Source organism: Ursus arctos, unplaced genomic scaffold (genome assembly GCF_023065955.2).
Source record: "Ursus arctos isolate Adak ecotype North America unplaced genomic scaffold, UrsArc2.0 scaffold_7, whole genome shotgun sequence".
NCBI lineage: Eukaryota > Metazoa > Chordata > Mammalia > Carnivora > Ursidae > Ursus > Ursus arctos.
This window is the reverse complement of record NW_026623089.1, coordinates 40,522,893-40,593,091: the sequence shown is the minus strand read 5'-3', so window position 1 is coordinate 40,593,091 and position 70,199 is coordinate 40,522,893. Positions and strand designations below refer to the sequence as shown.

The 70,199-nt window shown below is 51.2% G+C and overlaps 2 protein-coding genes across 2 annotated transcripts; both read right to left on the bottom strand.

The window, feature by feature from the left end:
* Positions 1-82: 82 nt before the first annotated feature.
* On the bottom strand, positions 83-17,872 carry LOC113259257 (annexin A8). The gene is made up of 12 exons (XM_026504639.4): positions 17,620-17,872; positions 12,071-12,161; positions 10,974-11,068; positions 9,553-9,666; positions 8,697-8,787; positions 7,907-7,986; positions 7,356-7,415; positions 6,730-6,823; positions 6,386-6,481; positions 4,668-4,726; positions 3,413-3,535; positions 83-877 (listed from the first exon to the last, which is right to left on the bottom strand). Exons 1-12 carry the CDS (start codon positions 17,638-17,640, stop codon positions 818-820), a joined length of 984 nt encoding a protein of 327 aa, XP_026360424.1. The 5' UTR covers positions 17,641-17,872; the 3' UTR covers positions 83-817.
* Positions 17,873-27,162: 9,290 nt separating this feature from the next.
* On the bottom strand, positions 27,163-65,257 carry ANTXRL (ANTXR like). The gene is made up of 16 exons (XM_048219022.1): positions 64,980-65,257; positions 54,053-54,124; positions 52,640-52,711; positions 48,797-48,878; positions 48,662-48,695; positions 47,547-47,626; positions 47,402-47,470; positions 46,995-47,075; positions 46,839-46,899; positions 40,416-40,514; positions 39,108-39,177; positions 38,449-38,539; positions 36,530-36,712; positions 35,198-35,236; positions 34,054-34,137; positions 27,163-27,390 (listed from the first exon to the last, which is right to left on the bottom strand). Exons 1-16 carry the CDS (start codon positions 65,255-65,257, stop codon positions 27,163-27,165), a joined length of 1,623 nt encoding a protein of 540 aa, XP_048074979.1.
* Positions 65,258-70,199: the final 4,942 nt, after the last annotated feature.

Genomic DNA, 70,199 nt, shown 5'->3' with positions numbered 1-70,199 from the left:
TTTATAATCACGTCTTTTATGAACACTGACAAATTAAATCAGTCCTACTCTGGTCACTGCTAAAAACCCAAAGGCACTTAGATTCGAATGTACCATCTTTATTATTCTGAAAAGCACAGCAGAGGCGTCTTCGCGTCTTGGCATGGGGTCGGGATAAGAGATTCCCCACTCTTGTGTCAGGGAAGGAAAGCGCAGCTCTTCTGAGCCAGGACTGGCTAAGCCTGGGCCACTTTGAGCACAGTGTCCTTGGGTCAGGACATTGATTTGCAGCTTTCTCTGTTAGACAGGGAGAGAATTTTCATTCTGCCTACAGCCTAATGGTTTTAGATGAACGGATGTTGTGGCATCCCGGTTGGCCTGAATGCATGTGCTTCTGTCTCAGCTGCTCACATGTGTGCGCTCTGAGACATACGGGCTCTCCCAGCCTCACTGGTGGCCTTTCAGGGAGGTTTATCAGCTGAGCTGCTTAATAAAATTCCTTATTCCCTGGTCTTTTCTCTGCAGATCCTGATTTAGTAGATAGGGTGGGGCTGGGTGTCTGTGTAAGCTGGGCCCAGGCGGCTCTGGGACCAGTTCAGCTTGGGAAGCTCCTGGGTGGGGAGGAAGAAACAGCCCCTTCGTGCGGAGGTGTTTGTCAGGCCAGATTATGCTAAGGTTGGCCCTGCGCTCACACCCGGAACTGACGTGAAAGTACCGGAAGCTGGGAGATAGAAGACTGAAAGGCAAGTTGGGCCCCCCACCCCCCAATCCATGGCCCAGGTTGAGCAGGCAGGGCGCGGTGGCTCTGGCTTCTTGGCCTTTGCTCTGTCCTGAGCCTTCAGGACTCGCTGCCCACCAGGTTCAGCAGGGCGTTCTTGTAGTCGCCACTGGTGTCTCCCTGAGGACAGGAGGGACAGGGGAGTCACAAGGGGTATTTGTCAGCTGCGGTTATTACTAGGAGTCGTGCTCCTTGGGGAGAGGTCTGGCACATCCTTGTGCGGGGTCCTATGACGCAGGCCCACACTAGGTCACCCGTCTTCTTGTTGCCATCTCAGGATACTTCTTTGTATCTCCTTTTGATTCCCTTACTAACTACCGGGGAGCTTAATGTAGGAAACGAATCGCAGACGCAGCCCTGCTCTGCAGCAGGGAAGGCATTTCGATGGCCTCCTAGCCGCATCGGCTGCCCCAGGGCCCTTCCCCACGTTCGGCTCAGGACACGAGCGTGCCCAACCATTCATTTATTCGACACCACCCATCATTTATTCAACGCCTGCAGCTGCGGATCAGGGAACCGAGGCAGCAAGCAGGCTGCCCAGTGCCACACCTGGAGGCAGGGGGTGCAGTGGGGAGAGCCTGGGCTTTGGGGCCACGCAGAACCTGGACCACAGCTCTGTCATGCACTGACCCTGTGGCTGGGACGAGTCCTGTCACTGCCCTGAGACCTCTTCTCGCCTATCAAAGGACGGTGATGCTGACATGAGCCTTGCTGAAATGTGGTGAGGCGTGCACAGCAGGAGAAGCGTGGGCTTGCCTGCACGGCAGCTGGCTCACGTAGGGGTCAAGTGGCGTCTGTCTCCCAACGGGATTGACCCCACACGGCCAATGCTGAACCCCATTTTTGTAGTCTACCAGGTCCCCCTTGCTATTAGGCAGGTCCTGATAGGTCCGGCTGGCCCGGGATCTGCACACAGAGCCAGGGGATGCCGAGGAGGGCCTATCACCCAACTCTTTTTTTATGTGCTTGAGGAAAATGGGAGCAAGAGGAAGGCCACTCGGTGAGTGATGGGGCTGGGCTAGTTCCATGGTCCTACGCGCTGTAGCAGTTTCTGCTGCATGGGAATCACCTAGTCCTTAACTTTTAGCCAAATTTGCTTGTACAATCATTTGGGCCTGAAATCTTCTGGTAGTTTTGAACTACATTTTAAATTTCTCCCTTCCTTCTTTCCTTTTCCTTCCTTCCTTCCTTCCTTCCTTCCTTCCTTCCTTCCTTCCTTCCCCCTCCCTCCCCCTTCCCTCTTTCTTTCTTTCTTTACACAATTTTTGTAATACAGTGTTTTTGTTTTTGTGTTGTTTTGTGCTTTTTAGAAAGTGATTCATTTTGTCTCTTTAACTGCGTGTGTCTAAAGTTATACATGCGGTTTTTATAAATTTTCCTGTTAATTTCTAGGCAGGGTTTTTAATGCTGGTATCACTGTTGGAAATCCTTTTTGCTTTGATGACATCTACAGAGAGTGGTCTATACTAAAAAGAAAATATTTGGCCACCTGAGTCACAATTTCAACTCACTTTTCTTAAGTGACAACTGTAGGCAAAACCTAAAGAGGGTGGGCCTCTGATATGTCTAGACAGGGGACGTTATTATCGATTATATTGATCGTGTGCGAATTAGCCTGCTAAGTCTTTCTCCATCACGAAGTCTACACCCTGGACGGGTCAAAGTGATCCCTTTCGCTCAGTGTGGCTGTGCCTCTGAAGTCTGACTGTGGCTCCGTCTAACTGTGGTGGTGAGAAGGTAGACGGCACAGAAGCTACGGAAGGTTGAAAAAATCCCTAACACCCCCTGGAACTGGATGTTGGCAAAGCCATCAGCAGCCCGGGCTGGTCTGCGGGTCGCCCTCTTGTCTTTTGACAAGACTGGCTGGAAAGCCAAACACCAGGCAAAGAATAATTCCGCCCCTCACCCCCACCTACCCACTGCCCCTTTCTGAAACATCTTAAAACAGAAATGTCTTTTTAACATGTTGTGAGCTATGTGTGTCTTGGAAAGTGTGGCTGACAGCGGACATTTGTAGAGTAACTAGAGACTTGACTTAAGAGCCAATGGAGACTTAGGGATATACTTCTCAAGGTTTGACTTCTCTTAATGAAATGATCAAGGCCTCGTTTGCATTAATTTCTAGAAGAGCTGTTTCTCTCAACGTTACGGCAGTGTGATGGTGTGGTGGTCACTGTGCGTTTTCTCAGCTCCAGAACGTTCACTGACTGGCATCTGGTTAGGTAAGCTGCGGGAGCCCATCTGATTTATCTCTGTAAAATTGTACTGCTAGGAGTACTTCAGTCTGGATTTTGAAAGCTGCTGCCCGATTCCTACTGAACAATTACTGTCATTGACATTCAGTTGTGGTCTCCTTAGCAAGTGCTCCTGGTGTCGTTTCCACCGGGGCAACCATAACTCAAGTGCAAAGCCCACTCTGGGCACCAAGCACAGGGGCCTCCATGGTCTGGTCTCTGTGCGTCCGCCCAAGCCCCCTCCAGGTCCTAGCCACAGTGACCCGCTTGCCGATCCCCATACACACCGTATGGCCATGAGTGCACGGGTATGACCCCCGCTGGGAGGGATGGACACATGTGACGTAGGACTCTGGTCCCAGCATCCGCATCTCCCAGGAGTGCCTCACACTTGGGGTAGAGTTGGGAACTCCCGACTTACTGCGATCATGCTGCCGAGGGTCTTGCCGTACACCTTCGAGAACTGACACTTGATAAGATTTAAGTCAATCTCGCTCCTCGAAACGATGTTTCTTATCAGGGTCCCATCGCGCGTCCCTGCTCCCTGGGCAAGACGAAGCAACCAACCATCACTGCCTGCCTTTCTGGTGTGTCTCTGTGTTGACGGACACATCTGTGCTCTGGGGCCGGGGGGCTTTCATAGGGGGCTGGAGACGCGGGAATGAGCCTCTGCTTCAAGAGGGAGAAGCACTGGGAGGGGTGCCTTAGTGATTCAGGGCTTCTGTTCCCTTCATCTCTTCTCCCTCACCCACGTTTCTGCCTCTATTGGGAGCCAAATGCCCCAAAGTGCTGTTTGTGTGTGGATTGCCACATCGGATTCTAGACTCGGAACACTCACTGCTCCAAGAATAAGACTGCTTCCTAGAGGGACAACGTCAGGAAATCCAGCCTACGTGGCCAATTCACAAGCAGGATCTTCCTGCCTACTTTCATCTTTAACTAGTCTCCTGTCAGATGGCGCCAATGGCCAAGGGAACCCCACGCCCTCTCTCACGTCCTGGCCAGAGAACTTGGGGCTCTAACTTCCGGTGGTGGCCGCGCACAGAAGGTGGGCACTGACTTCGGGCTCAGGGAATTCCTCTGACCATCTTCCAGTTTGGTTCTAGGTGCCAGAAACTCCACCTATACGAGTGGCTGGGATGTCTGTTTGAATGCCCTGTGCAGCCTCTTGGACGACAGACAAACCCAGCTCGGCCCCCCTGGCAGGCGCATGGAAGTTGAGTGCCGTGTGGGCCCATCTCCCTCTGACGCCCATTCAAAGGGCGCCTTCACTTCCTGGCAGTGTCGACCTGTGTGCTCTCCAGGAGGTCACGTGGTGGATGAACAGGACAGCTGGGCTGGCTTGGGTTCAAATGGAGGCTCTGCCAGTCACCCGCTGTGTGTGACCTTGACCACAAGCCTCAGTTCCACCATCTCTATGACACGGATTCACAGGATTGTGGTAAGAGGTCGGTGCAATGCACACCTGTGAAAACACCTGCTCCAATCCAGCCCTCAGGAGATGCGGCTTCCCTTCCCCGGACTCAGTTTACCCTTTGAGAACTACGCATTCTGATCACTAGAGGCTGGAATTAGAGCAGACCCAAGTGTGGAAGGGAGTGGTGGCTCTGAACTTGGCTTTGCAGTTGGTGCTGAGTAGGGCTGAGAACAGGGGGCACAGAAGGCAGAAGAGTTACCTTCAAGGCGTAGTACAGTCGCTCTGCGAAGTAGCTGTGCAGGTTCCGGGTGCATTTCACTGGCAGACAGGAGAGCTCTGTTAACACCACGGCCGTAGGGGGCATTGCGTACAAGTGTGTTTATTTACGTCTTGCCTCGGATCTTAAGTGCGAGCATTATGCAGCTCTTGGCCTATTTATTGACGTGTTGCCTAGTTCCCAAACGAGAGGCTTGGCATTGGGTGGGGTGGGGCAGGGAAGGAAGCCTGGGGCGCTGGGCGCAGGTCCAAAGGCACAGAGCGGGCAGGCGGAGGGTGAGGTGTAAATGCCCTGGGGTCTGCGGGGCTGGCCCATCTGCACATGGCTCCATCCAGGGCAGCCCCTGGGCTCTTACACCCCAGGGCCAGCTTTGCCAGGAATCCAGCCACTCAGCTCCATGGAGGAGCCGTAGTTATGGTGACCACTGGCCTCAGAGTGCCCATTCTACTCGTCACTTAATCTGGAAGGTCCCTGTGTTTGAATTTCCATGTAACAGTGGGGCCCAGCCCTGGAGCACTAGGGCACTCAGGGACATCTGGCCCAGAGAGCGGGCCCCTGTTTATTGAGACTAGGCATCTGGGTAGGGAGCTTGGCCCTTTGGCTCAGGGCAGCAGAAAGAGCGTGGGCTTTGCATGAAGGAGGCAGGTGTTCCAGCTGCCCTGATGGCATGGTGTGACTTCATTCTTTGACCTGCCTGCCTTGCACTGGCCTCGTCTGTGGAGTGAATGGTGGGAGTCTTCTAGGAGAAGGGAACAGGCAGTGCCTGGCCCCATAGGGCGCTGGACACCTTTGCTTTGCCCTGCCTGAAGATTTATTCAAGACGTTGTTCAAACTCAGTGCAGGGGCTGACTCGCCGAGATTAGAGCAGGGGGTGTGCTGAGCTGCTCAGCAGTCAGAGCCTGCGGGGGACGAGCAGATGTCCCAGTCCACCCTGAAAGGCCTGGACACTTTGTGGAGTTCCCCTGGCTGCCCGGCACAGAATGGGGACAGCCTGGGGTGGAGGGGAGTGCCCTAGGCCTGGGGCCCTGACCTTGGCTCCACCATGGGAGGGAGGACAGGTAAAGTCCCTCTGCCCCTGGGCCTCAGCTCCTCACTGTGCAATGACTCCTCTCACTGGGACCTCAGTGCTGCACCCCAAGATGTGGTCTGGAACAGGTCCTCCTAAGTAGACCTGACGTCATGCTTGAGGGAAGGCTGTCAGTGCTCCCCAGGGTCAGAACATCAGTCACTGAATTTGGACTCCTACTATACATCATTTCTTCAATGAGCCACTGAGACAGAGACCAGGCCCCTGGCTAAGGTCGACAAGCGACTTTCTTTAGGGCTTTATAATCAGAACCATTCGTTCCCTGTGTGGCTGCTGCGGGTGAGCACAGGCCCTGGGTCAGGCATAATTGTGCAAATGTGCACACGCATTCATATACTCACAGATTCTCACATGTGCCATGCTCACACTCATGCTCGCGCACTCACACAGCACAGGGATTATGGGGCAGGACACGGCATACTGAGGACACGAGGGTAGCAGAGTTCCAGTGTGCTGGGCTGAAGGGTACGTGTGTGTGGCCTGGAGGGGGACAGGTCCCTTGAGGCAGACATAGGGACCCAGTCGCTTGCTATTGCCACCCTGGGCACTGCCCCCCCGCTGGGCCCCTGGCCGCGGACACTTGCATGTCTGAGCACTGAGCCCTGTCTCTTACCCACTGTGAGCATCGCCTCCTCCAGGGAGCCGTGGGTCTCACTCTTGATGCTGTCCTCAATGCTCTTGCTGGCGATCTTCTCATATTCCTCAAACACTGTAGAGAGATGTCTTCTCTTAAGGGATGTGCAGATCTCAGTGTGACGCCCCCAGTGTCTCAGCTCTGAGACTGCACATCCATGTGTCACCCCTGACCCTTGGTTGCCAGGGAAAGGGTCCCAGTCTCCCTGGCTGTCTCCCCAGCATCATGAAAAGACAAGGATGCACACTGGATGGCCTGCGTGAAGGGACGGGCCCTGCAGCCAGGGCACCCTGCTGGAACCCTGCCCCCTCCCTCCCGGGTACCTCTCATCAGGTGTGTGGCACTGCGTGTGCACAGGATGGTGATGAATTTCATCTCGTCGGTCCCGTGAATCTTCTCGCCCGCTGCGTACAGATCCTAGCATTGCGGCAGCCACAAGAAGTCAGTGAAGGAAAGCAAGGAGGTGAGGGTCAGCCCCCATCCACCCACCAGGTCAGCATTCTCCTCTTGCTATCCCTGAGAGGTTAAAATCTCTTCTGGATACTGGGTCAGAAGCTCCTCTGGGAACTCCCCTGCCTCCCCCTGGAGCTTTGCTCTGCCTCTGGGCATCTCTAAGCACTCTGCCAGCAGACCGAACTAGAGCGATCTGAATAGTGCCATCTGGTCCCCAGGTTCATGCGCTGTTCCTGCTAGGACAGAGCTTCAGTGGACCCCTTCCACATCCCTCCCCTTCCTGTTCCTGAGTCTCCCCAACACCCTCACTTTCCTTCTGGAACACCAGAGGGTAAAGGTCTGCAGAGAGCTGAGCTGGGTCCCAGCCTAACCTAGTGTCAAAGAAGACCCGAATGGACAGAGGGGCTGGGTGAGGCTTCCAGACTTTTGCCCCCAGAGGATGGGGCAGGTGGCCCACAGGGCGGAAGCTGCTGAGGGTGTATGTACGTAGCCTCACCTGTGCATCTTGGACGGCCTGTCCTGGGTCCACAAAGCCACTCACATCATCCCTGCTGCCCTAGGAACAGAAGGGGTGGCTGTGTCAGCAGGCTAGCCCAGCAGAGCAGCTGGGGCCGCGGGGAGAGCCGGGCAGGAGGGCAGGGAAGTCTCTATTGCTTTTTGGCTGGGGGACTTTAGCAGGCTGGTTACCCTCTCCAGGGCCAGATTCTGTCATCTGTAAAATGAGAGTAGTAAGGGCTGCCTCATAAGGAGCTGGGGGATTTGGTGAGCTAAAGTAAGCGGAGTGCCAGGTGTGGGGTGTGGTGTGTAGGACCTGCCAGGTGACAGGGCACTCTCCTCCCAGTTCTGGGGAGCCCCCTTGTGGCTATGTCAGGGACATGCAGGTGTGAGGATCTTCCAACCACTCTGAGAGGTATCCAAGAAGCCCAGGCCACTGGGGCTGTACCGAGGCCCTGACTCCACCCCACTCCACCCCAAGAACCGCTCCCTGGAGCCCAGCTGTTGGGGTCCTTCAGTGCGAGGCACGCCCAGAAGCCTGGGCTCTGATACCTGTAAGAGGCACACCAGGATCCTCTCCAGGTAGCCGCTGGTGTCTGCTTGGATGTCTTCCTCCAGGCTGGACCCGTAGTCTGCAGGGGAGACAGGACCATGAGGCACAGACCCACTTTCCTCCTCCCAGCCCCATTTCCCACACTTATCCCAATCAAAGCCTTCTGGTAAGGACGTGTCAGTGGCGTGGACACACTGCCCAGGTGTCTGAACGGTAGCAGCTCCACCCCCAGGCGGTCATTCAGAATGAGAAGCAACCCGGCTCGAAGCGCAGTGACAGGCCAGGCCAGAGAGCCCGCCGGGGCTGCCGACCGAGCTCCACTTCATTTGAACCTTCAGGCACATTGTCTACCAGGCAGAGCACATGGAGGCCAGGCTGGCCTCTGCTTGCTTTGCATCCCGTAGGCTCCATGATAGTTGGCCTGCAGTCCACGGCCCCCATTGCAACAGGGCCCTGCACGGTCTCCAGGGTCAGCGTGTGCCTGGCCAGGAAGGAGCCAGGTGCTGACACAGCCCGGGACCCACAGCGCTGCCAAGCCCTCGAGGGGCAGAGAGTGTGGGGTACATGTCCCTCTCCCCAGCACCCCTTGGGCTTCAGGGGGCTTAGAGACCATCAGGCACAGGACTGGGCACACAGCAGGTGCTCAGCACCCAGGTGTAGAAAGGCCTGGAAAGGGTCTTTTGCAGCAAGGCCCAGTGCACTGCTTGTCCCTCATCCCCTACTAAGCTGCCAAAGCTCGTGGCCATTCCCACGTGAGCCTTTACGTCCAGGCCCTGCACCCTCCCTTACCCTCCTCGTAGGCCTTCATTATCTCCCGCAGCTGGTTCTTAGTCCGAGAAGCCAGGATTTCAATGATGACACCCTCTTTGGTCCCCAAGCCCTGTGGACAAAAATCTCTGTCTGCTGGAGAGCTCTGCCTGGGCTCGCCTGCTCTGTCCACACCCTCTTCTGTCAAGAGGCGAGAGGAAGAGCCCCAGAAGAACAGTCAGTATGCTGCCCCCTCCGATGGGGGCCTCTGCTGGAGGGCGTTACTGGGGGAAGGTGCCCGTGTTGGTCTCCAGGGGCGGCTCCTGTGGGCAGGTGAGGCGATGGGAGAGCTCTGTCTCGGCTCTGCCCTCCGTGCTGGGTGGTCTCCAGCATGCCACTCCACCTCGCTGAGCCTAGGGGTCCTCATCAGTCCTCAGGGATAAAGAGCCGGCCCACCCCGAAGGTGCATTAGCAAGAACAGATGGAAATGCAGGGCAGGCACAGCCCGTGAGTGTCCTTTCAATGGAGATGATTATACTCGCTGGACCCTGACTCCCTCCTCACTCTCTGCGAGTGCTAAAGGAGCAGTGGGAGTCATAGGAGATCCGAGGGACCGGGCAGAGACTGCAGATGTCATCCTGTCATCCTGCACACCTGGTCTGGCACTGTCCTGAGAAGCGCTGAGTCTGGCGCCCTCGTGGCCGCGTGACGGCAGACGCCAGCCCGTCTGGGCAGCAGGCTGCAGGCTCACCGGGCTGGGCCATTCCAAAGGGTGGCTGGACGGGAGCTCCGAGGTCCCAGTGCCAGGCTCTCTTGGGGAAGGCGTCCCCAGCAGCGACCCTGCCCCCCAGTCCTTGTAAGCATTTCTGCCCCTTCCCCACCCCACCTGCTTAGTTACCTGCATGGCATCGTGCAGCTCCTTGGCTTCGTATCTGTATGGTGGGTACATGAGGGCCACGATGAGCCTCTCGAACTTGCCACTCAGCTCTGACTGCAAGGTCTCGGTGAGATCCTAATGCAAGAAGGACAGGCAATGATCTGGACGTGGTGCCCCCCTGAGTACAGGGAGCTGGGTGGCAGCCAGTCCTGGAGGCGCGGGCGGGAGTCCTGTGGGCTCTACCATGAGCTGGTGCTGGGGTTTCTCGGGCCAGCAACGTAGCCTCTCTGAGCATTAACCTTACCTGTGAAAGGGAGACAGTGATTCTCCTGCGTTATACCATTGCTTAGAGGACTGGTGGAGAGATGTGTGTGGCTCGACCCAACTCTCAGTGTGGTGCTGGGCACAGTGGAAGCCCGACATACGTGTTTGCCGTTGCTCGCCATCAAATCCCGTCATAGCCCACGGGCACCCGTGAATGCAGGACTGAGTTAAGGAATCGATCTCAGGGCGCTGGTCTCCGCAAGAAGCCACAAGGCCACACCCTGCTGTTGTGCACAGCACAGTGAAGGACCAAGGGCCTTGTCAGACCTGGACTTAAATCCCAACCTTGTTGCTTACAGGCTGTGGGATCTTGAGCGCTTACTCCTGGAACCTCAGTTTCCCCTGATACCGAATGCAGAGAATGATGTGCAGTTGTGAAGATGAAGAGAAAGAAATTATTAAAAAAAAAAAAAAAAGCGCGCATTGGCGCCCCCCTGGAATGTTCAGGCTTCATCATTCACCTTCCTGCCTTAAATCTCCAAACTAAGGACCCGCAGCGACAGAGGCTCTGGCAGCCACGTGATGTGTGCCTTTGTTCCTGTGTTTAGTAGTAACCCCAATGCCTGGCTCTGTCCTGCGGTGGTGGAGGGAGGGAAGAGAGAAAAGCATCCAGCGCATGGGCTCCCTGCCCCTGGAGTTCCCTCGAGGCAGAGGGAGCCGGCACAGACACAGAAGCTCTGGCGTGAAGAGCGCGTCCCACACCGGCACCTCTGTGCGTGGGTGAGATGGGCATCCCAGGCTCTGGGACCAGGGTGAGCCAAGAGTAGAGGCAGGGCCACAGCTCAAGGATGGGGCCATGGAGCCAAAGTACAGGAGCTCGGTGAGAGAGACGGGGGTGGAGGGGTGGAGCGGCCCGCAGGCCTGCTGCCAAGCCAGGGGTGTGGGGAGCCGTAAGTAACGCAACCAGATAAAACAGAGGGTGGCTAGTGGAATTTCAACTTCAGATACACAATTAATAATATGTTTAGTATAAGTATGCCCTATATGCCCCTTGCTTTTAGAAGCTGGCCTCTAGACAAGGGTCTTGTCCAGAGCGAAGCTGCTTCCCAGGCTGTCTCCGGCCGCAGCAGTGCCCCTAGCGCCCCCTCCCCCATGGAAAGCCTCCTGTCCCGCTTTACCTTGCCAAACTGTGCCTTGAAGGACTTGGCGATTTGCTGCCGCTGGGCGTTGCTCCTCTTTGTGAGCACATCGATGATGGCCTGCTCGTTGGTCCCTGCAGGGGTGCACAGTGTGAGCACCCCCACTGCCCCTAAGGGGGCTGAGGAGGAGGGAGGGCAGCTGCTTGGGGGTCAAGCAGTGGGCACCCGCGGCCTGGAGAGCTCCCAAACCTGACGATTTTCATGGTGTAGAGAGGACCCCTAGGCAGTAAATCCTTCTGTCCTTCCCGCACCTCCCGCCCACACGGTGTTGGGGTGCTGCCCAGGGCCAGTCTCACAGTGGTAGAATCTGAGGACCCTCTGATCATCTGGTCTGCTCCGGACATCCCCGGGGCCTCTGGTGCTCAGACAGGAGGACCTTCTACTCTGTCCTCTCTCGTGCTGGTGGCAGTGGGGGCAGGTCAGGACCGAGGCCCCAGCAAACTAGATCTGAGTCCTGGCCCAGCAGCCTCGTTGCCAGGGCATCTGCTCTCTCCTTTGGGAAGTGGAGGGAACAGCAGAGATCTCACAGGAAGTAGAGGCCATGAACATGCCGCCAAGGTTCATCTAGAAAGCACGGCAAGCCCTGGCTGGCTTCAGGAATGCGCATCCCGGAGACCGCAAGGAGGCTGCCTGTGCCCGGCCCAAGCAGAGCGGGGAAGCTACGAAAACCGCGCGGCCCAGTTCAGCCCCGCAGAGCTCCCAATGTCATCCCATCCAGAGTTTCCAGGGACACACAGGTCCAGAGTGCCTGAGGCCATTCTGTGAGTGTGAAAGCTCGGACCGATTGGGGTGAAGTTGCCTACGCAAGGATGCCCAGGCACGCACAGCATGACATCCCCCTCCCACCCTCATGACTCAGCCTTTCTCTTCTCCAGCCATGTCATTGGGTGGGGTGTAGACTAGTGATGCTGGGGCGGGAGCGCCCGAGCGCTTCTCTGGGCCGGGAGTCCATCTCGCGAGCGTGGTGTCCCCTGGCCGCCCCCCTCCAGAGCCGCGAGGATCGTGGTCTGGAGCAGAGCGGACAGACCCCAGAGAGGCACAGCCCTCCGCGGGCAGGTCTGCGGACATCCACTCACCGATCCCCTTCATGGCTTTGTAGAGGGTCTCCGCGTCAGGGTCCGGGTTAAAGTGGGGGCTGCCCTTCACCGTAACGCCCTCCTGTTCCATCTGCAAAAGAATCCAGGCTTGTTCAAAGTGGGAAGGCCCGGGGGGGCGGAGCAGATCACCAGCCCACTGGGTGGCCTGCCCCTGCCCAGTGACCACCGGCTCAGCCCCCGCAGGCCGGCGGCTGAGGCTCCGGTCCCTCCTGCCCCTGCCTGGCTGGGCTCTCCCTGACTGTCCACCTTGGGTGAAGGGAGGCCTGAGGGGTCCTGCTGGCCCAGACCGCAGCGTCTGGATATGACAGTTACCAGCAGATACGTGTCGAGGAAGGGGCGCCTTGGTCCTCTTGCCACTAAGTTGCCATAAGGCTCTCTCACTTCGGGGCTGTGGAAGCCTGGGCGGTGGAAGCCTGGGCGGTGGGGGTGGAGGCCCCGTGCGCCTACGAGGTGCCTTGGCTAAGGGAGGCCTGTCCTGTCAGTTCGGCCGTCAAGGAGGACGGAGGGGCCTCTTGAGGAGGAGTGAGGCAGGGCCAAGCTGGTCAGCGCCGCGGGGCCATCCTGAGAGCGGAATCTCAGCCTTCAGCACCAGTGCCAGCCCTGCGGAGTCGGGGTACGTGGACTCTTGACGGTGGCACTGTGGCCACTTTCAGAGCTGCCACCTAGCCTTTGGTGTCAGGAGGAGGGAAGAACCGGGAAGAAGTCCTAAGAAGGGGGGCTGGCCTGAGAAAGGACCAGCAGTGGTTTTATTGGGGTGACAAGGCACGACAACGACCGTGGGTGTGCTCCTGGCCACCTGGCTGTCTTCAGAAGGGTCCTACATGTCTCCCTGCCTCAGCCTTCTTGCCTCAGACCTGCTCTTGGAACTTTTGTGATAAGATTCCCGAGGCTGGGGGAGGTTTACCTGGGGTAACGGGAGCTTGGGAGGAGAAAGGGTGGGGCTATGGCCGGGTGTGAGTACAGGGGTACAGAGGAACAAGAAGGGCAGTGCACCCTACGGGAGGTAGCTTTCTGGGGGTGAGGCAGGCTGCATCGAATCTGCTGGGGGGTCTGTGGCTTAGGCGTCAGCCTCTCAGGGGCGTCAGCTGTGTAGGGAAGCTACCGTTAAGTGAGGGAACCCTGAGAGACCACAGCCGCCTGGCCTGGCTGTGAGTCCCCTCGGGGCTCTGTGGGACTGCCGTGTCACCTCCACAGAATGGCTCTTTGATGAATAGGCTGGCACTAGCCAGAACCACAGCTTGTGGGAAGAAGCCACAAAACCTCTTCTGCCCCCGCCCTGGGGTGTGGGCTCTGGATCAGGCCAGGCCTCTCCCAGCTAGTGTCGTCTGAGGGCAAGCCACAGGCCCTGCCCACCCCCACGCCCGAGCTCTGTCCCGCACCATCCACAGGCAGTGCTGTCAGTGGGAAAGGACCACCCACCCCCAAACCACAAGGACAGTGAACGAGTGAGGACAGGCTTCGTGGAGCTGAATGTGCTGCTTTGAGAGTGTGTAGACAAGGTTGGGAAGAGAGGCGTGGTTTGAGGCCAAGCTGCCTTCTTTCTGAGAAGTGGGTACTCATAAGAAGGTAGAGACCCAGGGCCCCCGGCTGAGCATCCTGACAGCCTAGGGCCTTTGCAAGTCCATAGGCATGGAGGACAGAAGGTTAGGTTTAGAAAGAACTGCATGATGCTCTGAAAATTGTGAAATAAGCACGATAACCAAAGTCCTTGGGCCTTTGACCTGAGCCAAATCTCTAGTCCAGGGCTTGTCTGGCTTTCTAGCCTTGTGCCCTGTAGCATTCCTCAGATAAAAATGAATGATCTTTCGTAAGTATGTGTTTTTGGGAGAGGGATAGTAGTGGAGGGAGATTGGAGATGGGCATTGAATTTGAAGAAGACTTAGAGATTCCTCAGTGGAAAGGAATTTAGTCCCATCGTGTTTGGTCTCCCATGCACCCATTCACCTACTCCTTCTGTCTGCCCCCCCATCCACGCATCTACTTTCCCACCTACCCAACCACCAACCCACTCATTCATTCATCTATTCATCCATTCTCCACCCAGACACTCGATGGCCATATCCATCCATCCATCCATCCATCCATCCAACCATTTATTCATTCACTTAATAACCATGTCCATCCTTCCATCCATCCATCCATCCATCCATCCATCCATCCATCCATCCATTTATTCATTCACTTAATCACCATGTCCATCCTTCTATCCATCCATCCATCCATCCATCCATCCATCCATCCAACCATCCATCCATCCATTTATTCATTCACTTAATCACCATGTCCATCCTTCCATCCATCCATCCATCCATCCATCCATCCATCCTTTAAGCCCTGATTAGATCCTGAAAATACATGGCAGATTGCCATCGGTGGGGCTATCTATAGGGATATTGCTTTCGAGTAAGAGGTAAAAGGTCTTTCTATTCCCTTTGCTTGAATATCAAATGTCTGGTAACAAATTTTCCTATCTCATTTTTAGCCCTGTGTTTCTCAGCAGAAAGTGTTAGAAATAATCCCTTGTGCAGATCCCATCCAGAAGAGCCTGTGTGGTCCCAGAGGTGGCCCAGTGGGATGCCCTTGTTTGTGGACCCTGAGCTGCTTTTACCACCCTCAGCCCTTTGAGCAGCTCCTTTGTGCCAGGCCCCCGTGGTAGATGCTTCAGGGGCCAGAAGAGCCATGCTCATCCCCTTGACATCTCCAAACCATGAATGCCCCGTTTGACAGGCAAGGGAGCGGGGCTCGGAGGGCTTGTCAAGGTGTCATAGCTCGTCAGCGGTGGTGCTGGCACTGGACCCGCAGCCTGACTCAGAAGCTGAGCCCCGTCTACTTCCCCCCACTCTATTGATGACTCAACCTTTTCGGGACAGTGAACTTTCCTGGAACTCTTCACTGAAGGAAGCTTTGCCCACAGGAATGCAGGTGGTCCGGGAGTGCGAGTTCTGGGCACCACCCGTGAGGGGTTCTCTCCCTGCCCCCAAGCCGGCACGCGGCACTGTGCAGCAGGGACCGGCCAGCCCACGGGACTGAGTCACTGGTCTGAGGTGGGCTCCGGTGGGAATGGTGGTCAACCTGCTCCCTGAGTGGGTGGTGATTTTGAGGCACCAAGGAGCCTCAACCTCTCTTCCCACTCCATTGTTTTAGGGGATAAAAAGCACAGTTACCTGGAATCAGACCCCTGAATATCAGCAGGGAGGGGTAGGGCCCCAGGTCTCCCTATCCGAAACGCCCCGCTGTTAGAGAATCTGCCTGGGCCCCATGCCGGAGTGGGCTTGTCCAGACAGGAACATTTTCACTGAGAAGGTGACTCAGTCCTGCCAGTGACTCTGTCTGTAAGAGCTCTGTTCCCAGGAGCTGCCACACCTTTGCCTTCCCCTGTCACGAGGCTGCCCTGGGGAGCCTGGGAGACGAGAACTCCCTTCCTGTAAGAGAGGCACAGGTGGGCCTTCTAGCTGATCTTTCACACCCTCGCCAAGTCCTGCTCCTGGTCCAGCTGGGGGCCCAGAGGACATCTGATCCTCAGCCGGTCACAGGCGGGCTCTGCCTGTGATCTTCCTGCCCCAAGCCAGCTCTCCTGTGGGCTGTGGGTCGCCAAGGCCCACAGTTTGGGCTCTGGCATTGGGCTGCCCAGATTCAAACCCAGACTCTACCACTTGCTAGCATGGCAACTTTGGGCATCTGCTGAGCCTCCTTGTGCCTCAGTTTCTTCGTCTGTGGATGAAGATACCGGCATCTGCATCGTCGAGGTGGCATGAGGCTCAAGGGAGATCTCGAATGTGAGATGCTTCGAGGAGTGGCTGGCATACAGTAGCTCAGGGGTCATCATTAACCTGCCGGGATGGCCAGGTCCCTGCAAGGAGGCTTCTGCCTGCCTGGCTGGGTGGGGCCTTTGTCCCGCTGGGAGCAAGGCCCAGAACCAGGCCGTCAGCTGACTATGGAATGGTGCCCAGCACTGGGCTCTCCCTGCCGTGTCAGTCCCCTTAAAGCACGTTCCCACCGGCCGGGAAGAAACTGGAGGCCGCTCTAGGCCCTTGACCTGTCCTGGCTGCTTTGCTGGGGCCCAGATAGCTGCCGCACCTTGTCCCTCGCTGCCTCTCTGTCCCGACTGTCCAGGCCTGACATGTCTGAACCCAGCAGCCCGTGGGTTGTGACATTTGTGACAGAGAGATTTCCTAAAGCGGGATAAGCCTGGGTCATCCACTGTAGCTCACAGAGAGCCTGGGGGACGGGGGTGGAGAGAGATCTGAGTTCTAGCTGGACCCCTGCCTGCTAGCTGTGGGACCCTGCAAGTCACTCGGGGTCTCCGAGACCCAGCGTCCTCATCTGTGAAATGGAAGGAGCAGCCCTGATGTCCTCGGCTGCCTGGGGATGAAATGAAGGGGTCGAGCCCGCCCAGAAGATGTCATCTGCCTGTCATCTTTGTGTTTTTAACTCCTGAGCACGAGATGGCCCCGGACTCAAACCCAGATGAAACACTCCCAAGAATCTGGTAATTCAGCTGGTGGGAGACTGGGCTGTGCTGTCTTCCCCACCTCAGTCCTTCATCCTCTATAAAACATAGATTTCAGACATTTGAGGCCCTCGTAGGCCAGGTCCTCTTGCCCTCTCTCCTCTCTCCTCAATCTTGATGAATAAACACCATGGATTCCTGGAGGACTGCCTGCCCTCCCATGCCCTCCTGAGGTGTGGGCATTGATGAAGCCTCCAACATCAGCCGATTTGATCATGTTGGTCACCAGCTCAAGGACCTTCAATGGCTCCCCATTGCTCTTAAGGTAAAGCCCAAGGCCCTTAGCCTGCCCTGTGAGGCTTTTTAGGGCCTGCCCTGCCTGCTTCTCTAGGTCTATCTCCCCCTGCCCTCTGCCCTCCCACCCAGGGCTCTCAGGCCATGAGGAACTACTCTCCGAAGCCAAGTTTCCCACCCTTCTGGGCCTTTGCACATACCGTTCCCTCTGCAAGGAACCATCTGCCTGATTCTCCTCAAACACACGCAGGTGCACACATACCACACACATGCACATGTCGCTCAAATGTGATACCCTTTAGCTTCAAGCAGCCGGACCCTCCCTGCAGCAGCTCTTCCTCTGGGCTCCCCCAGCCCCTCAGCTTCCCTTGGTGCCTTTCAAGGTTCCTTTATCTGGGGCCCTGGATGGCTCAGATGGTTAAGCGTCTGTGTTCGACTCAGGTCATGATCTCCAGGTCCTGGGATCGAGTCCCACGTCAGGCTCCCAGCTCAGCCGGGAGTCTGCTTCTCCCTCTTCCTCTGCCTCTCCCCCTGCTTGTGCTCTCTCTGTCTCTCTCAAATGAATAAATACATAAAAAAAATCTCAAAAAGAAAAAAAGTTTCCTTGATCTGTCTGTCCTAGCTGTGAGTGTGTCTAGGCCTGGGGCAATTTCTTCTCCCTTGCCTCCTCAGTGGGCAGCCTGGTGCTTGGCTGGCAGACAGTGCGACTGCTGACTAAGCTGAACTCTCGCCACCAACACCCTGCAGGAACCCTACCCTCCGCCCCTGCTTGCTCCCCACTTACCCAGGCTTTCCACCAGGCCATCTTGTTCTCCTCGCGATCGCCGTTCCCCAGGGAGATGAAGACCCACTCGTCGGCTCTCCCTCTGCTCCGAGATTCCCCAGGACTGGCTCCCTCACGAGCAGGCCAGGTCCTTGGGGTTGGGTGTTGGGTGTGGTGGCGAAAGCAGGCCCCAGGCCCCACCCCTTGCCCTCTGGGCTCCGCCTGGCTCTGGGTCCCTCCTGGGGCTCCCTGGCCGCACCCAGGCACCGCCCGGAGCCTGCCTGTGGAATTCTGCCACTCACTGCCAAACGTCTGGGCTGTGGCTGTTGTGTAGACTGGAAATTCTGAGTCCCAGCCTTTGACGGCCCCACTTAGTAAACATGGCTGTGGTTTCAGACCGTCCTCGCTGGACCTGATCTATAGAAAAAAAAGAAGGATACCACGTCTCCCTTTCTTTTATTGTGCAGTTTCCACACCAGTAACAACGCGGCGGGGAGCTTGGCAAAGGACACACGGACAAGCAACCTCCATTGACTGAGGCATCTCTTAAGTCTGGAGGCCTCTTTAATCACTTTGTGCCTTCTGTCCCCTTGGTTCTTTGCCTCAACCCCAAGAGGCAAGTGTGAGTTCCATGTGCTGCAGGAAGACACGGGCTCCAGCGTTCGGATAATCTGCCCAAGTCCCCCTGCGTGTGGGAAGCAGGGCTGGCGTCCAGCGGTTCTCTGGGCCCCACTCTGCGCCTGCTCTGTGCTGGGTCCCACAGGACGCACGGCCGCCAGCTGGGGGAGGGAGCCAGGTCCCCAGGGAGGAGGTTAATTTTTTCCTCTCTGGAGTTCGCCCTCCCTGGGTCCCCTGATTAGAATGTTCTGCAGCACCCTCTCTCTACCCAACTCTTAACCCGCCTTTCAGGGTAAACACCAGTGCCTCAGGGACCACCCGAGGCCCCTCCATCCTGGGGAGGCACTTCCAGGGCTTCGAGGACCCCCTGACCTCTGAGTGAAAAATAGCCCCACTGTGGTGTGATTGTTTTATATTCATGGAAACCATTCAGAATCACGGATACGAGTTGTCCCTTGATGCAAAATCCTCTGGTTTCCTGACCCTGAGTCCAAAACCCTTTGCTCTGCACATGAAGCGTCTCCAGGCTGTTCTTTCTGGGAGCGCCGGCTGGGGTGGGTGGGGACAGAGCCGGGCCAGCCACCACCCAGAGCGACTGGAGGACTAGGGACCGTTGGCTACAGCGCTGTGAGGTGCCATCAGAAGAGGAAGATCTCGGCCTGCCTCTGGTCATGCGGACGGAGGAAGGGCCTACTCCTGCCTTTGGGGGCCCAGACTTTCCATCCTCTGTGAGGGTCCTTGGGTCAGAAGCAAGGCACCCTCATTGGTGGGGCTTCTCAGGACATCAGCTGCCCCCACCTGTGTGCATGTTGGGGGTGCCTGTGCCGTGGGTGTGTGAGTGTCTGGGGAGTAGGTACCCCCAGGAGTCTAGTTATGAGGATGACCTCAGATAGGACTCTCGTGGTTGGCCCTGAGCAGAGCCCGTAGAGCCATGCCAGACCCCGAGAGGAGGACAGGCCACAGAGATGGGTGCAGACACGACCTGGCCCTCTGAGGGTCTACAGTGCACGGTGACCCAGGGAGGTCACGGGACGAGAGCGGGCCCCAGCCGTGCTTGTGCTGTCTTTTCAGGCTCTGTTCCGACCACTCTAGCAGCCAGGACCTCACCTTCTTTCCCAAGCTCCTCTTTTGCTTCCCTTCTGGGATATCCCGCACCCTTTGCCATCCTTTTCAGTCTCATTATTGCCACCCTAACTGGCCCCCAGGACTCCTCCCTGGGCCCTGTGTTCCTGCCCCTCCTCGTCGGTGGTTCTGAAGCTGGGCAGCCCTTTGGAGTCCCTTAGGCACCTCCCACCCCAGAGACGAAGGCCCTGAGGCCCCCACCTGCTCTGGCAGGGTCTCCGGGCTCAGCAGCCCCATCCCTGGATCACCCACTAGATCCCACATACCGTGGGCCTCTGGCCTCCTGCCCACTCGGTGCCTCTCACCTGCCCACCTGTACCCACATTCTGCCCTTGTGCCTACCTCCCCCGCCTGAGTGGCCTTCCCTTACTCCTGGGTAGATGTGGGCAGCTCGCGGGCCCTGCCTGGGGGCCTCCACCTCATCCGGAGAGACACCCATCCCTGGGTTACCTGGCCGGAGAGGACCCGTGGTGTCACTGAGGCAGCCAGGAAGAGGGTGCCTGAAGCCTGCTGCCTCCTGAGCCCTGCTGAGTGAGCCCTGGCCTGGGGGTCAGACGGAACGGACACAGCTGGCTACTCCCTGGGGTGCCTCTGAACACTCTGTGCGGGCTCCTCATGGGGACATCACGGTAGCCTGTCCTCGCCACAGCTCAGGCAGGATGAGGACCACACCAGCCGCAAGGATGGCGGAAGCTGGCCCTGCACCTAGGGGCGCTGCGGACCTAGCCAGGCTGAGCCAGACTTCTCTTGAGCAATGTTACGATCCTCCTGGGCGTTGCGTGTTTCACTCGTGGCACAAGGGTGACGGGAGCCGCTGTGTTCCCCTCAGCGGAGCCGTGGGCGCCATGGGAGCCGTGGGGCTGCTAGGAAGGCAACACAAGCGGAGGGTGGCCTTCTCTGGATGGCCGTGTGGGCCAAGGAAGGCGTTTTTAAGGAAGGAGGGGATCGAACATGTTTAAAGGCTGTTGGGGTGCAGAGGAGGAGTGAATGCAGGAGCGAGAACAGAACAGGGACACCAGAGCCATAAGAAGCAGGTGGGGAACAGGAGCCAGGGCGCAGGCAGAGACGCTGACATTAGTTAGGAAGGAAAACCCAAACCCAAACCCAAACCCTCCATTGTGACATTTAAGGGAAATGGGCAGGGGGTGGGGGCAGGTCGGAAAAGAGACGGCGTTCCCTCCATGTGCTCTGAGGCTTTTTTTGTCTGGAGGCGACTGCAGGTGCTGAGTGTGGGGTGAAGTAGTGAGGTCAGAGGTAGGCGGAGGTTTGAAACCGTCATGGGGTAAAAATTAACCTACGGCAGGTATCCAACTTGAGTATCGATCGTGGACTTGGAGTCACCCCGATGGGTCAGGCTGGAGTGAAGACCCCCCTGGTCCAGGAACATGGGGCTTGTTTTAACCAGCTGTGTACAGACCCAGGAACTCATTCTGTCCCATCCAGAGCGCTAGTTCTCCATCTTTGTTCAGCCCCACCAGTCCTTCTGGAACCTTCTAGAGAGTCTGCTGACTCTCCCTCTCAGCAGACTACTCAGTGGGTTTCTCTCTTGGTGTTTGCTCTCTGGCCTGGTGAGTCAGCAGACATGGCTTTGTTCCTTTGTGTGTTTGAGCTCCAGGGCGTTTGTTTTATCCTTTGACCACTGGGATGAAAGCATGAGCTGCCGTGGCTGTAGCTTCTCATTCTTTCCTCGTTTATTAATTTCCCCCTTCTGGTTTCCATCTCAGTCAACAGGGACAGCACCTGCAGATCTGTCTCTCGATTTAGTCCATTTTTTCCTCTTCAATTATGTCGAGCCATATTAGATTTCTAATTTAATGCCATTTTAAAACTTTGATCTTCTTTAAACTCTGCCATTTTCGTAATTAGTTGATCCTGTCTTATAGTTTTTATTTCTTTATTTCATTTGAACATTTCACACACTCTTATTTTAATTTCCCCTTTAGGTTGCTTTGTTATCTCTGCTTTCTGGGCCCTGAGTCTCTTTGTTTCTTTTATCTGCGGGCTCTCCTTGGCTAGATACCTAGGGGTTTTTTTCCCCACTTGAGCTCATCTTCAGCAGGAAATGTTTTCCATGAGACCCTCACTACCCTGGATGGGGGAGGCACCCCCAGAGGGACAGGGTCATATTCGGTGTTGCTGGAAACTGGGAGATTCTTTTAGGTCCAGACGGACGTTAATGATAGCTTCTCAGCTCAGGTTTCCCACCCCACGCACAATGCTGACCTGGGACCCTCATTTCCCACAGGATCTTGGGGCATCTGGCCCTCCTCTGTGTGGTGGCTTGGGCTGGGGATGAGGATTCACGTCCCATTTTATGGGGAGTGTTGCCCTGTGCCGCTCTGACAGAAAAGGGAGCAGATCCAGCTCTCTGCGTGCCTGGGGGCTGAGGCTTCACCTCTCAACTCATCCGGCCAGAGGGTCTTGACTCTTTAAACATAAATCTTGTGCTCGAGTATTCAATTCACTGTTGTGAATTGACTTAACTTCAAGTTTCTTCCTCTTCCTCCTCCTCCTCTTCTTCTTCATTTCTGGCAATTAGAAAATGGCTTTTCTTATTTTTTAGCTGGAATTTGGGTTAAAAGTGCTCGGCACTGAGGCTTCAGTGGAGACGGATGGGCATCACCTTCTGAGGGCGCCAGCCTGGCGGGGGGTGTATGTCTCCCCAGTGGCGTCCAGTGGCCCCGGACAAGCACAGGAAAGCAAGCAACTGGTTTCACCCACTTGACTCGGAGGGTTTACCCTGAGCGTGGGACACAAAGAAACGCGGCCAGGGAAGAGCAGCATATTGGAGTGTGATTGACCTAGATGCTGGGCCCTGGGGCCTGTCCTGGAAAGGCAATAGGAGGGACTGTGGGTGGGAGGTCTTGATGGGGTTAAAAAACAATGGGGTGGGAGTGGTAAGTCAATAAACTGGACGTGTACAAGGTCTTGGCCAAAGGGAAATGTCTCCATTGTGCGGTCAGTGGATTACAAGGCTCAGGGTGGGGTCATGGGCAGGCAGGTGGCTTGCAGTGCAGGGAGGTGGAGGCCCAGAGGTCAAGGATAAGAGGGCATGACGCTGGATGGGACATCCCACGGATGTCGAGGTTCACTGGGATAATAGCGGGCGTTGGGCTGCATGGCCGCATCAGCAGAGTACGAGTTCTACAGTCAAGGGGAAGAAGAGGGTGGTTGGGAGGAGAGGGCAGAGAGTGGCACAGCAGAGTGGCAGGGCTCTTCCCTGAGTCCTCGACAGTGAGCAGGGCCCATGCACTGGGGCCCGCTGGGCTCCGGCACAGGGGCTGGAGTGGGCCACCGGCACAGGCCTAGCCGCCCCGGCTGCGAGTCTGCTCCTAGAACAGGAGGCGGAGTGGGAGGCCTGCGGGTTGGAAAAGAGCATGCTGAGGGTTTAGGGCACTGCAAGGTCCCCCCATCGCCTGCCAGGTATTCTCCCATTTCTCCAGGTTTTAAAGAAATATCTGCAGTCTCCAGAAAAGGGGAAAATAGTGTCACTACTGATGGTGTGACAGAAAGTGACACCTAACGGACATGCTCTTAAACTAAGTAGTGACACGGAAGTCTCCACATTCAGCCACATTCAGCCACATTCAGACAGAATGAACACCCGCCATTTGCATCGACATGGATGGAACTGGAGGGGATTATGCTGAGTGAAGTCAAACAGAGAAAGACAATTATCCTATGGTTTCACTCATATGTGGAACATAAGTGGTAGCATGGAGGACCATAGGGGAAGGGACGGAAATCTGAAGGGGGAGAAATCAGAGAGGGAGATGAACCATGAAAGGCTATGGACCCCGGGAAACAGACTGAGGGTTTCAGAGAGGAGGGGGGTGGGGGGAGGGGGTAACCAGGTGATGGGTACTAAGGAGGGGACATGTTGTGATGAGCTCTGGGTGTTATACGTAACTAATGAATCACTGAACACTACGTCAAAAACTAATGATGTACCATACAGTGGCTAACTGAACATCATACAAAAATTAAAAAGAAAAAAAAAAGAAGTCTCTCCATATTTGTTCCACGGCTCTGCTAGCACTGACGGTTTAAAATGGATTTTTAAATTGGGCTAGTAAATGAATGTAAGCCCTGAGCGCCATCTCCTGGAACAATCTATCACATCACGCTGGCCTCGCGTCAGGCTCCTGCCCATTCTCAATGAGGCCACTGAGCGCCTCATACCTGAGGCTACGAGGCAGGAGGCAGGAAGGGCCCTGGGGAGGGGCCGCTGCAGGAGACGCCCATCTGCCTCCTGTGCCTTCTGTCCCCTGGGCCCCCAGGCGGCTTGTGCTGACTGAGCCCCAGCCCATCTCAGAGTGGGCTCCCGGCCCAGCTCACCAAAAGCAGGGCCCCTGCCCCTAACCTTCTTCCCCTATGGCCTCCTGTCCGTGCGGCCAGCACCTCTCCCTGGCAGTCATCTGCTTGCCAAGCCAGGCTTTGCTTCCCAGGATGTCCACCGCCCACGGGTAGTGGGAAAGAAAAAATGAAGGTTCAGGATTTCCAGTTACAAGGAATTGCATTTTTGGATTTGAGAATCCCAAGTCACCTTTGGGCTCACAGGCGGCAACACTGGCCACTGTATATGTCGGAGCCCCAGAATTTTCATGAGGGTTATGAACGTGGGGCAGTGGCTCCCAGAACATCAAGGCTCCAACACACTCTTCTTCAGCAGCTGATTCGTCAAAGGAGATGATGAGTCCCCAAGGTCCTTTCCCGATCTTGCTGTCTGACCTGAGCAATTGGGTCCCGACCCAGCATTGCCTCAAATTCCCAGGAAGCTGTCATGCGGGAGCTCCCCTGGGGGAGTCCTCACTATGTGTGTGAGTGTGGGGCGCTACGCACATCATCACATTCAATCTCCACATAGCTGTTGTCTCTGCAGAGGGGAGAGTGACCTGCCTGTGGTCACCCAGCTTGTCCTTAACCACGGGGTCTTTTCACAGGATCCCTCGTGTCCCCCCGAATGTGCCACTTGAAAAGGGACTTCTGACAGTATCAGTTGATAAATGGCTTTTATGGGCTGAATTTCAGCAAACAGCAGGCCGAAGCAAGGGCCTGGCCACCTGCTCGGAGTGTGAATGGGAAACAGGGAGAGCAAGCGGAACTGAGTGGACATTTCCGTAGGTTACTTCACCACGCGAGCAGATGGCCGAGCACAGCACAGCGAGAAGCACCTGGCGGCGAGTGAGAAATAGTTTCCTTCTGCCACCCTGACCGCCTCGACATCCCGGGCCCACTCTGGGGGTCCCGGTGCACGGACAAGGCCGGGGAGGAGTTCTTAAGTGTCACCCTCCAACACGGAGGCGGGTGTGCATGCGCTGCTGCTCGCACGTTCATGGAGGAGGCCTGTGGCTGACCCCAGTGGGGTCTGAGGGAGGCTCCTGGCTTCCAGAAGCACAAGCTTTGGCCCAGGCTTAGAGGTCCACTCTGCGTCTACAGGGGCTGCTTCATGCGACACCAAGAGGCACTTAGAAAACATCTAAGGTAAGGAGTAAGCATTGCCCAGTCTATTCCCCGTTGTACACGTTGCAGCTTGGGACAGCTCAGACGTCAGACTTGTTTTCTAAAAACGTCTTGCCCCACCCAAAAACCTCAGGCAGGAGGCGGAGACAGGTGATCTGGAAGGCAGCTGTCAGCGGTGGCCTATGCCCCTTTCCCCTTCGCGAAGGCGAGGAGCCCCTGGTTAATGACAAGCCAGGAGATCTGCTGAGTTAGAACGCGGGCGACAGGGCGGGAGCGTGGGCCCGGGGAAGAGGTCTCCAGAGAAACTCCCTTTTCCTGCTGCCTCCTGATACTGTCACTGTGGGAAGCAAGGCCAGGGTCAGTGGCAGCGGGGGGCCAGGGCCAGGCGGATGTTCCTCTCAGATGTCCGTGCCTACTTCCCTCCCCGGCTCAGGGATGAGGAAGGCGTGATGAGCCCTAGCTCACATTGGCTACAAGTACGAAGTCTCTCAGCGTCCACTAAGGAGCCGGCATGTTGATTTCAGGCAGGCCACGCCTTTCTCCATACAGGGTCACAGAGGCTCGGCGACGGGAGCGCACCACCTTACGGCTCTACATGGAGAGAAGGTCGGAGCACAGAGCTACTTTCAGAAAAGTGTCCTGGGACCTCTCAAGCTGGGATCATGCTTTCACCAGTTACAGACTAAATACTCCACTTCTCGAGAGGAGATGAAATCTCTCTATACGCTGTCATGTTGTTTTAACTGCCTTTCTGTCCAATAAAAAATGTTTCACACACTTTTCTGGGTATCATGACTACAATAAACAGGTTTTCCTCCCAATTCTCAAAAGACCGGTGGTTGAGCCACCTTTTTCAAGCTGGATGCGGCTCTTGGCTCATTTGTGCATGAACCGGTGGACCCATCTCACACCGCACAGGCATCTTTGACTTGCCTGTCTGGACTGTTCCCCGCGGGGCCGCACAGGGTTGGGGCCACCTGGTAGCCAGGCGCCAGGCATCAGACACCCCTCCTCACCACGCTCTGTGTCTACACTCCCCGTGGTTTTCACTCTTGTAACACCAGAGCGAACCAAAACATTGACTAGGCCCTCACATTCCGTGAAGGGCATCAGGAAGTGGGGCCTGGAGAAGTTGCTTGTTCTCTTTCAAACACCTATATAGTTGTTCTGGAACGGGTCTCGGAATGGGGCCCCAGTGAAACTACTGAGTCCCATGCCGCAGGGTTAAGCCTCCTCTCCTACTTCCTCTATTTCGAGTTGGCTTATTTTTCTGAGACACCGTGTGCCGGGCATTTTGCGCCAGGAAAAGCCCTCCTATAAAGAGCTTGCGGGATGGATGTGCTGGCGGACGTGCAGGGCCCACAGTGGGGCAGGAGATGGTCTCTCTCACGGGTCCTGCCTGGCTGGTGGCAGGACACAGATCTGGGGCCCAAGCCGTGACAGGACGGGGAGGTGGGGAAGGGGTCCAAGAGAAACAGCAGCTCCAGGTACAAATGCCTTGGAAAGTTACACCGCAAACAATCTCTGCGCACACACACACAAGCCACGCCAGGAAAACATTTTATTTTAAAAAAAATTATGGTCATTGCTATCTAGCCACTTGAATGCATACAGATTAAGAACCCAAACCTGACATATTTTTACCTACACTTGTCTTACAGAAATTCCACTGAGAAGCATGATTATGACATTCAAGGAACTGAGGAAGAAGGCGGAGAGGACTTTCACTTCCTACCAGCGTGGGCTGGAGGTGACTGCTTATGGTCCTGCCAATGGCCAATGGCAAATAGGGGAGGGTTTACATTCTCTAGGGAAATGGAGAAGAGGGTCCTCTAAGGTTCTTCTGGGCTTAGGGACTGTTTGGAGTATCTGGAAAGAGAAGTCACTCTGGCAGCTGGTGAGCTTTCGGGGGGCTTGCCTCTTTCTAGGACACATTCAGAAGGTGGGTAGCCAGAATACAAAAACCCAGAACGTGGAGTGGAAGAGGGGAGAAACTCTAGCCTTTCTCTCTGCATGAAGTTAGGGAACGTGACAAAACATCGTATTCAAATTTCAGAGACATTTGGGTTTTTTTCAAGGAGCAGAATTTGGCCAAAACCGCACGCATTGCAGCCCGTGGTGACAGATGAAGAGCTGGCCGTGGGGAGTGGGAGGCATCCATATCTGCATCCAGAAGACACCAGGGTGCTCTGTCCTGGCAGGGGCAGTATAGACACGTCTCATACAGTGGGGCGATATTCTCCAGGTAACAAACTCTCTTGCTGATCAGCAACAGACTCCAACTCCTTTGACTGTAAACCAAGACTCAATACATATGTCTAATTCAGTGCACAAAGGGCTCTTAATAATCTTGGGGCTGGGCTATGGGGGCGGGAGGGACAAAGTGGTTCCGCAGACTGCCCGGGTAGGGGGCGAGATCAGCGGCAGCATCCTGGAAGGGAGTCGGGAGCACACGGCTGTGGGGTGTTGGCACCGGGAGTAGCAGCCGTTGATGGGGAAGCACGCCTGGCTGGGAGGAAGGCAGATCTTCGGGCTGCAGGGAACCGGCCTGTAGGGCGGCCTCACAAGGGTGAAGTTGAAGCACCGACCCTGTCGGGAGGAGAAGAGAGAGAAGGTGGTTGAGGGGCCATTAGAGCAGGTTTCTCTGGCTGCTGGTGCCTGCCAGTCGCCTTCTCTACTTAAGCCCGTGCTTTTCCTGTTGTCCAGAACCCCACCAATCCCCCTGCTGGGTCTGTGGGGACCTGTTGGTCCCCAGAAAGCCCCTTCAGTCCCCACAGGTGCTCCATGTAGTGGGCAGACTTGGGGCTTCCGTGAACCTGTCATTCATTCATTCAAAGTGTTACCTTGAGTCCCTGTGCGTGACAAAGGGCGCTGACCACTGCTTTCTCTTACTGAGGCTGTCATCATCACCACCCTAGCTTTAAGAGTCCTTACGAACCCTTTAGAATGATCTTGGTTTTCCCTCCTAATGTAGCCACATTAGAAAAACAACATACCTAAAACCCCTAAGACCCCTTGGATTCTAAGTATGTTTTTAATGAACCTGGGATGCCTGGAACCTGACCTGGTCCTTTTTCACACCCACAGGGATGTCGAGCCAATGAAACTTTCGGGAAATTTGCACTTGGGGACCTGCACCCTCTGTGCAGAGTGGAGCCGAGCCCAGAGATGGGCAAGGATTCTCGGGGTGACTTTCCCTAGCGGGACAACAAGACTGACATACTCCGTAAACTGTCACTTTCTAGGCCACGTTCTATGTAACATCACCTTAGTGTCCATCAAGTTAATATTTTATCCTTCATAGACAAGAATTTTTGCTTTTCTTGACCATAAAACTAACACTTGCCCTTTGTAGAGAACCAGACAATACAGACAATCATGCGTGAGGAAATAGAAGTTGCTTGTCTTCCAACCACCCACGATAAGCCCTCTGAATAGAATCTTGAACTCTCTGCATACAGTAAGCTCTTTGATCACATATCAGCAATCCCTGCTAGGATCTCTACTCCGTAGCTGGCCATTCTCACCTCTAGACCCACAGCCCACGCATGTGCTCTGCCACCTTCTGGCTGGCTCTCCATATTATCCCTGCTCACCTCCCCTGCTTCTTTCTCCCCAGGTCTCCCCAGCCTCCAGGTCACCAGGCCCAGCCTCGTGGTCTACTCGGGCCAGACCCTGTCCTGAGCCACCTGTGTCTCTGGTCACCTGTCCATTCGCACCTTCCTGTGCACTCATGGACCATCCAGGCCCTCAGGCTCCCTTTTTAGGCCTACTTGACTGTGTTCGTTCCCTAGCACTGCCCTAGTCCAGGCCGCACACCATCATCTCCGAGGAGAGGATCCCCCAGTTCCCAGCTTCACCTGTGTCTCCCACGCCAGCTGTGCTCTCCAGTGCCAGGCTCCTGGCGTGGCACCCACCTGCCCTGCAAGGACCCAGGCAACCCTGAGCTGTGCCCTCTACGCTCCTGGACTCCAGGGCTGTCCTCCCACCCCCCGGCCTCTCCTTTTCACACATCCAGACCCACCCATTCTCAAATGCCACCTCTGTCGTGCCGCATTCCAGGGCCGACTCGCAGCCCTGCAGCTGTGTCTCTTCTCAACACTGTGGTCAGTCTGTCTCAGGCCCATGGACAGGATCTTGGTCATCTGGCAGGACCCCCACCATCCCTGCTCCAGGATCACATCAAAAACCCCTAAACTCTTCTTAACTGTTTTTTTTACTTAAAAAATCAGTTTTCCCTAAACATGTTCATCAATTCCACTAAAGGAGAACTAAGCCCATGAGCTCCTCTGGGAAAAGCTGACAATGGGCTCTAGGTTTTCATGTTCTCAAATTTTCTTTTCTAGCAGTGGGTAAAGGTCTGTGGTTTCATTATAGGTCAGTACACTTGTGTTGCACAGGTGCGTGGGGGCACTGCTATTGAGAATAGATTGGAATCGTTTCTTTTTATCTCGAGCTCCTTTATTTCTGCTTATTTACTCCAGAACGTGAACAGATTGCTCTAGACCCAGCAACTGCTGTGGGATCCCTCTGATTTGGTCAAGAGATGACTGTGGGGCACCTGAGCTAAGGCCCATCCCAAGCCTGAGCCTGTCCCTGGGAGCTGCAAGCTGGATCTGCCCATGGCGCCTGGGAGGAGCCAGTCTGGAGGGACACAGAGACCTTGAATCTGTGTGAGTGGAGGGGTCTAGGGGTTGACGGGGGTCTCCTTCCTCTCTGCCTTCCTACCATTTGATGATCTAAGCCAGTGAGAATCGCTTCTTCCGTCAGCTCAGTGCTGTGCAGTGAGAGGACTAACCTTGAATCTACTGGCAAACAGGAGCTTGCTAGCCCTGATCTCCGGAGCTTTGAAGCAATGGATCCGTTCCTGCATTTCCTGCTACTTCCTGAGGAGCGTGTGCGTGTGTGCACATGTCCTTGCACGTGCTTGGGCGTGTGTGTGTGTGTGTGTGTGTGTGTGTGTGTGAGAGAGAGAGAGAGAGACAGAGAGAGAGAGAGAGAGATTGTGCGAGTTTTGGGTCGGGGGGAGGGAGGGTTGCCGAGCATAGGGGAGCCAGCTGCCATCACAATCCCAGAATTATTATCTGAGACCTTCCCAAAGTTTACTGGCCTGATAGTCGGTTGTCAAGTTCAGCCCTCCTGGAGGGGTGAAGCCATGTCCCAGCTCTGTCACACACCCCTCCCTGGTGGAGCTCCCTCCACTGGCAGGGTCAAAGGCTCAGGAGCTCCTTGACCATGGATGCGTCCTAAGGCCCATCTGTATCCAGCTCTAGTTGTTCCCTGGAGAAACTCTTTCCCAGCAAACATGCCTGAGGTCTGTAATCTGCATATTAGGAAAGTAAGATATCGAGATTCACAACTGCATGTCTGACACACTGCGCTGTGGACAGAAGTACATTCCACATGTTTCCCTATCACCCTGACGGTATGGTACATGGGTCAGAGCATGGACTTGGACATGAGTCTCCCCTGGCCCTGCCACACTCCTCCACAACCCTGTCACATTGAGTCCATCACTAAATTCAGAGGCTCTGTTTCCACAGCTGCGACATGCAGAGAAGTGACCGCCTTGCAGGACAGAGAGGCGGTCAAACGGCAGCGAGGCACTGGGCTGCTGAGGCTGGCCCGAGAGCTTCACACCTGGGCTAGTCTGGGCGGGGGACTTAACTGTGTGGGCCTCGGCTTTCTCCCCCATGGAGGTGTGGGGGATGGAGAAGCGAGTTGCATAAAGCCCTTAGGACAGTGTCCGGCTGTCTGGGGGCTCTGTGTACATGGCAGGTGCGGGCCCTGGTGAGGCAGCTGTGAGAAGGAAAGGAGCTGCTGTGCACAGAGCCTCTCGAGGGGGATGCAGGTAACAAGCTCTGGGACACAGTTCTAGGACTGTGGGCAGCACCTGCAGTGGGGGAGGGTAAGCTGGCCTGATTCTCTGGGCAGATCTAGCAGTACCACCATCTGTGCACTAGTGGGCTGCTCTGGGGTAAGGCAGCAAAGGAAGAGATGCAGGATCTCAGCGGGGAGCCAGGGTTTGGCTCAGGATTAAGAATCCAGACTGAATCTTGCTGTGTCATCTTGTATATGTGTATAGGGAGAGCCAGTCTAGAAGGGGACCTTTTTAGAGAAGGTCCTCTGGGGAATATAAAGGTGGGGGTGGTGGTGCACAGAGTCGCGGTCATTTTACAAACATTTAAAGTGTCTGCTTTCCTCCATGGAAGCGCAAGGCCATGCCCATCCCCCCCCAAGCAGCCTGGGCTGGGGGTCTGGGGCTGTACACTCAGGGTTGGGCTTGGGGCTGAGCTGGTGCCAGGGACTGCGGGTCCCAGCGACACTCAGACCCTTTGGTTCCAAGTTGACTAAGGCCTGGGACCAGTGCGCTGAAGACTTAAAGAGAAGGTGCCAGAACCCTGCACCTACTGCAGTCCTGGGGGCCCAGCAATACTCTGGACTCCAGGAGGATGGTTGGAGGGACAAAGTCAGATGGGAGGGGACAGAGGAGTGGGAAGCTCCCTCCCTCCCACAGGACCTAGTTATGGGCCCCCAGCTCTGCTCAGGAGGAGCGGATTGAGTTCAGACAGCCCTGGGGGACGATCTTGCTCTCTGGGTGGCCTCTGCTCCTTTCCTGACCTCTCGAATGGTGTTTAGCCATCGACGTCACACAGACAGGGTCCCTCCTGGCTCCAGAGAGGACTGGGCCAACCCCAGAGCCGGCATGGCAGGGGTCTGGCAGAGCCGTGGGCAGCTGTAAGTGCCCCACAATGCGTGAGTCTGAATTCTGCCACCCTCCAACTGGGGTCTTGGGAAAGTGACCATTTTGGAGGGTGACTCAGCACCCTGCCCTCACCTGGATGGGTAGGTCGGCCCTTTCTGGTATCCCTCCCGTGTCCTCCATCCGATCTCAGGCCTCCCTCCATTTTTTGCTCTGTCCCTCTGCCCTGAGTGGGCACCGCTGGGTGGGTTGGGGGCACAGGCCTGGTGTGGTGCTCAAGTGACCATCATGGGGCTGTGGTTCTGGGGAGAGGCTCCAGGAGAATCAGATGGAGAAGGGGCTTCTGTGCGAGCATGGCTGGGACTGAGAGCCCTTGGTAGACCCAAAGTTGGGAGCCCAGTCCCAGAGGAGCCGCGGCCCCTCTGACACCAGGTGGTGGCCCTGCTGGGTGTCAGCATGCATTGGGGGTGTCTCCTCAGCAGTGTCCCGAGGCTTGCAGGCCTGTGCAGGACTCCTAAACGCTCACCTTGCCCCGAGGGAGAGCCATGTTTGCCTGATCCAAAGAAGTGCCTAATGCAGCCCTCACTAGAGCTACTGGGGACTACAATGTCCTCCAGGCACCTGGGCCAGTCTGAGCGAAGGGTCTGAGTACTGGGAAGTCAGGTGAGCCAGGAGCATGCTCTTGGTGGGCCCTAGGTCTGAGCGCTGCGGTGGTTTGTGAGGTAACTGTCATGAGATCACGATGCTGACCTTCAGGGGGCAGGGCAGGGAGAAGAGGGGAGCCAGGCCCCGGGTTCAAGTCCAGCTCTGCCACTCCCAGGCTTTGTGACGTGGGGCAAGTCACTAGGCCTCTCTGTGCCTTAGCTCCCCCCTTGGTAAACTGGGCATATTAGTAGTACTTGCAGGTAGAGTTACTGGCAGGATTAAATAGTGAAATATGCAAAGTTCTTAGACTGGCAGCTGGCCCACAGGAGGAACTTACAACAATGAGCTGTCACTACTATTCAATTCCATGGAGGACACCTGTAACAAGCTGGCTTCTCCCCGTTGTCACAGGCAATGACACAAGGAGGAACCCTGCTACCTGGTAAAAGCAGTCAGTGTTGGCCAACCCCATGGGGGTGTCACCGTGCCCTCCACCAGTCCTGGCAGAAGAGTCTCAGTGGATGGGGGCAGCCCGCAGACCCCCGGTGGGGGGAGCTCAGTGGGGACGGATGATGGGTAGGGGCCAGGAAAACTCTTGGGCTGGCCTGCCTCTACAGATTCTTTGACTTAAGTTTGGAGGTGCTGGGTCACACTGCCCATAAGAAAGTTTCCTGTTGTTCTGGAGAGGATATGCATGAAAATGCAGGCACCACACCCAGGATCTCCCTGGGAGGGTCATGAGCACCACTTCTCCAAGTCTTGGCATCCTCTCTGGCAGATGCCTAGACACAAGCTCTGACCCACAGTCCCTGAGTGCAACTGTCAAGGGCAAAGAGCAACGGCCTCCTTGCCCATGGGGAGCATCCCCGTGCCCCTGCTTACCTTTTTCCTAGGCTGACACCACATCAATGGCACCTGGTTGCAGCTTTGAACAAAGTCACACAAGGTATCCAGTTTGCCCTGAAAAGCAGATGTGGCCGTGAGGAAGCTCTAAGGCATGGCAGTCACCTCCAAAGGGTAGAGTCCTCTGTGGCTTGAGATGGTCCCAGAGGGCTCTGTCCCCAGGAACACACTGACGTAGCACTGCAGCTGTCCCTGCAGCAGGGGCCTGGTGGCCTTGTGTGTTTTGGGGCAGGAGTGTCACTGTACATCACGGATTGCTTTGGAATCTGGAACATGTCTTCCTCATGCTGGGCTGCCTGGGGCCTCCCCATCCCTGTCCTCACACCCCCTGCAGGGTTGGGTGCTCCCTCACTGGGTGAGGCCTAGCATGTCCTGGGGTAAGGACATTTCCTTCAGGCCTCCTCCTCCACGACGCCCTGGTCCCTCCATGCCACTGGGCCCCAAGGACAATGTAGTTAGCTCAGTCCCTCAGTCTGCTGAGCAGACTCATGCAAGGCTCGCAGGAGCCACTGGCATTTCTGGATAGTTTTAATAGCGAACAGACCTTGCTCAGAATTCTCCTGTAAAAAATTTAGTTTCTGACCCGAGGGAGCCAGCTTCTGATTGAGCTTGTGTTTCCTTATCCACCTGCTGGCTGGTGAAACTGAACCCACTGCTGGAGTTGCTGTCAAGCTCTGAGAGAGCCCGGGACTGGTGAGCTGTACCCAGCTACCAGCTTCTGCAAACCTGGGTCCGTGTCGAACGGGGAGACCCTAGTGCTGGGCCCCGCGTGGTGGTGGTAGTGGCAGGAGCCCTCACTTTTTGTTCTCTCCTGGGCCCGGGGATAGGGATGGCACCTGCTTTTTCTCGAGTGCCAAGGGATCAACGTCAGTTTCCGTAATGTCCTTCTCCACCCCAGCCATAGTTTCTGGCTCCAGGTCTGTGGAGCATGAACTGGCTGCCCTCTTTCTTCCTCAGCCCAACCTGCAGGGTCACAGCACCCTTCCCAATGCCCCTCTCACCTCTATTCGTCTTATCCCGCCTCCTTGGCACCCACAGGGGATAATCATTGTTGGGCATGTCTGTATACATTTCCCCACCGGCTCCTAAGAAAAGAAAGCATGGTTTGCTCCCCAGTCTGGCAGCTACTTGCTGCAGACACATTGCTGCACACCTGTCAAGTACTGGCCACTCAAAGAGGCACAAGGGAGTTTTTAAGGGTAAATGAGAAGCGTCCTGCACATGACAGTGTTCTCCAAGTGAAAACAAGCCAACTCCTTTAGTTTGCAGAAACGGCTTTACCCGCCCTTGGTGGAGAATCCGGTCTTGGGCTGTGCAGCGTACAAGAGGGCTGTCCAGGTGGGAGCGTTTGCCGGGGGCAGGGCTGCCCTCCCCTGACCCTGGCAGATCTGTTTTCAGCAGGTTGCACTACACCCAGTCCCTGTACAGCCCAGGCAGTGAGGCCTGTTTCCTACCAGCTCTCAGGCTCAGGTACCCCTGTTTAGGACACTGTGTCCCCACATAACTCCGTCTTCTGGGACCTGATTTGGGCCCCCACCCTGGGGGATCCACAGCCTGGTCCCTGACCCTGACTCTCTGTACTCATCTGGGCTGGGCCTGCCTCACAGCTCAATGCCGGGTAGGACACCCTCCAACCTCCTCAGCCTCACAAGTCCCTAGAGTCCAAGCCCAGCCAAGCCCCTGCCCCTGCCAGGGGACCGGGATGGAGATCAATGATATGCACCCCGACATATATCAGAGCCTGGGCAGAGGACCAAAGTTTGAAAATAAGGCTCCTTTTCTAAAGTTCACCTGAGTCTCTCAAACAGTCCTTTGGAAATTGACCGAAAGTCCCTCTATTTTAATAAGCAGCACAGCCCTTGCTGAAACAGGCTACCTCAAGTTGCTAATACGGTGGCAAAGGCCCTGGATCAGCAGAGCTGCATACTTGGGAAGGGAGTTATGAGTGCCAAGTCCTTCCGAGGCCCTTCGCTAGCCATCGGTTAGCCTCTTCTTTCTGCCAGCTCTCCCTGCCCAGGTAGCTGGGAGGTGCTGGGGTGGGGGTGGGGGCGGCAAATCTCCCACAGGCAGCAGGAGCCCTTCTGTGTGAAGTTCAGTGTGGGCATTGGGTTTAAGGACCGCATCAGGACCCAAATCATGACTTACCCTTTGTATTATGTGCACTTGTGGTGGCTCCTTGACAGTCTAGAAAGTAAAGAGACATGAACACAGGCTGGAGGGCATGGAGGGAGCTGGGTCCATCATGCAGACAGGAGGGGACCCTGCTCAGCATCAGGTAGACAGAATGTGGGCTTTAGGGTGTCAATCTATGAACGCACTCCCCATGGGTCTTTGGCCAACCAGCTGCACTGCCCTGAGCTTCAGGCTCCTGGGTTATTAATGGAGAATCAGACCTCCCTGGACGGCGCACTGGGAGACAGCCAGCCTAGGCTGCCTGGTCCCTACTAGAGGCACCCCAGCTGGTAGTTTTCGTCAGTAGCCCTTCCAATACATGAAGATAGAACTAGCCCCCCTTTCCTTCTTCCTCTCCCCTTACCTCCCAAGTCCCCGCAGCCCTCTCTGGTTCCCTCTGTGGGATGGCAGCACCCACCCTGGCTTTCTGTCCTCACAGCTCTCCCCCCACCCCTACAGCAATGAGACCTGCTTGTGTTCAGCAGCTTTGCTCTGTCCTTTGCCACCTGTGCCGTCTCCTCTTCCTTTACCAGCTCTAGCCCATGCAATCCCAGCAGCCAGTGTGTCTGCCCACCTGCCTTCCCTGGGGCCAGCGTCTGTCCTTTGCTAGGGCTCTGCTTGCCATACCCTATGAAGGTGACAGTTTCCCCTCCACCCCCTGGTACCAATCCAGACCAGACACCAGACTGTGAGCTCCTGAGGGCAAGGCTGGTGGCAGCTCCATTCCAGTCCCTCTGTGGCCAGCATGGGGCCCAGCATGCCCTGGCCCTTAGTAATGGCTGGGGAAGGAAGGCCTGACCCACTGGACGAGGGCAGAGATCCTTGTTGGTGTCCAAGGCTCCGCTGCCCCAGAGGTCAGGAATCCTCCCAGGCAGCAGGATTCTCCCTCGGGCCCTCAGTGCCTCCTGCAGGGCCCGCCTTCTTCCCTCAGCACTAGAGGCCTTGTCTGGTGCTTGGTCTCCCTGAGTGCTCCAGAAGCCTGGCTGCTGTGAGGCCTCCCTGAGTCTGGGCCTGGGGTGGCTTCTCCCCAGCGGCCAGGGCAGCTCATAAGCCACTCCTATGGCCCGGTCTCCTATGGCTTGTCCTATGCCCTGCCAGATCCGCATGAGGCAAGAGGTCCCTCAGACACAGGCTGAGTCTGCCCGGGAATGGAAGACAGGCTGTGTCTCTATTGCTCATGCGAAGACCTGGTTGCCTAGGGGAACCTGCCCGCAGGCAGGATAACGGGGTGAGGCTGAGAGGCTGAGTCCCTCAAGTTGTTGGCATGGTCCCAGGAAATGGGACAATGTTCGAGATGTTACTTACCCTTTTGAAGCAATATCGCCAGATGCACCACATAAGAAGCGGGATTAATATCAGGGCTGCGAGCAGCAGAGCCAAACAGAGAGGGCTGATATCTGGCATATATGTCTTGCTGGGTGGTGGGGGAGGCAAGACTGGTGGTATAGGAATATCTGGAACAGGAACTTGAGGTGCTTCCGGTGCATTCTACAGAAAGCACACATGTCAGAGCTGGGGTGGGCATGCATGACCTCTTCCTGGGAGCATCCCCTGGTACCCCACACCACACCTCCCCATCCATCTGCTCCCATGGCCCTCAGATTTCTCCACCTTCAGGGAGCGCTGAGGGGCTAGAGGACAGGGACAGCATCCAGAGAGCCACTGTGGAGCCCTGGGCCACTGAGCTGCACACCTTGGCTGACACGCTGCACAGCACTGCCCTAAACCAAGTGGTCTGCTTTCCCAGAGGCAGGGGACGGAGAGGGGTAAGGGTCTGTGTCCAGGAGACAAAGCAGCTGAAGGGAGAGGCAGAGTCAGGGCCCATGGTGCTGTGGCTCCTCCTGAGGTCTTTCCTACATGTGTCTGCTGAGGGTGGGCTGTAGTTGGTGGGACTCTGATGGGCAAATGGGTGAGTTGAGTCTGCTGATCCAGGAGTGCATATCCGCACACAAGGGAAGATGCAGTCGGAGGACTGTCAGCACTGCTGGAACCCTCCCAGGCTGGGACTGGACACTAGGATGGTGGCCATTAGGCACAGTCATCCCTCCTGCCAGGTAGCCACCTTCTCCATCCTAACGCTCTCTGCCGCCCATGTCATGCTGCCCTGGGCTACGGGTCCAGGTGACATGGAGCTCTGAGGAGGGGGCACCTGGGAGCAGCAGCTTCTTTCCCACCTGTAGTTGAGCTGCCTGTCCCTGAGCTGAGTCCCAAGCCCTCCCCACAGCCCTGGCTGCTTCCCCATCCACTGCAGGAGAGCAAGGTCAGAGAGAGTTAGCAGAGAGGGACAGCCGAGGAGCACGAGAAAGTAGCAGAGGCAGAGGGGAGGCTGATGCCCTCTGCAAAATGACAGGGGGTGTTCCCCAAGCAGGCTGGGGCTGGGGGCCAGTGATGGGCATGTGTGGGTTCAGCTCTACCAGAAGCTACATCCATATGCTGGAAACACACCCTGACTGCACAGGGCCACAGCCGGTCCTACCCTCCAGATGCCCTGTATCCGGGACCTGGATTTGGAGTGTCCTAGTGTCCCAGAGGTCCTGGACTCTGGCTCCTAGCACACAGTCCCCTGGCCACTCCCAGTTGCCCAGGTGGAATGCGGGATGGAGTCCTGAGCTCCCCACCACCAGACCTGGCCAGGGGAGGTGCCAAGGTTGAAGGCAGGTGGTGTCTGAGGGTCAGCACCATTTCTAGAGTCTGGTCAGAGCTCTGATTGTCCCCTTTCATGTGTGTTCAGTGACACTTGGTTCACACAGAGAGCAGAGCTCCACAGGGCCTGGACAGATGGCTGCACTGCAGGGGCTCTTGTGGAAGCACTTCCAGGACCCCTCAGAAGCCTGAGTGGGGGGGGTGGCTTGGGTGGCTCAGTCGTTAAGCATCTGCCTTCGGCTCAGGGCATGATCCTGGACTCCTGGGATCGAGCCCCACATCAGGCTTATCTGCTGGGAGCCTGCTTCTTCCTCTCCCACTCCCCCTGCTTGTGTTCCCTCTCTCACTGGCTGTCTCTCTCTCTGTCAAATAAATAAATAAAATCTTTAAAAAAAAATAAAGAGGCCTGAGTGTGGGGACAGCTTGCCGATGACAGGCTGAGGGTCCCTCGCTGGCTGTGTGAAGCTGCCCCAGCTGCCCGTCTGCATGAGCTGCTTGCTCTGGCCCATAGCACCATATCCCCCTCTCTTGCCTCCAGTACACACACTCTGTTCAGCCCAAAAGGGAAGCTGTGGCCTTACCCTGGCACTCACACAGTTCTTGCTGGTTATGTTAGCACCATTGCTGATGAAGCTGAGGCCATTATTCAGGCTAACTTCAACGAAGACCACCCTAGAGCACAGAAATTGTGGAAAGTAACGTCCAACCCAGTTAGGCACAGATCTTGCACTGGGCTCAAACCACAGCCCACGGCTCTTCTCATTGCAATGACTTGCTTATCACACCTTGGGGCCACCAGTGAGCACACAGCATGGGTTAGGGGGGCTCACCGTAAGCACTTGAGGTCAACCTCCCAGTGAAGGCAGACCAGGCATGAAGAGACTTACATGAGCTCAGATGCCCTCGTGGCCATGGGCTAAGTTTCCAGGGAGGGCAGCTTGGTGTCACCATCCTGACTCTTCTCTATTTACAGAGTATGTTGGCTCAGCTCTCGACAGCTGTCTGGAGCAAGGGTACCATTTCTGGGGTCATCATCTCCAGTATCCTCCCTCCTCAGCAGAGACCTTGCCACAGCAGATCCCTGAACATTTTGTGTGACCACCAACAAGGACAAGTGTAGAGAATGCCCTGAGCCTTCCGGGAGACAGCAATGTGCTTCCGTGGGAGAGGTGGCTCCCCGCATTCTATATACGTCACAGGGGCACAGACTGTACATGTGGCCCCTGACCTGGACACTTACTGATCTGGACTATCTATCGTTACTCCTGGGCACATCATGGTGGTTTCCTCCACAGAGGTGGCTTTTTTATCTAAGATAAAATCACAAGAGAATACTGTCAATGGCATGTCCATCCAACCATCTCTCTCTTTCTGCCAGCCCCGGGCAAGCAGAGCTAACACTCCGGCAGACACCAACTTCTCTTCTCTGCCTCCCTCTGAGCCCCTACCATGCACCAGACCCTGTGCAATGCTCTGGTTGGAATGGAAAAGGCAGGCTGGGTCCCAGATGCCAAGGACCTTACATTTGAGGGACTGGAGGGAGACAGACAAAGAACTAACTAAGAACGAAATAAATGCAGGGAGTGACAAGTGCTGAGACAACAAGAAGCAACGGAAGGCACAGAAAGTGGAGGGGAAAGGGCAGGTGCTTAGGAATGGGAGACCTGTCCTGACCTTTAGAGACACCATTTCTCTTAGGGGAATGAAACATTCATCCTGCAGTGATGTGTTGGCTGGAGGTAGTTCTGGGTTGACTAGATGGCCCTGGAGGAAAACATCACTGAACATCCTATATTCAGGTCAAATGACTGCATCAGGGGGCTAACTGGAGAGCTGAGAAGGACACAGAACGTCCTCCTGTCCCCCAGATCTCTGGGGAGGATCACACCCACCTCAGCACTGAGGGCACATCTGCCTGCCCACCCGTGTGCTTCCTCAGGCCACTCGGCCCTATGGAGGTACACCTGAGCCTGCGTGTTTCCCAAACATTGCCTTACATAGGCAATATGGCTTAGTTAGCTCAGCTACCATATTGGCCCCATTTTACAGTAGAGAGACCGAGAACAGAATCTTCATTTGGTGAACGTCACACATGTGATGCGTGCCTGTGCCAGGATTCCAGGGCCCGGGCCTGGCAGTTGGCACCCTCTCTCCATCCCAGGTGCACATACCCTCCTGGGAAGCTACCAGTGCAACTGGCCCAGACTCAGAGGCCTAGGGCTGCCTCTGTTTCTACCAGCAGTCTCCATGGATTCAGGTCCTTGTCGCTCAAGTCAAGTGAGTGCTGAGTGAAGGGAGGGGGAATGCAGTTCGGGGGCACACCCGGCACCCAGAGCCATTCTCAGTAGGGGTAAAGCTCTGCTCCAAGAGGCTCTGGTGCTTTGGGGGTTGATGACTTCTCAGCTTCCCAGCTGGGTCCTTCCTTCCCCTTGTTCACACAGTGTCCACAGTGCAGGGTCAGCAAGGGCTTTGAAGGCCTAGCTGGCTGAAGGGAAGGCAGACTGAGGTGGGGAACTTGTCACTTGGAGACACCAAGGGGGCTACTTACCGAAGAATTTATTTTCGCTGAAGATGAATCTACAAATAACTTCATCCTTGTGCTTCGCGTTATTAAAACCTGTCCCAGTAACCATCAGTTCATAGTTTTCTGCAAAGGCAACATTCAAAGGACTGTGTGAGGCAGGGCTCAGGGCACCTCCGTCACGGCAGGTTGCCCCCAAAATGGAATTCATAGGGATCCCTATGAGGAAGCAAACATGTCGAAACCAAGATGTGTGATCCCCCTGGGCCAGATCCTCAGCCGGTGTCACCGAGGGTCCACTCTGAGTGTCGGGGGAGCCTTAGGTTCTTGGGGGAGGGGCTCTCACCTCCACACCTGACATTTGGAGCCCATTAAAGGCACCCAGCCTCTTGCTCTGCATATCCTATGATTCTGTGACCCTGCAGAGAATAATCCCCCAGGGAAGGAGAAGTCCTGTCTTAGCTGTGGTTCTGGAAATCTGGAGACAATTGCTTTTCCCCTGCCTCCTTCTGAGGCTTCATGGAGTACAACCAACCCGTGGGGTTCAGCAAATACTTCCTCTCTCAGGGTAGAGACATGTTAAGACCTTAGACCCTTAACAAGGTACTGGGGCTCTCGTGGTGCTTCTTGGCCTCTGAAGCAAACACCAGGGGTTACAATGAGGGCAGCTGGTGGGCCTGGGCCTCTGGGAGTTCACCAGGGTAACTTGTAGGTTTTCACTTGCAAGCCTAAGGTCGTTAGCCTCCACCACTGCTCCTGTTCCAGCCCGGTTAATTCCCCTTCCTGAAGTTCAGTTTGCCTAAGCTCACTTTACTCTCTAGGTATAATTCTTTACACTAGCAGAACCTTGGACCAGGCTGTCCTGATTTCTCCTTGTTCCAGTCTCCCTGAAGCTCCCATTGATCAGGGCAGTGTCTGAAAGTTCTCTGCTTTTAAAATAATAGATTTTAGACCCATGGCCTGATGCTGGCCTGAAGATGTGGTTTTCAGGCTTTCAAGTATTTTCCAAAAATGAGAGTTCATTGTAAAGTCTGCATATTTCTCCCTAGCAATCCAGATCACTGGCTTTCTTGGAAAACAGGAACATCTGTCATCAGTGGGTTTGTATTTCTGTATGCCACTGCCCAGCTTCAGTTTGGAGCACCCCCAGTGGCCAGCACCTGCTTTACTGCAGTACACCCCCCACTGCAGCCAATCATTCTTCACTTGGCCCGACTCACCTCTCCTACTCAGGGCACCAGCCTGGGCCCTAACAGCCCCTGATGGAATTGGCCCACTCAGGGCTGGCTTGTTGTCTCTAAGTGACATGTCCTCTCCCACACATGGTAGGCAATATCACAGTGCTGCTTTGAACCTGATTGTGCCAGGCTGCCTGCTCACTGCTCACCCTTCATAAGGACCCTTCCCTCTAAGACACAGGGGCTCTGAGTTTGGCCTGGAACAAGCACTTGGGCTTGTCTCCTGTGAACCCTTTGCCAGTGCAGCTAGGACCACCCTGAGCAGAGCTGCCACTGCTTGGTCTCATGGAAGTGTCATTTCCACTTGACATTCTGGGATTTCATTGCATAGAAGTATTTCTTTGCAAGACAGAACTGTAAACTCATAACCCACACTGTTATTAGATACAGGCAGGAAGGGAAAATTCAGCTGGCTGCATGTGCAGAGATCAGGCTCCAGCAGAGTCCAAAACAGCGAGTAGAGTCTTCCTGCCACTAGCAAACAGGCAGAAGGAACCAGAAGTGGGCAAATCTGTGCCAGGCCAAGGCATGTAACACTGGTGTTCATCCAAAACGATACTCCCCACTAACTGAGCATATACTATGGGCCGATCTACACTTTCCTTCACCTCCCAACACGTGTGAGCTAGGCATTATTCCCCAGGTTACAGAGAGGGAAGCTGAGGCGAAGAGAGGGCAGGTGGCTTTCCCCGGAGCCCCGGCAGGTACAGGGCTAGGATCTGACCTCATGTGCCTACGGCAGGTCCTACTTCTGCCCCCTCTGCTCTGCTCTGCTCTTAGTTCTGAGTACCTATCACCTGGTTGCCCAGGATGTAGGGCAGCCGCTGAGGGCAGGGCGCCTCACAGCCGGGGACCTCACAGAGCCTGCACCCCTCGGGAAACCTGCACACTGTCGTTTCGCTGGACACCCCCCTTCCCATGAGGTGCGTACTGCAGCCCTCAGGACCCTCCTCAGTCATCACTACACCTACGCAGCAGTGCCATCTGTGTCCCCAGGCACTGCCGCTCTCAGAGGGTCCTGTCGCTCTGGCAAGACTCAGTAAGTGGAAAGCAGGGTCGGGTTCAGATTTTCGAGCAGAAGATACGTTGGGTTAAAGGATTTTGCTCTGTCCAGTAGCTGCTACTTCTGCTCCAACACCCCTCACCCAATTCCTCCAAAAGTAACAAACACAGGAAGAAAATGAAGCCCAGGACAGACTAGCATCGGTTTGTGGGAGCTGCATTTCCTACAAAAGGGGCCACTGCATTGCAGTGGTCGGGGGGCACGAGCATCCACAGCCCCTGGCAGGGAGACTGGTCTTCTGGATTGAGGGCTTTCCTTCTGGAGCAGAAGTTGTACAGGGCCTCCCGGGGCTCCCGAGAGAGGACCTGGAAAGGCAGGCAACTCCCCGAGAAGGCCAGGAGGAAGCCGAGCAGTGAGGAAGGGCAACCCACTGACCATGAGACCGACACGGGCACATGAGTGGAAGTGACCGCCCTGGGGAGGGTGGGGCTCTGGGAACAGCACCCGCTGCTCGGCACAGGCTCCTTGGGAGAAATTCGACTCTACTGACCAACGTTTAACCTGTGCGTCCTCTTCATGCTGCAATTCTGTGTCTGGGATTGACCCAGGGAATCCTGCCCCATGCCCACAGACAGTGAGCCTCACGCTGTTCACAGCCTGCTGTAGCCACATGTTAGGGACAACCAGAATAGCGACCAGGGAACTAGCGAAAGAAATGTCCTCCATCTGTGAATGGAATTTGTGCAGATGGCTGGAAAATGTTATGTACTGCATGATCCCATTAATGTGAAAACATCCTGTAAGAGCATATTTAGATAGCCATGTATATACATAAGATGAACTGTCTGTGGTAGTTATCTCTGGGAGACAGAGGATGGGACGAAAGGGGACCTTGATCATCTTAGAGGGACAGCAGCTACCCACGCTGGTGGCAAAGGTGTCTCTGGTCTGTTCCCTGGGTCCTGCCTCCCCCCTCTGGGTCCTCCTGCCCCACACAGCCTGCCCTGCCCTCTGCACACAGTGAGTCTCCTGGCCACCCTGCAGGACCTGCCCACCGGATCTTTGAGGAAAGCCCTCCTCTGCCCTGGGTCCTACTATGTGCCACCATGGATGTGTCCTGTTGTTGGGCTTCTCATAGACGCTCACTCTGGGCCAGTCACAGACCGGAAAAAGAATGACGAGGTGCCCCCTCCAGCCTTCCTCCCTGACACAAAAATCCAAGTCCACCCAGCGCACATACAGGAAGGGTGAATCTCCAAGCCACTGTGCCGAGAGTACTGGACCAAGCACGATGTTCAAACACAATGTTCATACCACATGAGTCCTAGAACTAGCCTATGGGGAAAAAACTGAGAAGAGTAGCTGCCTTCAGGGGGTGGGGGCAAGGATGGTCTGGCAAGTGATCTGAGGGGATTTTCTGGGGTCAATGGTAAACTCTGTGTCTTCCCGGGGTGTGCATTTACCAGAAGTCATCAAATGATACACTAAAGTTTGCTGTAATTTGAAAAGAGGACTCTTAAAAATACTAGCATAAGTAGTGAAAGATATGCAGAATGATGGGTTTTGGGGGTGAGGTAGCCTGATGCCTGAAACTGGCCTGAAACACATAAAGAAATAAGATGCACTGTGTCTGGATGTATGTGTGGGTGTATGTGGGTGTGTTTGTGTGTGAGAGAGAGGGAGAGAGGGAGAGAGAGAGAGAGTACTAGATAGATAAAATGATAAATATGGTCAGATATCAAATATTAACTACAAAGTCCAGGTAGTGGAGACAGGGCTGTTCATTGTACAAGTTTGGAAATTTCCTTCACAAAAGGCCAGGAAAATATCAAAGGACCGAATGGTAAAAATAAACCATGACACAGCCAAGCTGAAGTCATGGCACGTACAAAATGACAAGTGACTAATGAGAGGGACAGACCAAGGGCTGTGGGAATCCAGAGGGGCCAGTGAACCAGGGAAGGGGCAAAGGTGAGACTCCTGGGAGTGAGGCCTCAAAAGAGGGGCGGGCTGGACCCTGGAAAGCAGAGGGAGGGGCTTGCAGGAAGCCCAATGCCCACCCCTCCAGCTTTAGAGCTGAGGGAAGACCTGGCTGGCCTGTTGGGGGCCAGGGTCCTCACACTCCCAGGCCAGGCTGGGCTTCAGGAAGGGGCCTGCTCAGTGCCCCCGGGCCCTGTGCAGAGGATGCCAGCCTGAGCCTCAGAGGTGAAGAGGCTGCGGTCTCACGCTCACCCCTGCCTGCTTTTCCAGGGGCTCTGGCCCTCGGATTTATTCACCAGACAAAGAGGAGACACTCACACAAGTCACACGGACACCACACTCAGTCACACTAACACAGGGCCCGAGGGCACTGAGCGGACGATGGGCTGGAGCCCAGGCCTAGAGGCAGGAAGGCCAGCAGAGGCCTCTGCCTCACCCTGGAGAGCACCCCTAGAGGCTGAAGAGGCCCAGTGTCTCTTGCTCATCCCCTATGTGCTTCCCAAAGCTCTTGAGCCACTGATTTATTTCGAATGACAGCCTGATGAAATGCTTCCTTCTATTTCATTTGGGGTCCTGGTTCCTGCCTTGAGCTTGGCCTCCAAGTGACTGGCACATTGTGGCAGCTTCCTCAAGAGGGCAACCATTGAAAAGGTCAGAGCAGGAAATGCTGAGTTAAGCTGTCAGCGGGTGTGTGGCAGGCACCTGTAATCCTGGCCTGGCCACTGTGGCTGGGGGGTGGGGGGGACGATGACTGACATTTGCACCTGCAGTATGACATGTGGCTGCGACACCATGGCCTATGTGTGTCCAGGGGACATAATCAGAGAAATGAAGCTATCAGGTCGGTTGCATGGCTCAGTGCTTTAAACCAGAGGCAGGACAAGAGCCTACTTGTGTGGGCATCTCTTGCCCACCTCCAACCTTGCACTGCAGTCTGTGCAAAAGACAGGAGGAATCAGAGCTGCTGCCCTCAGCTGGTTCAGCTGGACATGCTTTCATCCTGTATGATGTCACCACGCCCTCTACACATGGCCTCTGCAATGGGGCCAGGGGCGCCATGATAATGGGACTATTAGTCCTACTACTCCTGCTTAGGGCTGACCAGCTTCTAGATCCTCTGCCAGTCCCTGTAAAATCCTCCGGCCTTACCTCTCACATATGCTAGGGGGTGTTGTCATTTCTACTTCTTGGAGACAGAAGGGGAGCTCACAGATGTTCGCTAGTTTGGTCCAGGTTGCATGTCCATGGGCAGCACAGCCAGATGTGAACACAGTTCTATCTGACCCCATGGTCTGTTGCACTATGGCCCTACAGTCAAGGGCCCAGAGGCCAGATGCAGCCTCTGGGTCTGCATCTGGCTGGATCCAGCTGTTAGTGGTGGAAGAAATGTGCTTATCTATCCACCTCGCTGTACCAATCCCCGTGATGAGACAGAGAAGCCAGCACACACAGAGCCCATTAGAGAGAGGGGGCTTCTGTCACAAAACTCACTGCATAGGACGTCCTCTCCACACCGACACAGGGACCCCTGGAGGGGGAGAGGGCACCCTTGAGAAGTTCCAGATGTCAGGGAGAGGAGTTGCCCATATAACAACCATTGGATGGGATATTAGCTGTATTTGTATGGACACCTTTTGTCTGGCTATGTTCCCAGCATGACGCTGGCCATTGACCTGTGTCCAATTCTTTAGTCATCCATTGACATTATCATGTTTCTCTTCTGCACGTTGCTGATGTGGTAAGTTACACTGGTATTTTAAATACTGAATCAGACTTGTATTTTAGGGGTGGTCCCTAATTAGTCCTGATGTACTGTTCTTTTTATATGTTCTCGGATTTCATTTTGTAGTGTTCTGTTGAAGGTTTTTAAATATATTTTTTTCTTGTTACGTATTAAACTTTTGTTTTTAAGGTTTAAAAAATTATTACATTAAACTTACTGCAGTAATCATTTTGCTATATGTGTATGTGAAATCACGGTAAGCTTTTAAACTTACTCAGAGAGGCATATGTATATTATGTCAAAAACTAAAAAACAGAACCACCCACATACCTGCACGACAATCCCTGGCATGCCACCTCACAGAAAGATACACTTACGTCTCTAGCTTGTGTACATTTTTCTAAACCACTCCACGCTGGCACATACCACACCCTGAAACTCATGCCATGCTCACACCGCACTCACCACCCCCGCCCCGTGTTTGTAACAGTGACTCTGGCTCTTACCTCCTGCACAGAAAGAGGAAGGCTCCACTTTTGTAACATCAATGCAAGACTTAGATGCGAGCTGGAATAGAGAGGGGGGTGGCAAGTCAGGGACAGTGAACGGGGCAGGGGTGTGGTAAGAAGTCACCCATCCCCTTTCTCTCATCCCTCACTCACTGGTCCTACGATGTTTCGTAGTCCCTTAAATCCATTGTCCACTCCAAACATGTGATCTGGGCTGTCTGCAATGTCCAGCAGCTACAAGACAGAGGAGGTGCCTTGGGCCCACGGCCAGGGGTTGAGGAGATAGAAATCCCCATCCCAGGAGACAGTCGCTTCCCTCATGCTATGTTAGACTCCAACTGCCAGGCCCCAGCATCGGCCAGCAGCCCACCTTAGGGAAGGGAAAGGCCTTCCACTTGCACCTCTGCTGGCAGGTTTTACACACTCGTCATTCATTTCTGCAGCGGCTATCTGCTGTGCAGACACTAGGGTGGGTTAGAGAAGCATCCTTAGGAAAGCTGCCTGTGAACGCTTTCCGCATCTAGGCTCACAGGTGGTACCTGTTACCTGTTCGGAATTACCTGGTCTTTCCTATAGTCTTTTACACCAATGCAGTAAACAGTTGCCCCCAGTCTCCGAGACTCTTCAGCCTAAGAGAATGAAAGTGTTGAGTATAAATCACCAGATATGTGGAGCAAAATACTGGTAACAATGGACGGGACTCACTTCCATCTTGGTCTCCTCAAAAGGGAATGGGAGCAGAGTTCCATCAGTCAGAGCGAGAATCACGACGGGAGCCTTTTTTTCTGCAGAAGAAGCATGCAGTAGCCTGATCAGTAAAGGCACCCAGAGTGACTCTCCGCAGGCTGCTGGAGCCACAGCACTGCTCCCCACACTTCCTCCTCCAGAGGAGAGGCACCCGGCCCGAGCACCCACCATCAGGGTTGCCTGGAGGGCTAGCAGCCCAGCCCTGGAGGGAGAAGGGGCCTTAGCCAGGACCCACAGTGCAGACGCAGCACTGAGCCCTGCTCCAGCCCTTCCTACTGAACCGTCACTATGACCAGACGTACAACCTTTGCCCTGAAAGGTAACTCCAGCTCTTCACTGGACAAGCATCAGCCTTTCAGATGAGCGAAGGAATGGACAGCCAGACTCGACTGTACCAGATATCCCATAGCGCAGTGAAAGCTTGGCCCTGGCTCAGGGCAGCACCTGCAGAAAGTCCTGCTGTATCTGCGGGCCCAGGGGTCCAGAAGGCAAGGTAGAGACTCTCGGGCTGCGGATCCCATGCCCAGCTCAGTGCCTTTCCCCACCAGGCCCACGCTTCATTCCTGGCAAAGGCTACAACCCTACAGTCTAGATGAGATGGTTCTGGGCAGAGCACAGCCTTCTCCAGTGTTGGAGACACAGTCACAGGGTGACATCAGCCAGAGGGAAGGAACTGAAGGGAAAGGAGCCAGGGCCAGAAATGTGATGGAGACAAAGTGTGGGCAGCAAGAGGGAAATCCAGCACTTTGTTCTAAAATCGGAATCTTGTCTGCTCTAGGTCCCCTGGCTTTTCTGTTTCCTCGTTCAGGCAGCCCAAGTGTAGGTCGAGCACCTCACAGTTACCAAGAACCTAGAGGATATGTGCATAGCCCCATGCTGTTCTGAGAACACCACTGGGGATGGTTTTCATCCTCACTGCACAGAGGAGGAACCCGTGGCCCAGAGAGGACAGCGCCTTGCTCCAAGAGTCAATGCTAGGAAGGGGCCAATGAGGGTCTGCACCAGACCTCCCTGAGGCCCAGCCCTGGCTCTGTCCCCACACCTGCCCACAGTGAAGTCACCAGGCCGCTTACCTCTAGCGTTTTCTTGTTCAATCTGCTCATTTGCCTGCAAGGAAATGAAGGAGAGTTGGGGGAGGGCAGTGAGAGGGCCCAGGAATGCTCTAAGTACTCCATAAAACAGAAGTCCTCAGAGCTCTAGTTTGGTACCTTTCTAAGTCCTTCCTGCATGTGCGTGGCTCCGGAAGGCACTACATTCTGCAGTTTAGCAAGATTCTCACGTATTTCATTTCTGAAAAAATCAGAAAAGGGGTTTTGGTGGTATGAGGTGTGGATTATTCAAAAGAGCCCCAAGCTAACCCTTGTGCAGTGTTGGTGGGAATGCAAACTGGGGCAGCCACACTGGGAAACAGTATGGACGTTCCTCAAAAAATTAAAAATAGAATTACCATATGATCCAGTAATTCCATAATGAGGTATTTACCCAAAGAAAATGAAAACACTAATTCAAAAAGATCTCTGCATCCTCCTGTTCATTGCAGCATTATGTACAAAAGTCAAGATATGGAAGCAACTCAATGTCCAATGATGGATGGATAAAGAAGTTTGGTCTATGCATTCAATGGAATATTATTCAGCCATAAAAAAACCCATGAGATCTTGCCATTTGCAACAACAGGGATGGATCTAGAAGATATTATGCTAAATGATTAAGTCAGATAGAAAGATAAATACCACATGATTTCACTTATCTGTGAAATAAAAAAACAAAACAAAGAAGCAAACAAAGAAAAAGCAGAAAGAGACTCATAAATACAGAGAACTATCTGATGGTTGCCAGAGGGGAGGGGGTTGGAGGGAGGGCTGAAATGGGTGAAGGGGAGTGGGAGATCCCGGCTTCCTGCTGTGGAATGAAAAAGTCACAGGGATGAAAGGTACATCATAAGGGATATAGTCAATGATATTGCAATAATGTTGTATGGTGATAAATGGTAGCTACACTTGTGGTGAGCATAGCATAACATATAGAATAGTCAAATCACTATGTTATACATCTTAAACTAATACAACTTTGTGTGCCACTTATTCTTAAAAAAAAAAAAAAGGAAAGAAAAGGAAAATAAAGCAGCCCCAAGCTGTCCTGGAGCCACTGTGCAGTGTGTAGACCTGTCTGGCTGGGACAGGACACAAGTCAAGTAGCCTGGTCATGACCTTCTGCCCTCTGTCTTTGATATTTACAGCCTTGCTCAGGCCTCCTCTGTCCCCCGTCCGATGAGCATAGGGTGGGAGATGCTGCTTTGCTGGTCCCATGGGTATGGCCTGGTTTTCTCTGCACTCGTCACTGTCTCAGGCACAGAGTCCTGGGGAAACCCCAAAGCCCTGCCTTGACCATCCACGGTGAACGTGGGGCACACCCATGGATGTGCCACTGTGAGTCCCCACTCACGATGTGACTGGCAGGGCTGCTAGAAGCTACTGGGTCCCCCAGGAAGGCACACTACCCTCCAACAGGTAAGGCTGAGTTTGGAAAAGGTCATCCTGATGATTGATACATCTGCCTTGTCCCATCCTCCCCTGCCCCAGACCCCTGAGGTTGACTCGGTCCCCCAAGCTTCTTCCCCTCTGGATTGCCAAAGGAAGTAGCGAGCTGCTTCATGAGAGCACTAGGGATCCTGTGTTCATGGGCTCCTGAAGAAAAAGCCACAGGCTGGGGAAGCAGCCCTGAGCGTGTCCGTGCAAGTGGATAAGCAGGGATCCCCTAGCTGCCACGGGTATGTGGCCAGACAGCCGCTGCGAAGACAGATTTCACAGGTGGGACTGGGACACAGGAGGGGCTGGGGGCTTAGGTTCAGGCCAATCCCATGAGATGAGTGGAGCTGGCACAGCCAGACTAGGAAAGTGTGGACCCTGAGAAGGCTTCTCGCTGTGGGGAGTGGAGATGTTGCTGTGGGGGGAGACCTGAGAGCCCCAGGTCCGGCCCTGCCCAGCTCAGCCCAGCCCAGGAGGTGAGGTCTGGTACCCGTGCCAGTGGAGGCCAAACCAGGCACTGCCCTTCCACCAGAAGCACTCCCCGTCCTCTCTCATCACACACTGGAAGATATGTATTTTGTGAGAGCACCCCCAAGTATGGGGAACTCTCAGCTCTTCCCAGTGTCTGGCCCAGAAGCCCCAGGCCAGGCATTGTTCTGGCCCATAGGCTCCCCTCCTGGGAGTGCTGCCCTTCCAGTCTACTCCCAGCTCTGTCCATGGAAGGGACACCAGGCCCGTTGTCCCCTAGCAGTCTCTCTTAATACATGTGTCCTTAATACATGAGTCCTTAATACATGTCTCAACTCCTTGGAGTCCTCTATCTCTTCCATGTTGTCATCCTCCTGGCCAACACCCTTGGGGGTTTCCTAGCCCCTGTGCCACCTGGCTTCTCCAGCATCCTGAACAAACCCCTCTTGGACTGTATCTGCTTAGCCTGTTCGATCTTAGCAGAAAGGGCTCAGAAAGCACCAAGCAAGGTCCTAGCGTTGGTCCTACATTCTCTGCAGACCTTCCAGAGTCACACTTGTATCGAGTAACATTGTCCCCTCCTGGAGCCCCTTGCATGCCTGGGCCCACCTGGGCTCTCAGCCACAGGCCTCCTCAACTCCTAGGCAGTGGGGCACATTCGGGAAAGCCCAGTCCCAGGCTGAGTCCAGCTACAGTCAAGATCCTGTGGGTTTCTCAGGAGCTGGCAGCCTTAGGGCCCTGATCTGAGTGTGAGTTCTCTTCCCAGCTGCACATCTTGTGCCATACCCAATTTCACATCTTTTCCACTCCCCTGGGCATCACTGCCACTCCTGAACCCTCGCCTGGGGAGGACGTCATTATGTTCCCTGTCCAGAGAGGACCAGGAGGCCCTCCCTGAGCCCCCACATAGCTTCTCACATCTGGATCCCAAGCCCAGAGGGAGGAGGCAGAGGTCTTCCTCTCTCCAAGGGGAGTTCCTCCACCAGAGCCTCTTGTCCAGCAGCCTTGCATCTCTCTGCTACCTGCCAGTGTCCCTCCCAGTGTTCCTTCCAACTCATATGCACTCAGGTCTCTCTGTCCTAAATGTATAACCACACATATGCACAAATCCGTGCCTCCACTAGTGCTTGGAGATGCAAGCCCACTCCCTGCTTGTCTTGGAGTTAGACATGAGAGTACTGTCTCCATGTACTGACACCAGGACACCCCCTCCCCTGCAGGCTGGTTGTTCTTGCTCACCCTGCTGCTCCTGGCTTCTCTCCATGGTGCTGAATGGCAGATCTGTGACTCAAATTCTGGGGTCCATCCAGTCCTAAGGATGTTCAACCTCTCTTTGCTGCTTAACTCTCTCTGAGTTGGGTTCCAGTCAACTGTGCCCTCAGGAATCTTAACTTCCCTAGTCAGCTACTCAGAAGCTCCATAACTCCCTACTTCCAGGCTTTTGGGAAAGCTGTGGGGCCCACCATGACCCACCTCGGATTTGGGCATGTCATGCCTTCCTCAAGCTTGATGTTCAGAACCCCACTCATGGGCTCCCCTGTCTCAGACCCACCAAGGAAGCAGGATCCCCTTCATTGAGACCATCAATAATTAGATATTACTCATCCTTTTCCTCCCTGCTTATGACATTTTTCACTGGCACCCCCACTGGCTCAGGGCAGAGAGAGACACATGACAACAGATCTTTAATGCAGGTCACTGTTTGTAAAGGAACCACACATCTGCTTGGTACAATCCTGGGAGTCCTCACAGCCAGCCTGTTCTAAGAACAGGGAAGAATGCAGAAAGAAGGACTCAGGACAGGTGAAAGGCAGGGCTTAGGGGGCGGAGAAGATCTAGTAGCACAGGTCGACCAATGTCAGAACAGCAGGGGGTCAGAGAGGGTTGGGGAGCCAGAGCTGGGAGTCATGGTGCCCAATGAGGGGAGCCCAGGCCTGACTAGCTTGCACTACAGGAGTTGGCTGCCTACTGTGGTCTTGGAGAACCCATTTGCTCCCTGGCTCTGTCTGCAGTTTTACCCATTGGGCTTGCCTTGGGGGTCAACATGTCACTTACTTGTCTGATGTGATTTTCATGAGGGTGTGGCCATCTGTGGAGTAGGTGATGAAAGATATCCGCACTTTTGGGCTGGGAAGGAAGCATGTGCTTGTGAGAAGTCATAGAAACAGGCTCAAAATGATGCCAATGAGAAGCCAGGGAGGGGTACATGACAGTTTCCCTGCCCCCATCCATTCTTCTCCTTTGGGGCCCATTTCCCAAACCTAGAATTTCCTATAACTTTAGTAAGGAATTCTGAGGCCTGTAAGACATCTGGCCTTTCTGGAAGAGTGTGCCAGAATGACATCTTGATCCACCCTTACACTCACAACATCCTAGTAGTGTTTGTCCGTCTGTCTGTCTGTCTGTCTTACGTGCACGCACACACACACAAACACATACACACACACAGATGCACTCACACAGGCAGGTACTCACACAGACAGCTGCATGAACAAGGAGATAGAGAAACATCTGTACACTTCTGCAGGAGTGTCTCCTACCTGGCCTCTCTTCTCTAACATTGTTTGGAACTTCACTGTCCTTCCTTCCTTGCATGTCTTCCCCCACCTCATCTCTCCTCTCAAAGAAATTAGTTTCCCTCTTGGCAACCATTCATCTACATCCCTCCCTTTCCTGCTCCTGGCCATTGTCTTCTGGTCTGCTGACCTTCATTATCCTTGGCTAAATTGGTACCATAGGTCCCTAGCTGAACTCCCTACTGCTCTTGGCTCTTGTTCCCACTCATTTTACCCATTTCTGTCAGACTTTTCTCCTTGACGCACAACCTTGATCATGTCAGACCCTTAAAGAAGAATCATCTGTAGCTCCCTATTGTTCACAGCACAAAATCTAGGCCCCATGACCTGGCACTATGAGCTATTATGGCCTTGGCTCCAAGCCAACATGCCCATCTTCATCTCCTAGCCCTCTCATGAGATAACCCTACTCTGCAGCCAAACAGACCACTTACTCCACAAGAAGTCTCCTTGACGGTTCTTGTTACCCTGTCTTTCCTATCCATCAAAGCCTAGTTAATATCACCACATCTTCTGGGAAACCATCCTTGGAATTAAAATTCTTCCTTTTTCCTTAAGCTTGTCATATAAATTCTTTGTCTTTTTCTTTTGGCCCCTGCCACCTTTTAACCAGGTGTTTAATTACTGTGTTGCTGGTTTTTCTGTTTCCTAATCTGTTAGGTTCTCAGGGCATTATTACTGTGTCCCCAGTAATATGGCCTGATTCTCAGGCAGGAGCCAAGTAAAGTTGCTGAGACCCTTGGAATCACTGTGATCTGTCCTTTCCTGCTTCAGAACTTCACTCTGTGCTCTGTGTTCCTGACTGGAGGGACTCCCAATGCCCACTGAGTCTAAACAGCTCTGTACTGTGTCTGGCAGAAGAAAACACCCTATTAACACAGAGAAGCCATACTTATCAAACTTCTTGACCAAATCTTCCACCATGTTGTAAATGTCCATCCAGTTGTTGTTCACACTGCCCGACCTGGAAATGAAGAAACATGAGTTGGAGAGATGACTCACATCTGTTGCGTAGGAATAGTTCCTGCCTTCTCGGCCTTCCTACAGGCCCTTTTGCAAGCTCCTCACCCCTACTCTCCTCAACATAGCCAAAGCCTGCCACACACTGTTCAGTGACCTCAGTGGGTCATCAATGTGAGTTGTGGGAAGATTGTCTAATGAGACCTGTGTGCTAGGGACTGAGGAACTTTCAAGGATGAGGGACTTCTGGTGGCAAACCAGAATGTTTGGTCATGCTAGGTGGTGCTGTTGGACAAGAAACGAGGGAGGATGCATTGGTTGGTAAAGCCTCCAGTGATTCTGATTTGTTGGCTCTCCTGGTTGCCCATTGTCTCCCAGATGTCTGCTCCTCCCCTGACCCTTAAAGGTGTGTGTGGTTGGGTGGGAGGCAGAGCTCACTGACACCACATCCCAACAAAATGCTCCTGGCTTTTTCTTTATATCATTTCTTCTCTCTACTCTAGACTACATCCAAAACTATCAATGGGTGGTTTCTAATGATGTCAAGATTATCATTCATGGAGCATGTATATACCAGGCCTTTTACATGCATTATTTCCAATTCCAGAACAACCCTATGATATCAGCAGTATTCCCATTTTGCAGATGAGACTCACAGGTCATGATATTTGCCACAATATCAATAGTGATATGGATCTGAACCCATACCAAGCTTCAAAACCCATGCTCTACCCATTGCACTAGGCAGATCAGGGTGAGTCTGGCTGAGTAGGACAATTGCTGAGTAGGAAAGTACTATGCTCTGACAATCAACCCACAACTCAGACTTTCTTTCGGAAGCTTCCATGCTAAAGTGCAAGACAACTTCCTTAATTAATGGAAACCCTGTCCACTCTCCTCATTACTTTTCTCTCCTGTTTTTCCCCTGAGTGAAGAGGATCTTCCAAAGATGATTTACAGGAAACAAGAATCTTCAACTCACCCACTTACTCTGGGGAAGTTTCCAGTTTGTGATGATTTTGAAGAAATATTTAGACTCCAGAAACCCTTGGACAAACATGAGTGCTCCTGGATAGTGGAAAACACTGCAGGTACTACAGGTATCTAGGAAGGAGGCAATATGGAACAGCAACTATGTGGGTTTCCAGCACACAGAGCTCCAATCATGTTCTCATGTCTCACTCTTAAATGAGAATGAAGATGATCAGCAGACATTTGAAGATATCTCCATCATTGCAGCTTGAGGTCAAAACACCCTAGTGATATAACTATGTTGGAAGAATGGAGAGGATGGGGAAAATCATGTGGGGAACCTGATCTGTAAGAAAGCTAAATTCTCTTCCCTCATAATAAGGAGTCAATAGAGAATGAATAAATCTCACACAGCAAAAAACAGCATCAGTACTAGCATGGTATTAGAAACAGCATCATAATACCAGAAGAAAAATCTGTAAAATGACAGATAAAAAAACAAGACCCAGCTAATTGTTGCCTACCAGAGACTCATTCAGCTTTAAAGACACATGTAGGTCCAATGTGAAGGGACTGAAGGTATTCCACACAAGTGGAAACTGAAAAAATTGTAGTTATACTTATATCAAACAAAATAGACCTTAAGCCAAAAATGGTAACAGAATCAAAGAAAGTTATATAATGATAAAAGGATCAAGATGATCCTTTTACAAAAATTATAAATATATACATACCCAACATCTGAGCACCTAAATATATTAAACAATACTAACAGTTCTGAAGGGAGAAAAGATAACAACACAATAATAGCAGACAACTTTAATACCCTAGTTCCAGCAATAGATAGATCATTTTGATAGAAAAGCAACAAGGAAACTTTGAAATTGAATCATGCTATGGCCAAGTGGACTTAAAAGACATATATAGAACATTTCATCCAACTGTTGCAGAATGCACATCCTTTTCAAGTCCACACAGATTATTCTCTGGGATAGAGCCTATGATAGGACACAAAATAAGTCTTAGCAAATTTAGGAAGATTTAAATCATAGCAGCTATCTTTTCCAATAACACGGAATAAAAACCAACAGGAAATCTGGAAAATCTACATATATGTGGAAATTAAACATACTTTTGCATGACCAATGGGTCAAAGAAGATGAGAATGGGAAAAAGAACCGAATAGGAGAAGAAACCCTTAAGACTAATGGAAATGGAAACAAATAGAAAAACCTATAGAATGCTACAGAAGCAGTTCTGAGAGGAAAATGTATAATGAGAAATGCATGTAGTAAGGAATTAGAAAAATATCAAATAAAATATTTTACTTTACATGTCAAGGAACTAGAAAAAAGAAGAACAGATGAACCCCAAAGTTGGCAGAAGAAACAAAATAATAAAGGTGTTGAAATAAATGAATTTAATTTAAATTAGAAAGAGGAGATACTGCAACTGATACTACAGAAATACATAGAACCATAAGAAACTACTCTGAATAATTATATATCCACAAATTAGATACCCTAGAGCAAATGGATAAATTCCTAGAAACATACAACCTGCCAAAACTGAAACATGAAGAAGCATAAAATCTAAATAGACCTATAGACCTCAATAGATCTGGTAAAGAGATTGAATCAGTAATCACAAATCTCCCCAAAGAGAAAAGCCCGAGACCAAATGGTTCCATAGGTTAATGTGACCAAACATTTAATAAAGAATTAACACCATTCCATCCCAAACTCTTCCAAAAAATTGAAGAACACTTTCAAACTCATTCTATGAGACCTGCATTACTCCAGTATCAAAGCCAGACTAATACTACAAGTACAGATCAATATCCTATATGAATATGGATATAAAAATCCTCAACAAAAAAATCTAGCAAACTGAATTTAGCAGCATATTAAAAGATTTATATTCCATGACTAAATACAATTTATTTCCACAATGGAAACATGATTCAATGCAAAAATCAAACAATGTAATTAACAGAACAGAATATAATAGGCTTAATAGATCAAAAAAACAAACTACATGATCATTCCAATTGATGTAGAAAAAGCATTTGATAAAATCAACATACTTCCTTCATAAAAACACTCTTTTTAGGAATAGAGAAAAGTTCTGTGGTAAACCTAATAAGGGCCATATGTGAAAAACCCACAGCTAACATATCAGTAGTGAAAGACTAAAAGATTTTTCTAAGATCAAAAGTAATACAAAAATGCCCAGTTTCATCATTTCAGTTTGATGGAGTATTGGAAGTTCTAGCTAGACCAATTAGTCAAGGAAAAGAAATAAAGGCAAGCAAATTGAAAAGGTAGATGTAAAATTGTCTCTGTTCTTGGATGATATGATCTTACACTTACACGTAAAAACACCACATAGATTCCACACACAAAAAAACTGTTTGACTAATAAAAGAAATCAGCAAAGTTGCAGGATACAGAAAAACATATAAAATCAGTTACATTTTGATATACACTAACAATGAACATTCCAAAAAGGAAATTAAGAAAACAAATCCATTTACAATATTATCAAACAGAACAAAATACTTATGAGTACATTTAACCAAAGAGGCAGAAGATAGTACACTGCAAACTACAATATGCGGCTGAAAGAAATTTAAAAAGACACAAATCATTGGAAGGATATCAATATTCATGGACTGGAAGACTTAATATCCTAAAGCTGGCAATAGCAGCCAAGGCTATCTATGGGTTCAATGCAATCTTTCTCAAAATCTCAACAATTTTTTTTTTTGCAGAAACCGAACAATTCATCCTAAAATTCATAAAAAATCTTGGGGTTACTCAGTGGCTTGGTTGGTTAAATGCGTAGCTCTTGATTTCCGCTCAGGTCATGATCTCAGGGTTGTGGGATCAAGCCCCGTGGGCTCTGCCCTCAGCAGGGAGTCTGTTTGAGATTCTATTCCTCTGCCCTTCCCCCTACTTGAGCTCGCATGCACCTGTGCACATGCTCTCTCTCTCATTCTCAAATAAATAAATAAATCTTTTTTTTTTTAAAGATTTTTATTTATTTATTTGACATAGAGACAGCCAGTGAGAGAGGGAACACAAGCAGGGGGAGTGGGAGAGGAAGAAGCAGGCTCCCGGCGGAGGAACCTGATGTGGGACTTGATCCCAGAACGCTGGGATCACGCCCTGAGCCGAAGGCAGACGCTTAACGACTGCGCTACCCAGGCGCCCCTCAAATAAATAAATAAATCTTAAAAAAAAGTCTTGAATAAAAACAAAGTTTGTGGACTCACATTTTCTGGTTTCAAAATTTATTACAAAGCTACAAGAATCAAAATTATGCTAAGTGAAATAAGTCAAGCAGAGAAAGACAATTATCATATGGTTTCACTCATTTATGGAACATAAGAAATAGGAAGATCAGTAGGAGAAGGAAGGGAAGAATGAAGGGGAGGTAAACAAAAGGGGGAATGAAGCATGAGAGACTATGGACTCTGAGAAACAAACTGAGGGCTTCAGAGGGGAACGGGTGGGGGAATGGGATAGGCCAGTGATGGGTATTAAGGAGGGCACGTATTGCATGGAGCACTGCGTGTTATATGCAAACAATGAATCATGGAACACTACATCAAAAACTTGGGATATACTGTATGGTGACTAACATAACATAATAAAAAATATTATAAAAAATAGTGTAGTACTGGCATAAAGACAGACATATAGACTAATGGAATAGAATAAAGGGCACAGAAATAAACCCTTGTATATATGTTCAATTGTTTTTTTAACAAGGATGCCAAGACCATTCAATGTGGGCAAGGACACTATTTTCAACAAATAGTGTTGGTAAAATTGTATGTCTACACGCAAAATAATGTAGCTGAGCTCCTACCTTATGCCATATACAAAAATTAACTCAAATGAATAAAAAACCAAAATGCAACAGCTAAAAATATTAAACTTTTAGAAAAAATTACAGAGGAAAAGCTTCATGATGTTAGATTTGGTAATGGTGTTTTGGATATCACACCTAAAGCACAGGCAATAAAACAAAAAAATAGATAAACCAAACATCAAAATTAAAAACTTTTGTGCAAAGGATACTTTAAAAAAATGAAAAGATAACCCATAGAATGAGAGAGAACATTGGCAAATCGTATATCTGAAAAGGGATTGATATCTAGAGCATATAAGGAATTCCTACAACTCAACAATAAAAACCAAACAACTCAATTCAAAAATGGACAAAGGACTTCAATAGGCATTTAGCCAAAGAAAATATACAAATAGAAGATGGTGGAGGGGTAGGCGACCCTAAGTTTGTCTGGTTCCTCAAATACACCTAGATAGTTATCTAATCATTCTAAACATCTGAGAAATCAGGGGCGCCTGGGTGGCGCAGTCGTTAAGTGTCTGCCTTCGGCTCAGGGCATGATCCTGGCATTCCAGGATCGAGCCCCACATCAGGCTCCTCCACTAGGAGCCCGCTTCTTCCTCTCCCACTCCCCCTGCTTGTGTTCCCTCTCTTGCTGGCTGTCTCTCACTAATAAATAAATTAAAAAAAATAAATCTTTAAACATCTGAGAAATCAATTGAAGATCTGAGAAAAAAAATGCTGCAAGTCTACAAGAAGAAGAGTGACCAACTTTTGGAAGGTAGGAGATGCAGACACTTGAATCCAGGGTGAAATAGCTGAGGATACTGCGTGGGGAGGAGCGTGCTTGAGGAGGGCTACCGCAAAGTATTATAAGCGGTGCAGTGTAAAATCAGAACTTCTAGAAGTGTGCTATAGTGGGGTATGTCCCTGGCTTAAATGTACGCAAATGGCAAAGCAGGGTGGAATCCCAGGTGTGACAGTGTGACCTTAGGATCCCCAGGGTCACAAGAAGAACAGGGGTGCCCGAGTGTGGCAGAGTTCCCAGGCATCAGAGCGAGGAAGCTGACTGAGAACAGCAAGTCTAGGTGCCGGCTTTCTGCTCTGTGATACCTTAAACTGCGAACCATTGAACAGTTGTGCAACTGCTTTCCTGGGAGGGGTCCAGAAAAAGGCAAAAAGTGAGCCAAGACTCTCCCTTCTCCCTTGGAGAGGAATAGCATGAGTCCGAAAAATTTGGAGTTTTGAAACTCAGTCACGTGCCAGATAAAAACGCTCAGTCACAGGCTGGGTGAACACAGAGTTGCGACAGAAACCAGGGAGACGAGTGATTGACTACTTTTCTGTGAGGGCTCACTGAAGACTAGGGGGAGTGAGCTTTCAGCTCCAGAACTAGAGAGCAGGGCCCATCAGTGCTGAAAGCCTTCAGGGAGGAAAACAGCACCGCAGACTGGAGTCCAGAGTTGCTGACACGGAGCCCTAACTCCCTGCACACTGCAGGTGTGGTTTTCCACCAGGGCCAGTGCCCCTGAGAATCAGTGCAACAGGTCCCTCCCCTAGAAGACCAGCACAAACCACTGTCTTGCACCAAGTTCACTGATCATAGAGGGCTGCAGAGCTTCAGCTCTTGGGGAAAACAATATACAGCATTCTTGATATTTTTATTCTTTAGTCTTTCAGTATTATTTTTTTCAGTTATTTTCTTATTTTTTCAATTCTTTTAAAGTTTTTATTTATATTTATATGTTATATATATTTATTTTTCATTTCCTTTCATGTATTTCACTTTATATTATGTCTTTCTTTCTTATTTTTGAATCTAGTTTCTTTTATTTTTATTTTTTTATTTTTTATTTTTATTTTTTAAAGTTAAATTCAATCAGCCAAGGTATAGTACATCATCGGTTTTTGATATGATGTTCAATGATTCATCAGTTCAATATAACACCCAGTACTCATCACATCTTGTGCCCTCCTTAATGCCCATCACTCAGTTACATCATTCCCCCACCCCCACCCCCCCACCCAACTCTCTTTCAGCAACCTTCAGTTTGTTTCCCGGAGTCAAGATTCTCATATAGTTTGTCTCCCTCTCTGATTTCTGGCCATTCAGTTTCCCCCCACCCCCACCCTATTGTCCTCTGCATTATTTCTTATGTTCCACATATGAGTGAAACCATATAATTGTGTTTCTCTGATTGACTTATTTCAGTTAGCATAATTCCTCCCCCCCAGCCCCTGTTCCATCCATGTTGATGTAAATGGATCTGGTTTCCTTTAACAAGCAAACTAAAACACACCCAGGATCTGTTTTTTTGTTTTTGTTTTGTTTGTTTGTTTTGTATTTTTTTTTAATCATTGTTGTTATTGTTTTTTCTCTTTCTTTCTTTTCTGGACAAAATGACAAGGTGGAATAACTCACCCCAAAAGAAAGAAGAGGAGGTAGTACTCACTGCCAGGATTTAATCAATACAGATATAAGTAAGATGTCTGAACTAGGATTTAAAACAACAATTCTAAAGATACTAGCTGGGCTTGAAAAAAGCATAGAAGACACTAAAGAATCCCTTACTGTAGAAATAAAAGAACTAAAATCTGGTCAGGCCAAAATTAAAAATGCTATTACCAAAATGCAATCCCAAGTGGAGGCTATAAAAAAGAGGATGAATGAAGCAGAAGAAAGAATCAGTGATATAGAAGATAACATGATGGAAAATAAGGAAGCCAAAAAGAAGAGAGAAAAAAAAAAACCTATTAGATCACAAAGAGAGACTTAAAAAACTCAGTGATTTTATAAAGCAAAATAATATCTGGATAATATGGGTCCCAGATGATGAGGAGAGGGAGAAAGGGGCAGAAGGTTTATTTGAACAAATTATAGCTGAGAACTTCTCTAATCTGGGGAAGGAAACAGGCATTCAGGTCCAGGAGGCACAGAGAACCTGTCTCAAAATCAGTAAAAATAGGTCAACACCCAGACATATAATAATGAAGCTTGCAAATTTCAAAAATAAAGAGAAAATCCTGAAAGCAGCTGAGGGCAAGAGGTCCTGAACCTATTAGGCAGACACATAAGGTTGGCAGCAGACCTGTCCACAGAGACCTGGCAGGCCAGAAAGGACTGGCATTATATATTCAACATGCTAAATGGGAAAAGTATGCAGCCAAGAATACTTTATCCAGCAAGGCTGTCATTCAGAATAGAAGGAGAGATAAAGAGTTTCCAGGACAAACAAAGACTAAAGGAATGTGTGAACACTAAACCAGCCCTGCAAGAAATATTAAAGGAATCCTGGGAGCCCGAAAGTAACAAAGAGAGAGAGAGAGAGAGAGCAAGAGTGAGCAAGAGAGCCCCAAAGTAGCAAAGACCAGAAAGGAACAGAGACAATTAACAGGAACAGCAAATTTACAGTTAATACAATGGCACTAAATTAATATCTTTCAATAATTACTCTGAATGTAAATGGGCTAAATGCTCCAATCAAAAGACATAGGGTATCAGAATGGATAAAAAAAAAACGCAAAAAAACAAGACACACTGATATGCTGCTTATAAGGGACTCATTTTAGACCCAAAGACACCTCCAGATTGAAAATGAGAGGTGAAGAACTATTTGTCATGCTAATGGACATCAAAAGAAAGCTGGGGTAGCCATCCTTATATCAGACAAACTAGATTTTGAACCAAAGACTGTAAAAAGAGATGAAGAAGGACACTATAACATAATAAAGGAGTCTATCCAACAAGAAGGTCTAAGAGTTGTAAATATTTATGACCCTAACTTGGGAGCAGCCAAATATACAAACCAATTAATAACAAAATTAAAGAAACTTATTGATGATAAATACAATAATATTAGAGGACTTTAACACCTCACCCACAGAAATGGACAGATCATCGAAGCAGAAGATCAACAAGGAAACAAGGGCTTTGGATGACACACTGGACTAGATGGACTTCACAGATATATTTAGAGCATTTCATCCTAAAGCAGCAGAATACACATTCTTCTCCAGTGCTTATGGGACTTTCTCCAGAATAGATCACATACTAGGTCACAAATCAGGTCTCAACCAGTACCAAAAGACTGGGATTTCTCCCTGCATGTTTTCAGACCACAATGTTATAAAACTTGAAGTCAATCACAAGAAAAACTTTGAAAGGACCACAAATACATGGAGGTTAAAGAACATTCTACTGTAGAATGAATGGGTCAACCAGGAAATTAAAGAAGAATTTAAAAAGTACATGGACGCAAATGAAAATGAACGCGTGACAGTTCAAAACCTTTGGGATGCAGCAAGCGCAGTCCTAAGAGGTAAATATATAGCAACACAGCAAGAGATGTTTCAAATACAAGACCTAACACTTTACACCTAGGAGCTGGAAAAAAGAAGAATAAATAAAGCCTAAATCCAGCAGGAGAAGAGAAATAACAGAAATAATAAAAATTAGAGCAGAAATCAATGATACAGAAATAAAAAAAAAAAAGAACGAACAGATCAATGAAACTAGGAGCTGGGTTTTTGAAAGAATTAACAAGATCAATAAACTCCTATCCAGACCTTATCAAAAAGAAAAGAGAAGGACCAACATAAATAAAATCATGAATGAAAGAGGAGGGATCACACCCAACACAAGAAAAACAAACAATTGCAAGAGAATATTATGAGCAATTATATGCCAACAAATTAGGAAATCTGGAAGAAATGGATAAATTCCCGGAAACATATAAACTACCAAAACTGAAACAGGAAGAAATAAAAAACCTGAACAGACCCATAATAAGCAAAGAAATTGAGTCAGTAATCAAAAATATCCCACCAGAGTCCTCCTACCCCCAACCCTAATGCCTAAGAGAGAAATCACCATCCCCCTGGGCTGCGCCAAATATCATTGAGGCAAGACCTGCTCAGGGCAATTCAGAAGTCCCTCCACCAGACAGTGAGGAGGGACTCATTCCAGTGGGCAGAGTGGCTGCCAGCTCCACTGGCTTTGTTTAGAAGCTGGTGGCTGGGCACACATTGCCCCCACCCCCAGTCATCAGTCTCCATGGAGAATAAGAGCCTGGGATGCTACAATCAGGGCACAGAGGAAGCCTGAGTACTGTCATCTCCACCAGCCTGGGGGCTACTTCATCCAACTTCCAGATCTCACCCCCTTCCCAGGAGACAGAAAGTGCAAATGTCTTCCCTGCTCAACATCCCAGGGTGGTTTTGAGGATGATGGAAGTGCAGTGAAAGGGTACTGGAAACCAAAATATGCTTCGATGGTATTATTGACTGTCATACCACTGATAGTATTGACCCAGTAAAGTTCATTCTCAACCCAACAGACAAGTTGGAAATGGAACCAAGGCAATGTCTCCAATTTCTCCCAGCATGAAGATCCATCCCCTTTCCTTTTTTGAGTGCCACAGGGTGTCTAATGCACAGTCCAGCTTCCCAGGACAACACCTGGTCAGACCTAGCTGTTCTGGAAGGGCACACAATCTGGAATGTGGTCTCCAAGTGGTTGAAGAAAGAAGCAAAGGCCTTGGCAGGAAAGCAAAGGATGTTCTAAGCAGTGACACTCTGAGAATGCCCAACGGAAGCAACAGGGCAATCTCTCTGGCAGAATCCATGTGGTGAAAAACAACACAAGCAAAAACCCACACAGACAGAAATAGAAACTCAGCGAGCTTCTAATAACTGCTGAGAACCTTCTAGCAATCACCTGGCCCTTCAGGTGTTTAAGGGGTATGTAGGTCACAGATCCTGCCCATGTCAGAGGAGGGACTGAGAGCCACTCAGAAACCATACGGTGGCCTTTTCTCCTTTCCAAAAGGAAAAGTCCCAGAGAACAAATTTTGGGGGCATTCCTTCTGCCTCAGGAGCGAGGAGGCTGCAGAGGTTCCTTGGGTCTGACCAAGACTCCCCCTCCCCTCCCCTCAAGGAAGCTGGCATCCCCTTTGTCCGTGTCTTGCCCATATTGACCTCAGGGACCGTGCTGCCCTTGGGGCACTGGGTAGGGCAGGAGGGCCACTCACTTGTCCAAGACGAAGTAAAGATCCAATTCGCTCTGGCAGGTTTTCGACTCTTCTGCGCGGGTCTCCTGGGAATAGCGGCTCGGGCCGCTGTTGGGCTGGAGGACTTTCCCATGAGGTTGGAGGTGGTGGTGGTGGCTTTTCCTGCTCTGACCGGGGTCATTCAAGTCTCTGGAGGCATGGATGGTGTGCAGGAAGCTTCTGGCTTTCAGCAGTGGAGGTGGCAGGACCAGCAGAAGGAAGAGTGCGGGGCCTGGCAAGCCCAGGCTGCGGCTCCCCATTTTCTGGGCCACCCTCGTGGCACTGCTGGATGCTGGCCACTTCAGGTCACCTCAGGTGGCTGCCTCCGTGGACTCCTCCCGTGCCAAAGAGGCCTCCGCCTCTCCAGCCCTTTCCCAAGACGCACTTCAAGCCTCCACCTCCTACCTGCCCTTTGGGCGGAAGAGACAAGTGGCTGGCTCTGGGGTGATGGCCTCACTACCTGCACAGCCCTTCCCCCACACCCCCGGGGCAGAAGGCCTTGTTATGATGGACAGGAGGGTTGGCATGGTGACTTTGTGACCTGCAGCTCTGCTCAGGGTCCTGCCTGCTGACAACCCCGGGCAGGACTCCTGGGATCTTTGGCCAGGGTGGGGTGGGCTGGGGGGTGTAAGATGAAGCTGCTGTTTGTCCCTTATCCTAAACCCTCACAGGTGGCCATTAAAATCCTCAAGATCCTGCTTTATTATAACTCAAAGCAGGCAGCTGAGGTGGCTTGGATGGGGACATCCCTGCAGGTGAGGAGGTCCAGGAACTGGGAGACTAGAGTACAGTATTGGTCATTGGTATGAACACTGAAGCCACCCATGGACATGGAAGGATCTAGAAGATCTAGAAGGTTTGTGCAAGCATTCCAAAGTCCTTTGTGAATGAGGGACATTCCGGTTATGTACTGCTGTGTAACAAACCACCCCCAAATTAGTGATATAAAACAAGAACACACTTCCTTTGTGCACAGTGTCTGTGGATCAGAAATGCAGAGAGGGCTGAGTGGGGATGGCTTGTCTCTGCTTCATGGAAAAACATGGAAAATCCATTTGCTCTTTCATATAAATTTTAGAAGCACTACTACATAAATTTCATATAAATTTTAGTAGTTCTTCTTCTTCCTCTCCTTCTCCTTCTCCTTCTCCTTCCCCTTCCCCTTCCCCTTCCCCTTCCCCTTCCCCTTCCCCTTCCTCTTCCTCTTCCTCTTCTTCTTCTTCTTCTTCTTCTTCTTCTTCTTCTTCTTCTTCTTCTTCTTCTTCTTCTTCTTCTTCTTCTTCTTCTTCTTCTTCTCCTCCTCCTCCTCCTCCTCCTCCTCCTCCTCCTCCTCCTCCCCCCCTCCTCCTCCTCCTCCCCCCCTCCTCCTCCTCCTCCTCCTCCTCCTCCCCCCTCCTCCTCCTTCTCCTCCTCCTTTTTCTTCTCCTTCTTCCCCTCCTCCTCCTCCTTCTCCTCCTCCTTCCACTTCCTTTCCTCCTCCTCCTCTTCTTCTTCTGAGGACCTCTTATTTTCATGTAGATCATAGGCTTGCAATTTTTCTAAATTGATTCTAGAAAACTTTACACACTGCAGCCTCTGAGAACAGTAGAAGCTGATATTGCTTGGGCTATACTTTCAACATGTCCAATTTCGAATTCAGATTTGCTATTGGCCATTTGTTTTAGTTGACTGATCTTATGAAAAGTCTCCCAAACTTCTTAATACTTGATTATAGTAACAGTAAATATATGGATACTTTGGTCAGATTTGAATCTGCCATCTGGACTCCCAATATCAGTGAACCTGGAAATGTCTCCATTTATTTATATCTTTTCCAGTTCCTTGCATATAAATTTCCCTATGAAGATCTTGACTTTTTTTGTCAAGTGCCTTCCCTAAATACCTTATATTTTTGCCATTAATGTAAATGGAATTTTAAAAATAAAGCTTTAAACTGGTTATTGGTGTTGTGGGCAAATGTATTAATTTATTGATTATTCATACAACTTGCTAAACTCCCTCATTCTAAAATATGTCTGTAGAGAAGTTTTGATTTCTATAAAAAATAGAAACCAAAAAACATTGCTCTGATTGGTTCTCCAATGACATGTTGTCTGCAACTTGTGATGGAGGCATTCTTGACTTTAAAAAGAATACTTCTAATATATCAACATTAAGAATACTATTTATGAAAGTCTTTTGATAGAAATTCTTTATCAGATTAGGGAGTTTCCTTGCTCTGCTTGGTTTGTTAGAAATTATGCGTAAATGAATTTTATCCTAAAAAGAATTAAATTCCTTTTCTGTATATTTTGTGATGAATATATGTTTTTCACTAGTAATCTATTCATATGATTAATTGCATCAATGCATGTAAAACTAATTTTAACATTTTACAAACAAAACCTAACATGGCCATGGTAATTTTTTAAAAACACTGCTGGATTGAGGTTACTATTAGTTTAGAATTTTTTTATTTTTTACCTACAATCATGAGAGAAATTGGCTTATAATTTCCTATTTTTGTCCTGTCCTTATCTGGTTTGGATATTATGTAATACTAGCTTCATAAAATGCACTTGGGAGTGTTTTTACCTTCTTTTCTCTTGGAAAGACTTTGAATATGATCACACTAGTCTACTCCTTGAATATTTGGTATTATATCATCTGTGGCTGTTTTCTTTATGGGAAGTCAATAAACTACAGATATAATTTATTTAACATATACTGAATGTTATGACTGAATTCTGCCCGTTCCCCTCATTTATATCTTGAAGTCCTAACTATAATGTGACTGCAATTGGAGATACAGTTTTTAAGAAGGTCATTAGGCTTAAATGAGATCACTAAGTGTGAGCCCTTAGTCCCATAGGACAGGTGTCCTCATAAGAAGAGAAATGCCACAATGAATCATGGAACACTACATCAAAAGCTAATGATGTACTGTATGTGACTAACATATAATAATAATAATAATAATAATAATAATAATAATAATGAAGAGAAATGCCAGAGCTCTTTTCATGCACACACAGAGAAAATAGAAAAGGGCCATGTAAGGACACACCAAGAAAGTGGCCATCTGTAATCTGGGAAGAGAATCCACATCAGAAGCCAACCCTGCTAGCATAGTCCAGCATCTAGACTATGGGAAAATAAATTTCTGTTGTTTAAGCCACCCAGCCTGTCGTACTTAGTTATGGTAGCCAAAGCAGACCAACACACTGCATTATTTAGTGCTTCTATTTCTTTTAAAAGTCATTTTAGGTATCACATTTTCCAGGAATTTGTTTTTTTTTTCATTCATGAAGATACAAGCATTTTCTTTTTTTTATTTAAATTCAATTAGCCAACATATAGTGCATCATTAGTTTCAGACGTAGTGTTCAATAATTTATCAGTTGCATATAATACCCAGTGCTCACCACATCACATACCCTCCTTTTTTAAAATTTAAATTTATTTGTTTATTTTTTTAAAGTTCCATGATTTATTACTTGCGTATAACACCCAGTGCACCATGCAATACGTGCCCTCCTTAATTCCCATCACCAGCCTATCCCATTCCTCCCCCCCCCGCCGCCCTGAAGCCCTCAGTTTGTTTCCCAGAGTCCACAGTCTCTCATGGTTCCTTCCCCCTTCTGTTTACCCCCCCTTTCTTCTTCCCTTTCTTCTCCTACTGAACTTCCTACTTCTTATGTTCCATAAATGAGTGAAACCATATGATAATTGGAATTTGAACATATATTTGCATATATTGGTATAAAGTTGTTTAGAATAGATTTAGTTTTTATATTTCTGCTCTATGTTTTAGTTATATCTTTCTTATAATTCCTACTATAACTTAATTATGTATTTTCTTACTCTATGCATTCACAACAGGGAGGCTATAGCCCCCACGGGGGTGAAAATTAGTCATACTTTTTAAAAGTATGGAAAACAACACATAAAGAGATATAGAATATACCTGTGGTTCTCCATTATTGTTGTTGTTGTTACTTTTATTAGTTTTACCTCCTTTTATTTCATCCAATTTATGTTAAAAAAGTCATTTTGTAGAATTTCCCACATTTTAGACTTGGTTGGTTGTTTCCTAATTATCTCATTAATTTTAATTCTATCATCAAATATCCTGTAAGCCAGTAGGTAGGAGCTAGAAGCTTGGTGAATTTCAGGTTCATTTTTGTTATTGTTGTTATTATTACTTCTGCATCACATCAGGAGACACATGTTGTTTGATAGTTGCACTTTTAGTGATGCTAAGATTGGTCAAAGGGATCAAGTTTGTGGGTCTGTTACCACCATTCCTCCAGAAACATTTCAAGTCATAGTTAAATCTCCTGACAACATTTTATCTGATGGTTAAAATCACTATAGATAGATGTCTAAATCTATTATTTCAATAAGAGTTGCAAAATGATGATTTCAAAGTTTACTATTTCTTCTGCATTTATTAGCTGAGATTCTCTTTTGCCCAGTTTTATTTAGATATAATTGACATATAGCACTGTATAAGTTTAACATGTACAGCATAATAATTTGACATATATAGTGTGAAATGGTTACCAAAATAAATTTAGTTAACAACCATCATCTCATATAGATACAGAAAAAAGAAAAAAGAAAAAAAACTTTCCTGTGATAAGAATTCTTAGAATCTACTCTCCTAACAACTTTCAAATATACCGTAAAGCAGTGTTTTGCTTTATACCCCTATTACTTATCTTATAACTAGAAGTATGAACATTTTGACCAACTTTATCCAGTTCCTCCTCCCACCCCTGCCTCTGGTAACCACAAACATGATCACTTTTTCTATGTTTAAAACGTTTTTTTAAGATTTCACACGTAAGTGAGATCATACAGAATTTGACTTTCTCTTTCTGATTTATTTCACTTACCATAATGCTCTCAAGTTCCATCCATGTTGTTGGAAATGGCAGGATTTCCTTTTTTAATGGCTGAATAATATTCATTATATATATATGCCACAACTTTTTGATGGCCACTTAGGTTGCTTGCATGTCTTGATTATTATATATAATGCAACAATAAACATGGGGGTAAAGGTATGTCTTTGACTTAGTATTTTTGTTTCCCTCACATATATCCCCAGAGGTGGGATTGCTGGATCATACAATAGTTCTATTTTTAAAATTTCGAGGAAACTCCATACTATTTTACGTATTGGCTATACAAATTTACAATCCCACCAATAGTGCA

What these genes read in the sequence shown, in the direction of transcription:
- ANTXRL (XM_048219022.1), bottom strand. Translation starts at nt 65,257, where the DNA reads ATGGGGAGCCGCAGCCTGGGCTTGCCAGGCCCCGCACTCTTCCTTCTG. An exon ending in TGCAGGAAGGACTTAGAAAG is followed by an intron (nt 48,696 to 48,796) that starts GTACCAAACTAG and finishes ATTTCCTTGCAG; the next exon opens with GCAAATGAGCAGATTGAACA. An exon ending in GGCGATATTGCTTCAAAAGG is followed by an intron (nt 35,237 to 36,529) that starts GTAAGTAACATC and finishes TTTACTTTCTAG; the next exon opens with ACTGTCAAGGAGCCACCACA.
- LOC113259257 (XM_026504639.4), bottom strand. Translation starts at nt 17,640, where the DNA reads ATGGCCTGGTGGAAAGCCTGG. An exon ending in TCCTGGTGTGCCTCTTACAG is followed by an intron (nt 7,416 to 7,906) that starts GTATCAGAGCCC and finishes TTCTGTTCCTAG; the next exon opens with GGCAGCAGGGATGATGTGAG. An exon ending in GACTGTACTACGCCTTGAAG is followed by an intron (nt 3,536 to 4,667) that starts GTAACTCTTCTG and finishes CGTCTTGCCCAG; the next exon opens with GGAGCAGGGACGCGCGATGG.